The following is a 72,089-nucleotide window of genomic DNA, read 5'->3' as shown; positions in this document are numbered from 1 at the left end:
GATGGATAATAATGATATGCAAATAACATTTGATCTGACAGAGAATAATTTAGAGTTGTTTCATTTGATGACTGCTGGCATGTTTTGCAAAAGGATTTACCACATAACGTTATAGTTTTTTCATAAATCATGTAGTACTTTATTATGGCCACTTTAAGATAATTTGAAAATACTTTTGCTAAATCTGTCAGTTTAATTAAGTTTTGTTTTAACTTAACATGCTTTTAAATATGATATCATTGGTTCTATGTGCAAACGTTTTGAATTGTGATACTGAACAACTTTTATTGTGTGTGTGTACGTAATATACTGTTTTTCACGTATTTCAGGACGAACAGTTTTTGTTGGTAAAAACGGAGAGCGATAAAATGTCAATGTATTATTGCTATTGATTTAGCAAAAAATGTTGTTGGTTATATTTTTGTCTGTTTTTTATATGTTAAGAATAAGAAGTTTTGTTTTCATCATTGACCTGTAAGACATTTGTTTATATCACAATGTTTTTTATGCATTGTTAAATCATACTGGTCATTTGGTTGATAAAATCATATTGAAATAATTATATTAAAGGTTAAATTATGAAGATATATTTCACAAATTATGTGTAGTTGAAGAGCTAGCAAGATGCCAAACATCCTGATGAGATTTATAACCTATAAACACGTTTCCAGTAAAACTGTCTCTGGTTCTCCCTAGAAGGCAAATTCACGCGGAATAAAAGTTAATCATGTTGCATTTTAATTTCATTTTTGATGTATTGCCAATATTGTTCACCTATATATCTATGATACATAATGTAGCGACATTGTCAAGAAGGTCTAATATAACTTGAATAAATGCATGTTTTAGTAACTAAAGGATATAAACAGCTGTTGTTGTTCAAAGTTGTTGTTCCAAAACTCAAGTTAAATTGTATTGGACTAGAAATAATTCATGGAACTGAAATATTATAGTGTTGTATTTTGCAACCTTATTTTATCAAATCAATTGAATTCATTCTTAATTAAAACAAATATATATACTGGTTCTTGTTTTCATCATGCAAAATGAATATAGTAATATTTCAAATACGTTTGTGTTTTCTCAAACTCACCTGTACTATACCATAGTCGTTAAATAGTCAAGTGTCACGTATCCTATAAGCATATTTTTCGGTATAGTTTTTTAACTCCGTTAAAGCAAATGTTTTCTAGTATATAATAAATCGTCTGTGATAACGAAATATTGTTTCAGTTATAACCTGCAGTGTACAAAATATTAATATGAAGTTAGCCGGCAAAGTTGTCCTAAATCAAAGTCATGTTCATTTTGGAATTTTTTAATAAATTATCAGGTCTGTTATGATCTTGACGTTGCAGTATACGCGACATTTTAAAGGTTTTTTTGAGAATGTGTTCGTCGCCGATTAAAGGCATATCTTTGTTATAGAAATATTTTTATAGCCATTATTCTTTTTCTCTATAGTTATACTTGTTTCCATGAATATGACCGAGCAACATACATTGATATAATATTATACTATGAACATGTTATATACATAAACAAAAATAAACTAGAAAAAACAATTACAGTTGTATTCCCGCTCGCTCTATCACATCACCTTTTTAAGGTTTTTTTAATGTTATGTATCCAAGAAAATGATCTTAATCAAATGTTTATTTTTGTTATGATAGAATTGAATCCCTGGACAAAGTTTTGCAACATCAAGAAAATATAGCTCAAACTGCAACAAGTTTCTTTTTGAGGGGTTATCAAATGTAGATTTTTTTGACAAGATGTTATTCCATTTGGTCATTCATTTAAATATGGCACCTGTCATTTGTTGTTACGTTATTGTTTTGTCCTTTGATAAAAAATAAACATTAGCGTGTCCTGTGTTAGAAATCCTGGGCTTAGTCTATGTGATTAGATGCAAAATATGAATACAATCATGATATGTGTCACAGAATATAACACGTTATTTCCCTTTGTCAAATTTTGGATTTATTTCTTTTTAATATTTCATACTACAATTAAAGTTAACACGTATTAAATATAACAAGCACACACAACATTATTATTATATATAAAAATTATCCTACAGACATACATATGGTAGAAAAACAGGAAACATTAAATACATGCTCCTTCAATTTGGTTTTCAAAAAACGTATTGATCTATTGTGACTCGTTATGTATCATTTAAAGCAACGCTTTTATTGATATCAACATACATTGAATGATATTGTTAAAACTTCAGTTAAAGCATTATATAAGTACTTTACGTACATTTGAATACTTTTTAACATAAGTGCGTTACGTACTTTGGCGTCCAATCCTAAAGTACGTTGGGTAGTTACGTATTTGAGGTCAAAGTTTGACCCCGAAGTGCGTTTAACAGGTGCATATTTTAACATAGGACAAACGACCATAAAAATCAAATTGATAAATCATTAAGATTTCAAAACGGCAGCATTTTGTACGAGATGGCTATCAAAAATATATTTACTGAAAGAAATGATCATGGAATTGTTTTACAATCTTTTGTTTATAATACTGTATATGACTTGCGGCATTGAATACGTTTAATAAGAGATGTAATGTAGTCATGTAGTCTCACTATTTAGGAATATCGAAAATTGTAAATTAGGCTCAAAATTAAGTAACTGATTCAGCTCTAAAGCAACTTTACTATAAAATGTTACGTCTAACTAGATTATTTCAACAAAAAATGAAATGTTTGAAAATAAGAGTCAATGAGATGATATTTACTGAATTTCATTACATGCCCATTATATTTATAATGTGTTTCAATATGGCACAAACATTTATTAAGCAAATGGCTGACAGAACATAATGGTTTTCGTAACATCTGTTGTTGTTTTTTTTTCCATAATTTTAATACATACACAATTACAGTGCTACTAGTTTGTTTAACAGTCATAATTTTTAGATATTTAAATTGGTTCATAAATCATTTACCAATTAAGCATCATGTTTTGTTTATTACTACTACATCAGAATTTAAATGGGAATTATATAGATTATACAGTGATATATCTGAGTATCAACCGTCATCTTTAAATATTTCAAGGTTGCAGATTGTAATAAGACAAAATTTAGTTGACATCTTCTGGAACTCAGATAGTGTTGATATTAAACATATAATCACACTTATCTCGTGTTTAACCTCAAAGTGCGTTTGACCCCAAAATACGATGTGAAATTTATTCGGGTCCAACCCAAAAGTACGTTGAATCCGAAACACGTGTATATATGAATTGTCACAGCAAAACTTAAGTCATCATAACTAGTTCTTTCATCAGAAATGCTAATGAGACTGTTTAAATAGTAGATGGAGGGTTATTCGATTTATTTCTTAAAAAGGAATGTGACAAAAGTAAACCATTCATATGCATGTAAGATCATTTATTTTTGGTTATTTTTTAGGTTAAATTTCGTAAACAATCAAGTTTAAATTTGTGATTAAATTATACATACAATACTGATGATAACTTTTGTAAAATTATTTTCATCAGGCTAAAAACGGATTAAAATCAGAACAGCTCCTTCTATTTTTAAAATCATGTAGCAAGTTTTTTTTAACATAATAATTATATGAGAAATCTTAGTAGTCATTTCCAAATGCATTTTTTATTCTTACCAATCTACCAGACATGTAACACCATTTTAATTATAAGGCAGCTTAAGTTAAAGGTTATAAATTCTTCAGGTAAGTAAAACAAAAAAAAATTTATATATAATTGTAAATATGTACTTTTCTTTATTTTTCATATGATATTTCCATCTATCATGTCCTGCTATTGAGAGTTTATGTTTAAACTAGAAATGTGTCATCATGCCACGGATGCCCCCGCATGCAGCCAAAATTTCAGATGGTGCATTAATTATTTTTTTCATTTTAAGTTCAACGCCCTTAAAACTTTTCAATGTTAACACAATCCATTTTCATACAATGTTCAAGGCACTGAAATTATTCAGTCTTAACCTTTTAAAAATAGCATATTGCATATTTGTAGCCAAAATAATGGCTAAAAGTATGAGTGCTGAAACTGAAAGTTCAAATTTTTTCCAACATTCAGGAAAGATAAGTTTGTCTAAAAGCATTGAACCACAACCAAATTCAAACTTAAACTGCTTATTCCTAAGATGTATCTATATTATTTTCAAAGTGAAAGGGACATAACATTGCCAAAAAATCATCAAACCATGACCAAGTTCCAACTTGACCTGTTCATTCCTTTGACACATCCATATGTCAAATTTAAGTTGAATATGTAACACTGTTGGGTAGATAATGAACAGAAACTGTAAATTTCATATTATTTTCAAAGTGAAAGGGGCATTACTCTGCCAAACATCATTGAACCATGACCAAATTCGAACTTGGCCTTGGCATTCCAAAAACACATCCATATGTCAAATTTGAGTTGAATGTGTTGTACCATTGGGGAGATAATAAACGGAAACTGAAAATTTCATATTACTTTCAAAGTGAAAGGGGCATAACTCTGCCAAAAATCATCAAACCATGACCAAATTCGAACTTGACCTGTATTTTCTCATGACATATCCATTTGTCAAGTTTTAGTTGAATGTGTAGTACCGTTGGGGAGATAATGAACGGAAACTGAAATTTCATATTATTTTCAAAGTAAAAGGGGCATAACGCTGCCAAAAAGCATCGAACCATGACCAAATTCGAACTTGACCTGTATTTTCTCATGACATATCCATATGTCAAATTTGAGTTGAATGTGTGCAACCGTTCTTAAGATAATGAACGTGAACGGAAACTGATGATGACAGAATGACAGAATGACGGAAGGACGAATGGATGGAAGGACGGAAGGACGAAAGGACGGAATGACGGAACAGGGTAACACTATATGCCCCGGCCATTACATGGCGGGGGCATAATAAAACTCTAACTTACCCATTCTTCGCGTGCCTTCCTCTGAAATACAAACAATATCAGAATCATACACTATTACTTAACAAACCCAGATTCATATTACTATAAAATGGCTTTCAATATACGTTTAAAATTTGATTCATGATTTATAATTAGCTCAAACTATCTAGAAAAAGTGCTAAAGCAGAGCGGCCAGGGGTGTGAACAATGTTAACATAACGTTTTCTAAAATATTTAAAGATTACTCGCCCATTTGGAATATTGGGAAAAAAGTATTGGCTGGTTGATATTTCTAGGATGATAGATCGAAAACACACCATGTGACGTCACATTAGGCTATATAGTAAAACTTTTACATGAGGTGTAAAAAACAATATTTTCATTATACTTCAATTAAACAGGCCAAGTCACGTAAGCTATGATAAATCAGATTGGAACAGTGTCACAAATCAGCATTGGCTGACTTTCTAATAAATCCGCGTACATGACTTTGCATGTTCTCTAGCAAGCAGATAAGTCTAACATTACAAACAGGGCATAACTAAATATTTTTCAACAATTCTTAAAGTGCATTTATCGTTACAAATAAACTTTTAGATCTTTGACGCCTATTTAAATAGGATCACATTGTTTGCAACAAATTGGTGACATTGTTGATATTACTACATTGAAAATATGATGTCGAAGATTTAAATGAAGATAGCTATGTTTTGTTGACTTCGCGTGTTCTCAATCAAGCAGACAATAAAGACATGAATAAATATTTATCACGGAATTCTTATATAAAGTTATTGCTTCGAAAACATTATTTTAATCGTTGGCATCTTACTTAATTCAGACAAACATACACATTAGTGATTAAACGATTACATTACATATAAGATTTAGACATATACATTGCAACAATAATACTAATGATACAACATTACAAAACTAGATAACTTTTGATCTGTCAGATTATAATTTAGTGTTGTTCTATTTTATGACTGCTAGCAAGTTTTGCATAAGGAATTACCAAATATGGTAACGTTACAATTCATTTATAAACCCCGTATTACATAATTTTGACCACTTTGAGATCGTCCGAAATCAGAATGTTCAATAATATGTGTGTATTGTGATACTGACACAGTTTTTATTGTATTTATACATGAACTATCATGTTTTTCATCTATGTCTGGAAAAAACAGTTTTTGCTGGTATATATAACTTTCAAACGCGAAGAGAGATAAAACATTAACATGCGAAAAATGTGTTTTTGTGTTTATATTTTGTCTTTTTTAACGTTGAGAAGTTTTGTTATGTCGTTATTTTAACTTGGCATTGTTATCCTCTTTTATTTGATTGGATTTCTGTGGTCATAAATATTCCTGTTTTCGTCGATGACCAGTTTAACATTTGTTTATATCACAATGCTTATTTTGATGCATTGTTAAATCATACTGGTCATTTGTTTGATAAAATTTTATTAAATTTATCACATTGAAGGTTTAAATTATGATAATACTTTGTGTGTTTTAAATGCTAGCATGAGGCGAAATATCCTGATGAGATTTATCACCTGACAAATTGGAACATGTGTCCAATGGTAACTGTATCTGGTTTTCCCTACTAGGCAAATTAACGCTGGTTTAAATTTAACCCTGTTGCATTTTAATTTATTTTTGATATATTGCAAGATTTGTTTGACGTGTATCATTCATAATGTTGCGACACTGTCATAAAGGTCTGGTATAACTTGAATAAATACATGTTTTGGCAACTATAGAGTATAGAGAGCTGTTATTGCTAATTGTATTTGTTAATAATAATATTAGATTATAGATAATCATGGAACTGAAAGATAAGATGATAATTATGATGTTGTATTTTGTAAAATAATCTTATCAGACCTTGTTTTATCAAATTAATTGTATCAATACCTAATTATACCTTTTTGCATACTGGTTCTTGTTTTCATTATGCAAAATGGATATAGTAATATTAAAATACGTTTGTATTTTCGCAAACAAATCTGTATCATACCATGGTCGTTAAATAGTCAAAAGTCACGTATCCTATAAGCATATATTTGAGTATCTTATAAATTATCTACGAATATAAATATTTACATGAGCAATGTTACATCTTCCAAATATTAATACATTATTAGTAGGTTGTTGTTTTGTAAAACGTCTTTAAATTTAAATGATATTAATTTCTTTTTATTCACAAAATAAGTGAAATCAAATGTAGATAGTATTTATAGATATGTTTATGTAACAGGGAATGTATGTAATCAGGAATTTCACGTAATCCCTATACAAGTCAGGGAATTCGTGTTATCCCTGGTGATTTTAGGGTATACGTGAAATCCCTGATTTCACTAGGGATTACATGAATCCCTTAAACATTATTACATTTTTACACATTCAATTCCCTGACTTGATTGCTGATACAGATCATGTTGATTAGCAATGAAATTCACGCATTCTAGTAAACGACTCAAACTTATTTACTACAAAAGTTTAATGCAAATGGCATCTTTAATAACAACATATGACTTGTATTTAAAACGTTGTATACTTGTCTGTACTACATTATGTAAATTTATTTTAAATATTTGGTAAAAAGTCCACTTACTTTATAAAGCACATCATTTACAAAAGTGCAAAGTAAACAACCCTGACAAACCAACATCAAGTGTTTTAACAATCTCCCAAAACAAACAAATAGGACTATACCGATGCTTTGGAAACCCAAGCTTATATATTATAATTGCATTCACATAACAAAAATATCAATGCATAAACATTTAACTTGTAATACCTTACAGCACAATGAATCATATTTTACATTAGTATCATAGTTGGGGACATTTCTGTTGAAAATGTGCCAGAGGTTAAACCGTATACATGTATATACATGCACATTGCGTAAACTGGAGTGCAGGTATTAGTTACCCTCACTCTAGAGCATGCACAATGATTGGCTCACTTTTGCTGGAGACGGCAGAGAAAGGGAAAGCAATAGAAATACAGTAAAACATCGGTTAGTCGACGTTGAAAGGGACTTGCGTAAACACTTCGACACATCGGGACTTCGACTCATGAATCGCTCAAAATTCCATGACAAAATTTCGACCTGTGACTAGTCTATAACGAAACCTATTTCTAGTTTTTTCCATCATTAATCTGATATTAACATTTTACAATGATAAATATAGCATTTTAAATAACGTTTTTCACGGCTAATTTTTTGGACTACCCATAGAGTTACAAAAGGCGTAACAATACGAAAGGGCGAAAACTTAACCAACTTATAGTATATATTTCGCGTGTTATTCTCACGCGACACTGGGTCAAGGATGTAATCAAATGAAAGAAGTTCTTACTGTTTACTTTCAAATACCACTACGGCAATTTAAATAGTAACGATTAAAGCATTTTATCACACATTTTATCGCAAACAAAGGCTGTTTGAACAAACGGCTGTGTAATTAACACCTGTCGCACAAGTTGATTGGAAATCGTCTTCGCAGCCAGATAAGGTGTGAAAAATGTCTCGAGATCGACGGTGTCAAATAAATCGACCTACTTCGACTTATTTGTGGTAAATTGCACTTGATTTACTTAACACGGACCACGAAAAAACTTCGACACATCGAAAAATTCGACACACAAAATCTCGACTCATAAAAAGGTTTTTATAAAGAATATATAGGGGGAAAAGTCGGGACTTTCATTTTTCTTCGACACATCGAGAAAATCGACTAATCGAAGTTCGACTCATAGAAGTTCTACTGTATCGTATTCAGGGAATGTGTTTTTATGTTTGGCTATGATACAAAAGAGAAATAACACCAAAACACTCGGCAATCTGATTAATACTATGCCCCCCTCGTACAAATCAGATAGACTCGTGTTCTATGCTCTTTCTATCACTTAAAACATAATAATTTTGTGTGTCATATTGTGACAACAGGAAATGTGTTTTTACGTTTGACTATGATACAAAAGAGAATGAACACCAAAACACTCGGCAATCTGATTAATACTCGAGGGCTATGCCCCCTCGTACAAATCAGATAGCCTCGTGTTTCGATGCTCTTTCTATTACTTACAACATAATAATTTTGTGGTCAGGGAATATGTGTAAAAAATTGGAAACAAATCAGGGAATATGTGAAATCCCTAAAACAGTTCAGGGTATAACGAAGCATTTATTGCATATCTGACACAAACATGTTTGTATATATATTTTCTGTTTTTACTATCGAAAATGTCCTAGATTCTATATTTGCTTAATTCATTTTGTAAGAAAACACTGTTTGCAAAGTCCGCTTTTTCATTATTTGATGGCGAAACCAGATATAGATCTTGACAGTCAGTTAAAAATATTTAACAATAATATATTTAAGTAACGTGAAAATAACATCGGGAATCTATTGACAAAAGTCTTCATTCGCAGTCATAAAACCTATTTATAATATAAGTTTATAATTTTACAAAACAACAAATCATTTAAAAATATCTTCTCGAGTTACTTAAAATTGTTTCATATTAACGACATTGGTTTGAGTTTACGGCGCACGTCAAATAATTTGCATTTTGTTCGCTCATTCTCAACAAAACACAGCATTTGATGTTCCACTGGGTAGCTCCTATACGAAGGTTTTTCTTGGCTGCGACTTTGTCTAATAGGGACTCTCTCAGTTTTACATCTTTATGTTATTTTTCTTTTACAAGTACCATCAATGTCCTAAAATGTAACATACGTTACTGTCGCCACCTAGAATTTTCAACTTTGAAATTGTGTTTCAGAAATATAAGTTCCAGAATAAACATGTGCAATTAGTCATTGCTGCGTGTATATGCACTTGGATTATTGGTAAAAGTTATATTTGACTGTTAAAATCTAAATGATATAATGGATGATCAAATGTCGCCAAATGCATATAAAAAAATAGTGACAATCCTAAAACAATTAGAAGTGAAACGGAAATTACATAATTGAATCGATGCATGCTTAATAATACAGCATAAATATAATTATAAGTAAAAATAAGCTTACAACCTCTCAAATATCATTCTATTTTCAAAAAAAATCATTTTTTTATTCAAATCTTTTCAAAAGCATTTTAAAAAGAAACATACGTTACAATTGTTTAAGAGCTTATCCATTCAAAGAAGACTCCATACAAGAAAGAAAATTAACATGTGTGTAACTCTGATATATTTACCATACATTATGGCGGGTTATGTGCTCTTGTGTCATTTTTTAACCCACTTTCAATGTAAAAATGAAACTTACGTTACAGAAACATACGTTACCAACTTTTTAAAGTAATTTTTCAAAAGGGAAGTTTAGGTCAGAAAGCACGTATAACAGCAACATTACTTTCTATTTGACATTAATAAGCAAATTTAGTTAACTTTGGTCGAGTTTTAACTTGTTTAAGTAACCACAGTGAAACAAACGTTTTCTCAAACATACTTTATATTGTTTACACATGCACATATAAAAACATAAAATCGCATTTTTATGACCAAAAAATGATGTACATTTGATTCCTAAGTAAAAAGTCAATTTTACATGTAAGTTTCAATTCCGTGATAAAGTTCATAAATAAGCCAGTGTGAAACATACGTTACTCCAACTTACAATTCAACATTTTTTGAAAATTAATGATAAAGTTGGGATTAGCTTGCCTGTTAGTAACGGATACCTTGTATTAGATGTAAGAAGATACAAAAATGTTTTTGCAAAGGAAAGATATGTTGATGTACCAGCAGAAATGTTAAAGATATATAACAAGATATTGAAGTTCTCAGCAACAACTATTTCGTTTCTGCAAAGATATTACTGGCCGTATTTCATTCTATATATAATAATGTTAAAAAACATCCATAAATATAAATCATGTTACAAAAAATAAAATTAATTTCTTAACCTTTTCTTGTTTTTGAATAAAATGAAACATACGTGACATGCCATATGGGGATAAATATAGAACTGCTTAGCAATAAATTTTCTAAATATGAAGAAAGTGGAAAGTTGAGTGTATTAAAAAAAATGCTAAATACAACATTTGTGTGTGCATTCGACCGCTCATATATTATATATGATTTATATCCTTTGAACGAAGACATAAAATAATCATTTCCCAAATTGACTCTTTTTGCTTTCTACGAATATTTAACTTTGAAGAAATAAACTGAAAATTAGCAAGATTCCCAACTTCCTTGAATTTTCCTGGGTTAGAACGTACCTCTGGATATAGAATTTACAGATTTTGATATATTTTGCAGACATTTGTTAATTATATGCAGCTAATATGTTACATTATTAGATCTGAAATCTGTCATTACCGAAATAAATGCCATCCTGTTATATTATAGTTTCTTGTTGAAAATATTTCTGGCAAACCTTGCAAAATACCCTTATCTTTTACTTCAGCAATATTCAGTACTATTATTTTTTGCAAAACGAATATATATGCTATATAAAAGAAGCTCAGTCTTTAACGAATTGTTATTACACATATAACTTACAATCATAATCAGTTTAAAAACGCCCAATGAAATACATTTTTGCTAAAACTGAATTAATGCAATCGTATATTTGTTTTTTCGGTCTACACAGGCATTAATGTAGTGTTTACTTTAATGTTTTTACATTAATCTAATTTAGGTTGACTTTACTCGATATTTTTGATTATAAGCAGTTCTTCAATAATTGCATTTGGTGTAGACATAATTTATTTTAGTTCGATTGTGAAGGAAGCTATAACTTTATAGACACAATTTCAAATCCACTGCAGGAGCCAACCAGTACTGAGCAATGAATGTAAAGTTTCTTGCCAAAGAAACAACGACTTGCCCCTGACAGGTTTGAACCCATTCGGCTAGGTATCATTAGATTACTAGGCCGACGCGTTAATCACTCGGACATGCCGCCATGCATTTGAAATTGTCAAGGTTTGGCAAACGTAAGGCTTTCATTTTTGTCTGACTAATCCTGCACAAGATTGATTAAAATGATATTCATAAAATTAAATTTCAGCCAAAATAAAGGATCATGATTAAATATATTGTTTCTTACAAGTAACCTCAAAATCTTCTTTTTTCTTATCAATTTAATTCAGTCATATTTTGGAAGGGGTTGTTATCAGCTGTATCTCTTTATACTGTTTAAAAAGAAACTCGGCCGCGGAAAAATTGCTTTGTCTTGTCTGGCATAATTATTTTGCGTTTTCCTATTCATGAATTGCGAACAGTTATGCAAATCTTTCAGTAAGGTTGGTCCAACAAACTGAACTTGATGTATAGTTATACTTTATGTATGTCCGATATCATCAATTTTTCTACGACAAATTTTACAACCCTAAACAAAATGTTCCCAACAATCTAGCTTTAAATGTTGACATATGTTGACTTCATAAGTTTCTGAATCATCACACTAGTCAATAAATCTTTGACAACAAGAATTTGTAACAGAGTTACCAACGTCCCCCGCCTCAGAGAAGTTTTATATAAATCATAAAATTAAATTGTGCTCTTTCAAAAGATTGAGGTATGGATCTCAAGACTTCAGTCAAAAATAATGATGAATGCTAGATCTGCAAATGCAACAATAAATGTATTTAAGAAATAACATGAAACATGGAATTTATAACGTTAAGCTTTGACCTCTAAGTGTGACATTAACCTTGGAGGTAAGGGTGCAGGTGTTGTGAATGACATATCGTTTACTAGTGTAACTAAATGTGCAAAGTTTTTTTCAAAATCCCAAATATGAAGAAGTTATAGACTAGACACAAAATATACCCTATAACAGACTATGTTAATCTCTGACCTGTAAGTGTGACCTTGGAAGTAGTGACCCATGTTTTGCACCTGACATATCATCTTATTATGGTTACAATTTGTGCAAAGAATTGCAAAATCCCTTGAACTATAAAGAAGTTATAGATCGGACACAAAATATACCCTATAACAGACTATTTAAATCTTGGACCTCTAAGTGTGACTTTGACCTTGGAGCTAGGAACACAGGTGTAACGCACTACATATCGTCTTATCATTGTGACTATTTGTGCCAAGTAATTTCAAAATTTCTTGATCTATGAAGAAGTTATGGACGGGACCCAACACATACCATATAACAGGCTATGTTAATTTTTTACCTCCAAGTGTGACCATGACCTTGGTGGTAGGTGACCGGTTGTTGCGCATTACACATTTTATAATTATTGTGCAAAATTGTGGCAAGTATTTACAAAATTCATTTGACCTCTTAGTGTGAAATTGACCTTGAAGGTATGAAAGCAGACGTTATACTTGACATATCGCCTTATTATTAAGACTATTTGTGCTTAGTTATTTCGAAATCTCTTGAATTATTAAGAAGTTCTAGATCGGACATCAAATATACCCTATAACAGACTATGTTAATTTTTTACCTCTAAGTGTGACCTTGACCTTGAAGGTAGGGATGCAGGTGCTCGCATGACACATTGTCTTTATATAGTGACTATATGTGCCAAGTATTTTCCAAATCCTTTGATCTATGAACAAGTTGTGGAACGGAAACAAAATTTACCATATAACAGGCTATGTTAATTTTTGACCTCCAAGTGTGACCTTGACCTTGGAGGTAGGTGACCGGTTATTGCGCATTAAACAAAGTGTCATTATTGTGAACAATTGTTGCAAGTATTTACAAAATCCCTTCGAAGATAAGAAAGATATGGACCGAACACGGCATTTACCCTCAAATAGACAATGTTGACCTTTGATGAGCAATCAGACCTTGACTCTGGTTTTTTGTTATTGTGCATGACACATCATCTTATTATAACAAACATTTGTGCCAAGTTATTTCAAATAACTTCGATAAATGACAATGTTATGGACCGGACACGAAAGTGTGACGGACGGACGGAAGTTCTAACGCGACGGTTATAATGTGGATACTCTGTTGTCCTCTCTATTGTTTTATTTAGCCACACATAGACATATAAAAGCATAACAGAATGAATGACATCAAAGAGAAAGAACAGTTACCTATTTTCCCTCTAGCCACATTATTACTGTCCCATTAGAGCGGTCGGACGGACAGACGGACGGAGCCTATTTCTATATCCCCCTTTTTTCTTCGAATAGGCGGCCCCCCCGGGGGACAATAAATTTTATGAGACATTTTTCATGGATGCAGTAATCTCAATGTCCATCTTTTATATTTTTGATAAAACGTAATGATTTACTTTTGAACGTGATAAATAATTGTAATTGACGTATCAATAATTTGGTTTGACAATAATCAGAATCAATTCCACAATTGAATCCATAAGAAAACCTTAACGATGCCACCACGTACAAAACAAACGAAGTTTCTGATAATTTTCTTCGTACTCAACGTTTCGTCGAGACAAGATCGGCAACGTAGTCTAGTTATTTTGGACAAAATTTATAACTCAAAAGGGAGGTTTTAAAAGCAGTGAAACAAATTGTGCAATGAAGCATGGTTAAAAAGATCTTAAATTATCCCAGAAACTTATCTTTACAGAAGTTAAAAATCGCAGAAACTTAAGAACTGGAACTGCTTCACATTGATTAAAATAAGACGTTTATACCATTTCAGAACCATTTCAGAATGAGCCTCGATATCATTTACTTATTTTAGAATGTCCTTTAAGATTCCTAGAAATATGTTTGTAATTTCAAAACGACCAATAAAATTTATACTTCTTTTCAGTTATTTCCTATAAATTGTACAGGAAGTGAAATTAATTTTAGACTGTCTTAGACCGAGACAAATTTTTACAGTCGATTTACATTTATCATTTCAAGCAAATGTGTACGAGTAAGTTCTAACCTTGTGAAGGATCAATTCCATATGTTCATAAAACAAGTTTGTTTTACTTCCTGGCTTTAAAAAATTGTAATATGGCTGCCTTTTATAATATCTATAATATCTATAAATGTTGATTCCCTTTAAATTATATATTATATTTTACAATATTCTTTTATAAATGTTATGATTCATTAAACTAGGGGCAAACATTTTAAATAAGTTTTGACTTTCTAAATGCTTAACTTATTATTGATTTTCGCCAAATATTTCCTGAAAGTCGTGATATTTCTCCCCGCAGTTCATACAGCACTAAACTTTGGTTAACTAATGCGCTATTCTATAATGATAAACAGTACATGATTTTGTTGTTCTACAGTAAATAGAAGAAACTCTTCTTTAACAATAAAGCCACAAATAAATATTAATCAGCGAATTCTAAAATATATAATCAAAAATCTCAGATATTGCTTCATCTAAATTATTTGAATCATGTTCGTCTTGTTGGATAAGGAACAATTCCATTTATAGTATGAATTAAAACAAATTCAGAAGAAAGAGCTTTATAATGGTTTTAATTTTAAAAAATCCATTGAGACCAAGCTGATGTAAACAAATTCATTCAGCGCACATGAGACATGTAACCTATTAATAAAACATATCATTTTCTAGATAGATGTATTGGTTGTTTATTTTGTAATCATCAATATAGTCAGATCAAGAAATTATCAATAAAAAGCAATTTAGACATAATACATTATATTTACTTAAAGAATCTTTTTAAAAATCTTTTCGCATGACTCTTCAAAATTTATAGAGCATTATGTTACCTAGATTTGTTTTTTTTAAAATGCATTATTCCACATAGTGCTGTTAAACATATACATATACATAGTTCTGGATTTTAAATTTTAAAATCAATACTGATACATTTAGAGTTTGTAACTCTCCGTAAGCACTCGAAATAAAGACAGGCGTCTGCTAAAATCAGTTTAATGGCACCACTTGTTCAATATTGTATACAAATCATTTCGTAAACATTTGTTCAGCTTTGTTAAAAAGGTAAGCGTTTCCTTTCATATATTTGGTGAGTCTACATTATTACGTTTTTATTTCAATGATAATTTATTATGTTTTATATCAATCTTGACTCTCTTACTTTATCATCTTGACATGATACAAATACAGTAGGGTGAACGTTTCAGTTTACACGCAAAACGCACGCTCTGGAAAAAACGCACGCACGTTACACGCTATACGAACGAACGTTATACGCACCCTAAACGAAACGAAATACGCAGACGCACGCAAAACGATATACGATAAACGAAATACGCTAAACGATATACGCACGCTAAAACGCACGCAAAATGAAAACGTTTCTAAACCTTTATTAAAATATCGTAATCATATATTAAGTTTTTAACAACTTTAGCTACATGTAGATCGTTAAGCGATTAATTTTGATTAAATAATAGCTAGAAATGTATTTTAAACGAGTTTATGTTCGAGCTGAAATGCACTCAACCTAGCACAAAAATTATTTTTTGTCACAGCCTCAACAAATTATTTTCAAAACATATAAGCTACCATGTGCAAATATCGAAAGTTAAATAATTAAACGGGTACGTTCCTCTTTATGCGCAATCGGATAAAGAACTATCCCTTGACTATCCCTTGCATTCACTACGTAACCTCTACGTAATAGTCCACAATATGGCCGACACGGAAAAATACATTGCAAATTATCTTAAATATACAGTTCTAACAATTGAATTCAGATGGATTTATGAGGCAAATCTATATATTAAGTGAGGCTGCATCATAAACAATCGAACTTTAAAATCTTGAGTGTAAAATAAAGGATTTAACTATTTTGACAGAAGTCACAAAACAGATTAAAAACACAGGATTCTACCACGGATAACATTAGGGAAACGGATAACATTAAGGGAAAAGCTTCCAGAATCAGGAAGGATTAAATTGCTGGCACAATACGTAGATTTAAGTTGATGTCCTGTATGTTTCATTAGGACACCGCATGATTTACTGTGTTGTCGCCAGTAAAAGCTTCTCAAAACGAAAGTGAAAGTAGAAATAAACAATACTGAAATCCAGTGAAATCACAAAAAAGGTAAACTTTCTAGGGCATTACAATCTATGAGTATATATAAATAATATGAAATAAGGCAAAGCCTATGAACGGGGAAGTCGTTAAAAATTCCTTTAATTCTTTCCGTTTTTAATTAAAGGTGTCATTCGGTATTATATGCACCGCTTCCGTTTTCACTCGGAACTCTCGACCATTATCATTTATCCGAAAAGTTGAGATTTGTTCCGTTATCGGAATATCCCGCCTATTATCATTGCATTACATTGTTAATGGCGGCGCCCGACTAGAACTGAAAATTTCATTGATAGATATAGAATTCTATATATTTTTTAATTGTTTTTTATTTCATTTTCTTTTAAATTTACACGTGTAGTCTATAGCCAGGCAAGTTAAAGCCCGGACCCGCTTCGCGGGCCCGGTCTTTGACTTCCCCGTATTAAGAATGCACTTTTATTTTGGGTCTGAAACTGTAATGGAGAGGAAAAAATAGGAAAATAAGGAAACCGGTCAACCTCATGCACCTGACCATTAGTGCAAGATGGGGAGGAGTCAAGTGTGGGAATTTGTGAATCATGTGTAAAATGTAAAGTTATTGCATTTACAAAGACAGCACAACAGAAATTATTTTTCATGTCATGTAAAATTGAAATTTATTGACATGCGCTAAATATGTATTATCACACACCCGTGCCGATTTTGCGACTCCGTAAATATGGTATTGCACGGCCGTGCATATATTTTGATGTGACGTCATTAGCATTATACAAACAAAGTGTACAGACGCTCTAAATGTTAGCGTTATACTATCGGCGCGTCAATTAAAAATGACTCTTATTTCACTTTAAACATTCTTTATTTTTGGTATGTGATAAAAAGAATAATAAATTATTGCTGGGTCACACAAGTCTATGCAAATCCCCCCCTATTTTAAAGCTGTCAAATTAAGTACTGCTACAATGTCTTATGAAATATAAAATCACATAACTAGACAATAATCAAATATTTCACAATATTGACGTAAGACATAATCATTAATAAATGCAAACAAGCAAATAATTAGCTGGAAATATTTATTAATCACAGAGTAAGAAAAATATGCAGCCTGACTGAGACTCAAAACAAGACCCTCAGAATATCATGCCTCACCAGCACTACCATATGAACCCAGAACCCTTTGAGTACCATACTGCAGCTCTACCGCATAAACATTTTTCTCTTAACATGCGATCCGCGCTATACATGAGCATAGTCCCCCATTGAAATATCTCCTTAAATAATTGATGAACTGACATAGTGAGATGTCTGTTTATACAGTCTTGGCCCTATGCTGATTCCCGAAAGTAACTGTGCAGCCTGACTGGGGCTCAAACCTGGGAGGCTTGCATGGACACTTTGAATACCATTCCGAAGCTCTACCAACTGAGCTATAAGGTTTCTTCAATATCCCCTTCTCTAATCATTGAACAGTTAATACTGTGACATCCCTGCCATATTAAACTCCACAATGTTTTCACGAGTATACAGAATACGTCTCAGCTATATACCATCACGGCTCTACATTTTGCCCCGATATCAAACCCCGGACAATCAGAATACCATATGGGGACTGTACTGACTAAGCTATCTCAGGCCATCTCACATTCCTACCCCCTCCACAATTAGAACAAAAAGAATTAGTAGCTCAAATATATACCTTTAAAACCCAAAATGGTTAGTGCAGAACTCCTGGATTAAAGATGAGAGTGCATCATAATTTTGTTAACCTATCTAGCTCCAGTGAAACAAGGGCACTCCCAAAAAAAACAAAATATCCTTAGAAAAATGTCAATCTCCCTATATTAAGATATTCAAATTAATACAGTAAATACTAGACAGCTCATTGCGCTCAAGCATGTTACATGCATGTATTTAACAATTAATTCCATTTTGTCTCTAGTTTAAGGGGAATCAACTCATGTTTACCAAATTGTTTGTCCTTATCTGTCTATCTCAGACAGACTATTCTAGCTGTTTATAAACAATTTGGTTATTGGCAGTGTGCTTATCAGGCTATACAGAAACTTTCTTATTGTATCATAGTTTGGAGACCTTTCTGTTGAAAATGTGTCAGGGTTAAATCGTATACATATACATGCACAGTGCGTTAACTGGAGTGCGGGTATTAGTTACCCGCACTCCAGAGCATGCCCATTGATTGGCTCATTTTTGCTGGGGTTTACATATTGTGACGGCAGAGAAAGGGAAAGCGTCAGAAATATCATATTCAGATGTTCGGTCATTGGTTCATTTTTGCTGGGGTTTCATATTGTGACAACAGGGAACGTGTTTTTATGTTTGACTATGATACAAAAAAGAAAGAACACCAAAACACTCGGTAATCTGATTAATACTCGGGGGCTACGCCCCCTCGTACAAATCAAATAACCTCGTGTTTCGGTGCTCTTTCTATTACTTATTTTTTATTTATAAATAGAATGGAATAATGGATATTTTGTGTGACTGGCTATGTAATATACTTTAGAGTTGATTTCAATTAGTCCATACCTAATGGTATCCTGCAACAGGATTTATCCAATATTTTTTTTTTTTTTTTTGATATTCAGATTGTTTTTCCAACTTTCTTCCCCTTTCCTTTCTATTGCAGCCCTCTGTCTTTTTACCAAATGGCTGATGTAAATGTTGTCAAGCAGTTTTATTGTGTCGCCATGAAAAAGGCGACATATAGGGGTTAATTTTGTCGGCGTCCGTGTCAGTGTCGGCTCTTAAGCTTGTCCGGAGCACAAGTCAGTCATTATAAGTTGGATTGACTTCAAACTTGGTATGCATGCTTCTTAAAATGACTCGAAGTGCAGTGCACAAGAACCGGTACTCTGCACTTCTTAATTTCTGAGTTTTTGCCCTTTGTTAGATTTCATACTTTATTTTTGTCCGGGCCAGATAATTCTCCTAAAGTATAAAAGCTTTGGACTTGAAACTTCATAGGATGATATATCTCATTAAGAAGAAGTGCAATGCACAAGAACCAGTACTGAATAACTCTGCATTTCTTATTTTTTAGTTACTGCCCTTTGTTAATTTTCATACTTTATTTTTGTCCACGCCGTTTCTCCTAAAATATAAAAAACTATGGACCTGAAAGTTTATAGGATGATAGATCTCATTAAAGAAAGTGCAGTGTACAAGCAACTGTACTCTGCACTTCTTTCTTTTGAGTTATTACCGTTTATTAATTTTCATACTTGATTTTTTTCCAGGCCATTCCTTGTAAATTATAAAAGCTATGGACTTAAACTTCATAGTATGATAGATCTTATTGATCACAGGTGCAGTGCACAGAAACTGCTGTTCTGCACTCCTTTTTTTGAGTTATTGCCCTTTGTTAATTTTCATATTTCATTTTTGTCCTAGCCATTTCTCCTAAACTATATTGTTCACAAGGCGACACATCCGACGCGCAGAGTTCTAGTTTTAATAAACAGGGAGGTTTAGGCGCATGACCTGGGCATCCCGGGACAATCCCGGCATCACCCGTAGCTCAACCCTGGTGAAATCAGTGATGGTTGGGATGGATGGTGATGAAACCGTGTATAGGCGGTCTCCAAGGGATCAACCAGGATTACACCGGGTTAGCATCGGCACTGACCCGTATATAGCCGGTGTTATATTGGGTACTAAAAAACAGGAATGCACCTGGCCTGGGCTTTGTCGGAGATGTGTAAACGCAATTTGATTTTTCAGAAAAACACCACGGAACACTCTGGTTCAATGGTTTAAGACACCGTAGCAATACAGTGGCCATTACCGGGACAGTGTTAATGGAACTTGGCTTAATTGGACAGCCCAATTATAAGTTTAAACCAAGTCTGAGCTGGCTTATATCTTTTTTCTATTATAGAGTAATGGGAATAATTGTTAACGTTAGCTAAACCTGTTATTTTGTGATTACATGTCTAACTTTGGGACAGATTTACTTAATGAATTTATTTATGTCTTATTTATATTATGGAGGGACACTGGTTTCAATATTCAGTTCTAGAACAGAATCATCCCACTACAGACTTTTAATAGAGTAGGTGTTTTCTTGCACTCTTGAATAAGACTAAATTTTACTGTGGCTGAGTTGGTAATGGGACATTTCAGACAATATATCTATAGACATTTCTTACCAGACACATCAAACAAGATTTTGGGACACTTCAGGACAGTTTTTGGGACATTTCGAACCGGACACTTGGCCCATACATTGGATATATTGGACCAATCATATTGACACTTTAAACCTTTCTATGGGATGTATTGGACCAGTTTAAAATATCAATTTTTGTTATATTCATGTATATCATTATTTTTTACGAAGACATGGAAAAACAACAAAGTGCCATGGGCGCCGGGCAAAAATACAACCAAACTACTTAGTCGTATTTTTGAGTTTTCGTCGGGTGCCTTCCAAAGCAACATGGCACAAATCAGCCACCGTAGATTTTTTTATGCCCTACTTTATTTGTACAAAAATATAGAAATGGTACAATGTATTAGTTAAGTTTTAACTATACATGTGTAAATAATGGAACTATCAATAAACGTCTAATCCCATTTCAGTAAAAAATATAAATTATAATACTCCTAAAATAATTGTAAATGTAAATTTTGTCAAAAGAATGTGTGTATATTGGGTTTTTTTCAATGCTGTTAATTGAGAACTATCTGGCCTGTTTTTTTAAGCTATATAACTGTATCTGTCTTAGGTAAGAGGTGTTCACTTTTAAGCACATAAAAGGTGTAAGCGGCCGGACAGCTCAGTCGGTAGAGAGGCGGTACGGTAATCTGAGGGTCACGAGTTCGGGTCTCTTTGACTGCCATATGGCCCAGAGTTTAATTCACATTGCTCTGTAACCCTGGGAAATTCGAGAAAATATTTGCATATATAGCAGGGAAGTATTTTACGGTTAAGAACTGTTCAGTACGTATTTAGGGGAATAAAGTGTAAGCGACCGAACACCTCGATCAGCGGGAAGAGCCGCGGAAGGGTAAATGTACATGTTTTCCGAGTGTCAGGGCTTCGAGTCCCTGCCAGGCTGTTACATAGCAATAAAAATCTGTTCATAACAAAAAGAAATATGAAAAATGGTAAATTTAATATCGCCCTAAATAGGATTCGGACAGTCTGTGTAAAAATGTCAGAAGATGAACTGGTAAAGGGGAAGGGAGCGGACTAGTCTGATTACCATCATATAATGTCTGATGAACCTGATATCGGATATATTGGTACGCATATAGACACATGCTTGCTGAATTGCATATCAAACATGTTGCAATTAAATAGTGATTAAATCCGAAGCGTGTTTAAGAAAAGGATTTAAACTAAACTTCGGCGTAAAGCACGTCGAAATCCGGAATTAACCATGAGGTCACAAACTTTTAAAAATGAAAATATCACAATTAATAATATTTCTCTATATAATATTTTTATTCTTCGGAAGAGACACTGAACATCTTAAAGAAACCCGAAATTTACAAATCAGATCTGTTTAAGATATTTTTTTAAGTTCTCAAAAGTAACAGACACAATACACGGTACTTAAACGTTTAGACGAACGCAGACGCACGCTAAACGTTTCTGGGGATATCAAACGCACGCTTTCAAACGCACGATAAACGAAAAACGATACACGAAAAACGATAAACGTTAAACGCTTGTAAACGATGCACGCTTCAGAAAGCGTTTCAACAAAAGTACGTTGCACGATATACGCACGCACGTTACACTAAAAACGGACGCACGAAAAACGCTATTTTTGACAACCGAAACGTTCACCCTACTGTAAGTAACATGGCAAAGTCACATAGCCAGGTTTTCAATCATCATCATTGTAGAAAATTCCAGTCGGAATACAAGTGCAATCAACGTACAATTAACAATGTCAATGATAAAAAATGATGAAACAAACTAAATAAACAAGCTTTTTCAATAGCAGCATATTCAACAAGAGCTGTCACAGGAGTCAGTGAAGCTCGACTAATAAAATACTGGATGCAGTAAGGAAGACAAAACTTTGAAAGAAAAATCAATTATGCATAATTATGTTTTAAGCTATAGTAAAAATAACATTGTTAACATACATTCCAAGATCAAGGAGAATAATTCTAGAAATAGTAACGCTAGAGTTATGAACCTTGTCACACAACATGTGTGTAATGATAAGACATATATATTTGAAGTTTGAAGTAGATACCTTAAACAGTAAAGAAGTTATAATATCCTAAGTTTACAGAGAGATAAATCTGTAAATACTGATTCAAGAGTTATGAACATTGTCACATAAAATGTAATTTATGATAAGGAAAAAGTATTTGAAGTTTGAGGTAGATACCTTTAAAACTAAAAAGGTTTTAGTAAAAAATAACATTTTTCATGTAAAAAAATCTATGTTTATGGGGAGATAATTCTTGCAATATTGGTGCTAGAGTTACAAACCTTGTCACATTTGATTTGGATGATGATAAGGTACATAAATTTCAAGTATGAAATTGATCCCTAAAGAAATAAAGAAATAACAGTAAATAAATAAAAAATAAAGAAAATTCTAACTTCAAGGGAAGATAATTCTGACAATATTAGTGCTAGAGTTATGAACCCTATCACATAAGATGTGGATGATGATAAGATACATATATTTGAAGTATGAAGTTGATCCCTTAAGAAATAAAAAAAAGAAATAGTAAAAAAAATATTTTTTTTTCAGGAAAATTCTAATTTCAAGGGGAAATAAACCTGAAAATATTGGTGCAAGAGTTATGAACCTTGTCACATAAGATGTGGATGATGATAAGGTACATATATATAAAGTATGAAGTTGACCCCTGAAGAAAAAAAGAAGTAACTGTAAAACATAGTATTTTTAAGGAAAATTCTAAGTTCAAGGGGGGATAAATCTGAAAATAATGGTGCTAGAGTTATAGATATTGTCACATAAGATGTGGTTTATAGTAAGAAATATATATTTGAAGTTTGAAGTTGATACCTTAAGATAAGAAAGTAAGATGAAATGTATCTTTACCATAAAGTTTATCAAATATATAAAATTAAGGAGAAGAATTTCTTAAGACAAGTTGTCTTACATTCTAATCCTGTTTTTTAAGAATATTTGAATTGCTCTGTGTGTGTTATAAATTGTAACATGTATATATATATATTCTGAGAAATAAAATATCTTTAAACTAAATAACTAAAATGACAGGCGTATTACTATGCTCACAACTTCGTAGACCTTTTATTATTAACAAATCATGAAAAAAACATATAAAACATACCACAGTGTTCTTCTAATTTTGTAATAAATTATATGGTTTTCGATTTCTATGAAAGTTATTCTTTATCCACTTACAACATTTAAAATTAAAACAGACACATTTTCTATTAAACGCCTTTTTAATTATGTCATCAATATATCGTTCTTTTACTATGCTTTAAACAACTAATATTTTTATAAATTTTAATTAATGTTTTTTTTTTTTCAATGCTTAATTTGTGTTTGATCTCTTATTGTTATTATTTTCTGTCTGCTGTTATAGGTTTTTCGCACGTTGTTCTCCTAACGAAAATCGGAATTCCTCAATAAACAAATTTGCCAGACACGGTTAGGTTGAAAAGTTTGCAAACTCGGTTGAATTGAGGCTTTTTTATATGTCTCTCATAGAACAGCTATTAAAGTAGGCTAATTTATTTAAACAACTTGTAAGCATTATTTGTTTATAATTAATATACTATTACACATTAATACATTTATTATTAAAATGTGCTTTAAGACATATGATGATATAGATTTTCAGTATGTTATAAATTGAATAACAAAATCAACACAATGACACAAATCATTTCTTTGCAGTCGTTCAGTTATTCATTCATTACGAATTACCATTTAAGCAAAATATCAAGATAGATAAGAATATAAATAAAGTCAGGGCAAGTTTTCTGGTTTAAGAATACACAATATTGATTAAGTTTCAGTTTATTGAATGAAGTTTGTGTTATAAACTTTCAAAGTAAAACAATTCAAGAATCGTATGGGTTTTTTTTTTATTTTTTTATTTTTTTTTTCTCCAGCATTCAAATTGATTTTTTATATTATGTAATCTAAAAGGCATAAATCAGATTTTAAAAATGACAGAAATAGAAGGACAAAACAGAAAATTAGTTTTGCTATATTTGATTGAACCTGTACGTGAATGGTACTGGAGATTGCAAGCTACAATCCAACCCTCTAACTAGTACCGATCTACGCGAAATTCATTATTCAACATAAAATGGTAATACATTTAATTTGGAAGCATCCGCAGATGCATTTCTACGGCGGTTATTATGAAAACTTCATTGTGACACTTAAGCACCATTCCATCAAAAGCAACGAATGCTCCTCAAGTGAACATATTTTAGTGTTCTAAACGAAAACTACGGGCAAAACTAAATAAAATGGAATTTTCAGAAGGGAACAGATATTATGAAGCCTGCATATTCGCAGACAAACTATCAACAATTTGAAGTGTCTAATTTGAAAAGGCCTTTTATAAAAATAAGTATTGTTTGAACAGTGCGACTTTTTAAGCCTCAGACAACAATGATGTGGCGATGATATAGAGACGAATAAAATCCCTTCACATTCAGAACGGCAAAACTGCAAAATTTTGCAATCTCAGTTTACATTAGTCTGTTCATGGACTGTACCTGAACGTGTAAGATACCGTCAATTATCGATAGCACTGGCTCAAGCAGAATTCCCTATTTAACATGAAATGGTAAAATTATAAATTTGGAAATCCACAGATGTGTTCAGTGAACCTTTAATGTGACACGTTAGTGTCATACTATGAAAAGTGCCTTATGAACACAGTATGTGGCTGTGCAATAAATAAATTTGCGTGCCAAAATCGAGAATACTTTTGGAAAACTTTGATGAAATGAAATTTTGAAAGGGAATCTGGTGTAATGCAGCCTGCATATCACGATCACAGTTAAGATGTCAAAAGACACATTTTTAAAACAGGTAATAGCCTTACTTATAATATGTGAATTTTTAAAAGTTAAAATTCATCATTGACTTATAACTGACAGTACTTAATCCGAGAAAACACATTTTATTCATATCTTGGAATTCAGTTTGTTTCATTTCACTTACTCTCAATACTGCAGTACCTGCAAATCTACCGGTTGCTATAAACAGTATATGTTCGTTTTAGGTATGATAAAAAGAACACAAGTATGTTATATTCCTATAATTTCAATATTAAATTTTGTGAATCTATTTCAAAACTTGAACATGTTGTTCATACCATTCACTGCATTAGTCAGAGTTAGTGAATACCATTTTTCGTATGTCAAAATAGAAAACAAGTAAAATAGTAGCCGTTCGACCGCCTTATGATATATATCACTTGTTTAAAGTTTTTTCTTTTAAAATTCTGGAAACAAAGTGATCCCTCGGAAGCAAAGTAACGTATTATAAATGGATATGACTATGTTAGCCTAAGTTAGTATGATAAAACGATACCTAAAAACGAGCATCATCTTGGAAAAAAAGGTTGGTTTGTAATATACATTATAAATGTTGTTTACAACGCCATTTCTTTAAAATTTTGCTTAAGTATGTCATTCAATTTATGCAAAGAAGCTTTAATAAATTCTAATTTACAGTTTTCATTTCCTTATAACTCTATATAATTATACAAGCATATACCATAGAATATTTACGGGGATCTCTTTAAATTATTAAATATAATTTATAAAAGTAAATGAATACTTTTGATATGAAGGTTATAAGTCTGATACGTTTTGTCTATTTTTGGAATGTCATATTATTATAACAATATTTCAAAACCTTTTTTAACTTCCAAAACTTTTAAATTTCCTGACATTTCTTATCTTATTACGTTACTTTTTCCTCAGTATGATGATGACAAAAATTAAGAAAATAATGTGATTCTTTAATTAGAAGCTTCCATATTGTTTGCATGAATATATCTATATGCACTATTATAAAAGTAGATTTTCAAATTCTATTATTTATATTATACAAAAGAAACACAAAATTATGGTAGAATAAACTTGTCCGGAAACATTAAATTAATATGCTCCTTTGATTTGATCTTTCATTTTGGACCTTTTGTGACGTTAGAAGTAATTCGTTTTATATTAAATCATATTAAAGCAACGCATATTTAAATCCACATATCTAGATTAATTATCTTGACATTTTAGTAAATCTATTACATTACTTGACTTGTAGACTTTATTTACTGTTTAATACTATTTAAGTTTAAAGCACATGTATGAAAATAACATGAATAAGCGTTTTCTTATTTACGCTGCTTGTCTCATACTCCATGATTGAAAATTGTAGACATAATATAATAATAACGACCAAACATGCTGTTTTATCAATATTAAAGTGACATTATGCTCATTTTGTATTGTCAAGTTAAGTTGAATTATATATTTCAAAAGAGTCACTGTTATAATTGTAATTGGCCAACAGTTGATACCGGAGAGAGAATGCTTTGGGTAAATTATAAATGTGCGTATAATGTTAAGACTGTTAATAAATGGAGCGTCAAAGGTAAATTATGATAGATATTTATGGAATATTTTTTGGGTCACATGAGTTATTTATCGTTCATACATGTTTATTTTAACACAAAATGGAATTATGTCAAAATGAAAACAACTGTTGACTGTCACCTATTCACACAATATATACCCTTACTTTAAATAGTTAAGATTTAGCATATGCATAGAAACGCGTTCTCTTATTTTTGCTATCGTGTCATAACCTTAGTATTAGTATGTTAGACTATAGAATATAGAAAGAATAGAATAGTCTCTGGGGGCTATCTACCCAGCCTAACAAAGTATTTTACAACTGCACGTTATTCTTTGTCTTTTAGGAAGTCAAGAACGGGAAAAATGCTTAGCACCGGCGAAACTAAAACAACACTATTTACGCTACGAATAATGTTATAACAACGACTTTTCAAGGAAACTACTTCATGTAGTTACTTAAACGTCTGCTTAACTCCAGCCAATTGTGTGAGTTTATGAATAAAATAATGTGTTTGCATTAATAATTGAAGAATATAAGAGGTAAAAAATGGAACCTAGTAACTAGCAAGTCATAGGTTACTGTTGTTACGATTATTCTGGGCATTTGTTAACCGTTCTTTGATCTTCACACATTTTATAGGTGTTACATTAAAACATAATAACTGTAAAGATAAAGAGAAAATATCAGGAAATGGAAGAGATACAAAATTCCTCAAATATATCAAACATCCCTCATATTTCTTGTAGTGGTCTAAAGTAAATATAAATATTTTTTTAAACAAGATGATTAAGTTTTGTTATCCAGCCAAAGGCGCTCTAAAATCAGTTTGCCTTTCTGCAAACTTTATAAGAAAGAATTGAATATAAGAATAGTTTTCATTGGTCATAATGAGCATGTGTTGACCGTTTTTTATCTTCACACAATGTATACGTATTACCTTAAAACATAATAACTGTAATGAAAAAGAGAACATTTTAGACAATGGAATAATGACAAAATTCCTCGAATATATCGATCAGCCATCATATGTGTTCTAGTTGTCTATAAACTGATGTAAGTATTGTTTTCAAACAAGATAATTAAGTTTTTTATCCGGCCAAAGACTCTCAGAAGTCAGTTTGCCTTTCAGGAAATAATATAAATCAAGCAGAATTTTCATTGGTCGTTTAAAGATTATAAACAAAAATCTGGAAATCTATTTGGCTATGGAATTTATGCCATTTTTTAAATATAAGTGACTTGTATTTAAGATAATTTTATACAAGCAATGCTGATTGAAAATTGTATTTATGCTAGCATAATATCTGGTTTAGCCTGGGATTGGTTTTCAGCAGCAGACCGCCGACTATATTTGACATTGTCAAAGTGTAGCAAACGTTATGTTTGAGTAGTCTGAGTTGTCACATCATAATGTGAATAATTCTCTTCTGACTTATCCTGAACAAGATCGATACGAAGTATATTCATAAAAATATTAGTCAGCATATATAAAAATTAATAAATGTTTATTTAAATGTCCCTGCAAAAATCCCCGAAAAGAACCAATACATTGTAATATTTTGTTTAATGAAATCAAGTATTATTCACATTAAAATAAAATTCAAACTTACCACTAGATCTCTTTCCTCTTTTTTTAACTGAAATAACGAAAAACAAAGTTAACACATAAATTGACTAATGGTAAACATATGAGATTAAGACTACTCTTAAAAAGCAATAACATGTTGTTGCCATGCAATTTAAACTACATTTGGAGAGATATATAACGAAGAAGAAGAGTTTCGATTACAAAGGTTGTACAAATATATATCTATGCATACAAGTAAGATATTTAGACGATGTTGCAAAAAAATAGTATCTAGAAAAGGCAATGATAGTACATGTAACTGGTTGCTTTAGAAAATCACTGGTTGCGATGGAAATTACTTGTTGCTATGGAGAATCAATGGTTGCTATGGACGTCATTGGTTTTTAGAAAAAGTCAGTGTTTGTTATGGAAGTCAATGGTTGTATGGAAGGTCAATGGTTGCTATAAAAAGCCGCTTAATGCTTTGGACGTCATTAATTGCTGTAGAGAGATACTGGTTATCTTGGAAGCCAGAGGTAGCTATGACACGGGTTGCTATGTTAATCAACTGTCGCTATGGAAAGTAAATTATTGCTATGGAAGTCAATTGTTGCTATGGCTTGTTAATGATATCTTTGGAAGTCACTTGTTGATATATTTATTCATTCTTTGGTGGTAGTAGCCTTACGAAATAATAAACGTGTTTGCCGTAATATATTTATAATAAGGAAAAAACAGTGACTGAGTCGGCCAATTCAATTCCGGTACAAAAAAGCTATAAATAGCTCTCTCTCTCTATATATAACATGTACTGGATATTAGAAAGGAAGGACTTTTGTAGATTGACCTCGACGATTATAACTATTATAATTACTATAACATAATTACTCATTATTCACATTATTTTATACAGTCATGGAATTCTGATTGAAAATGGTAAATATCTAGTTTAGAACTGATTATTCAGCATTACAGCGCCGACAATATTTAATATAGCTATCAAAGTTAGGCAAACGTTATGCGTCAGTAATCTAAGAAGTCACATCACAATGTGACAAACGCTGAAAACGACCGATACAAATGATATTAATAAAACTATTAGTTTCCTACCAGATACTGCACTTCTACTCAATGAGATATATCTACCTACAAAGTGTATTGGTAAAATCACTTATCGTTTTAGAGGTATGATTCTCACAATGTTCAAACTGTAAAAATAAACTAATTGCAATAACTCAAAGTATTAACAAGTTAAAGTAAAAGTGTTTTTTTTTTGTACTGCACTTTTTACGCAATGAGATCTATCTACCTATAAAGTTTTTTGTAAATACCCCTTGTCGTTTTACAGTTATGTCATGGACAATGTTCAAGTTAACAACACATAAGGCAATTACTCCAAAATAAGGCAAGGCAGTGTTATGGTTCTTTCGAACTGCACTTCTGCTCAATGAAATATGTCCATCTACAAAGTTTCTTGTTAATACCCCATGTCGTTAAAAAGTTATCTTCCGAACAAAGTTTAAAGTGCCAAAAATAAACAAAGGGCAATAACTAAAAAACCAAGGCAAGGTTATGGTTCTTTTGCATTGCACGTTTACTCAATGAGATCTATCTACCTTCAAAGTTTATTGTTAATACCCCGTGTCGTTTATTTGTTATGCCCCGGACAATGTTCAAAGTTTTAAAAAACAAAGGACAATAATTCCATAATAAGGCAATGAAGAGCTATTGTTCTCTTGCACTGCACTTCCATTCAATGTGATCAATCTACCTATAAAATGAGAAGTTGATATCTAAGTTGTACATTCCGAGTTATTTCCCGGACAAGAAATCTTCAACAGATCGTCCAACCGACAAACAGACCGACCGACCAACAGGTGACTCCAGTATACCCCCCGAAAACTTTGGTTTTCGAGGTATATAATTAAATAAAGGTGAAAACTATAATATTAAGGTTGAATGTCATATTATCTTTTCAATAACGACAATAAGTAAGAAAACGTTTATCTTATATGTTTGTCTAATTAAACTATAGTCATACTTGCAATGAGGTACCCTTATGTTCCATTTTATTGTCCTGCATTGTATTTTGGACTAGAGGATATTAGAGTAACAAAGCTCAATATATCCATATGATTATCAATGGCTCAAAGTGTTGGCTATCAGTTATTCGACATTGTTAAAATATACGTACATGTCAAAATGTTTACGTGGAATTTTACTGTGAAAATACTTTATAGTTTACAGACTATTCTATCTTCTATCTATCTATTATTTCATGGGAAATGTTAATACTGTGTCGTTTATATATTTATCACATATATTAAATAAGAACAGTAAACTGTTAAAATGAGTAATTTTTCAATGACATGACTTTAGTGTAACGCTAACATTAGCGCGCTTTAACACTATGTTTCTTTACAGCACAAATGACGTCACGTCAAAGTGTTATTACACAAGTGTAATATCGTTTTTATTAAACGGCTTTATTACACTCATGTAACTTATGTGATAAACCGTTTTATTAACGGTCATTTTCATGTCAAGCAAACCGACAGAAAAAGCAGTCAAAATACACTAAAAGCCCTCAATTATGACAACCATCGGGACTGAACAGAAGTGGTCTTAAGGTATGAGCCCCCTAATGGGCACTATAAGGAACTATAAAATTGACAACATAAGTCAGTTATATACCTTAACAGACACAAGAATGCAAAATTTAAACAAAGTTTACCGTATGGTTTACGAGTTTTGGAGATTTTTTTAAGTAAAACTTGACTATTAGAAGGGCTCTTTTTCAGAAATGAGAAACTCTAAATATTCTTTTATATAATCATTATGAAAACATATTTTCCTATAGAACATTTTTAAAAAACAAAAAATAGCATTCAGCTAACAAATGACCCAGCAAAATTATTGTTTCTACGATCATTTTTCTACTTGGAGGGCCTTATTCAAGATATCCCTAAAATTTACTCAAATCAGGGGCTGTTTTCGAAGTTTGCATAAATTTTTTTAAAAGTATATTGGTTGCGCTTGTCAAATATAAAATACTGTTACCGTCTACTTTTTATTTTATTAGACTTTGAAAATATCAGGTACTATGTTTGATAATAAATTTGGCACAATTTAGCAAATAAATACCAATAATACTTTTATAATTAAAATAAAACACCTTTTTTTCTTATCAAGAGTGATCTGAAAGACACAAATAATGTTCAAAGGAAAAAAGGAAAGAAAAAAAGTTGCCTCTTCTGGGGTTTGAACCCGCGTCCCTCAGTTTCAATGCAGTTGACAGTAGTTCTAGCCTATTTGAGTACTCTTCAAAGTGGAGGTAATGCATTAGGTGGGTTACCTTAATTGCAGAGTTGTCTTAACTGTGAGTATTCTTATTGCTTACACACCAGGGTCTATTTTAGACATTTTGTATGAACAAACATTATATATCTTAACCTTCATATACAATATTAAAGTATGTTATAATGTCATATCTGATGGGAAGAAAATATATTTCTAAAGAAATTTCATGTCAAATTCTATTTTATCTGATTTCAATATCAATTATTATATGACGAACATAATACACCCATCAAAAAAGAAATATCAATGTGCTTAAAGGAACATTAAGCCACTCTAAAATTTACTTTCCCACCTTATTTTATACAATATCCCAATAAAATAAGGTGTTTTTACACCTTGTGAAATAAAGGGTCATGTCTTAGAGCATTTAAGCAGACAATAACAACATAACAATAAATTAAAGATCTAGGTAGGTGTTGACTTTAAATCAGTGGTCTCAATAGTGGGGTCAAACAAAGAACAAAATAAAGAATTTGGACTGAATCTGGTGGTCTTAAAATGGATAAGCGAGGTGGCCTTAATTCTGGAGCATGCAACCATTGAAAGAACATAACATTCCGTTCTTATAAAAATGATTTTAATAGCGGGATGGTCTTAATTCCGGGGTAGTCTAAAGTAGGGATTCTACTGTTTTATAAACTTATTGTAAAATTCAAGTGTTGAATGTGTAATATTTCCTTTAAACAGTTGAACAGTCATTTTATAACTTGAGCGAATGTTTTATCAGAACCAATGCACGAAATATTTGATCATTTTAAATGAAGAATTTTGAAAAACTAAAACTTTTCTTATTAACGTCGCCATATGTTTTCTTTTTATAGTTATATTTGGTAGGTAAACATGTAAAGCAAAACAAGGCAGAGCATTTTGAAATCATCGTAATTGTTTTAAAAATTTCCATGTATTTAGTAACAGTACCTTTTAGATATGTTTTAGATTCAGATGAGAACAAAAACTGTTATTAAACTGAAAAGAATGTTCAAACCTTTTATAATTCTTAAACTGTAACAATATGATTATAACTTCTTTTCTGATATCTAAATTTGACTGAATTGAGTAATGAATGGAAAGGAATTTTAGTAGAAATGTGACCTGATAGGCTTGTGCGTATAAGATATACTATGGCAACAATTTCGTAGAAAATTTGTTCATAACCAGTCATTGCTAATAATAAAGGTTCTAGATCTAAAGTAGATGAATTCATATAGTATGCAACTGTTATAACTTTTAGCTATTCGTATACAATAATACAGAAATTTATGAAATATCGAACAGTTAGGGTACTTGGTATTTCATTAATTCCTTTTGCAATAAAGCACATTTCTAATTTTAAGAACTGTTTTGTTCAGTCTGTACTTCAGGATAAATAATAGTTCAATAGGACTGGTTTTGACATGATTTAAAGTTGTTCTTATTGTCAAAGTAAACATGCGCATTGATTATCACAATTGTTAAGACTCATTATGCCAGATAACAATGCATAACCTAATTATGGACGGGGCAAGATATTTTAATTGCTGACCTTAAACAATTTAATTAAAACTTAACCTTGACCTGGATTGTATTGGTCTGTTTCCTACGCATGACATACTGTCTCAGCAAACTGCACATTTGAGCAAAATTTGTGCAGCAACAAAAAAGACCACGAATTTTTTTGGCATAATAGTCAAATCGACACAATGTCTTTGTGTGTCGTTTTTTTTTGTTTTTGCTTTTTTTTGTCAAGTGCCCCTTCATGCATTATTGAGGGCTTAAGTGGACACTTGAGTACAAGGAGCGACGTTCCGTAAATTCTATGATAGCTTCTGCACATGAAAGATTCCAATTTCATGCGGATTTTCAACCTTCGGCGTGTTTCGAAGTTAAAGAGGGTTATAAGTATTTTTTATCCTTATATCGTTCCCCTCCTTCTAAAACGCTATGAAATTTACTTGTTGATGAGAAAAGTAAAACAAAATCCTTCAAAAATGCTTTTATTATCGCTGGCTGTTTTTGAAAGTCAGTGGTTGCTATGGAAACAACTGGTTAAAATGGAAAATCAACGGTTGCCATGAAAATGTCTTCTTGACCAAGAAAGTTTATGGTTATTATGAACGTTACTAATAAATACTGAGAGTAAATGAGTGTTATTTAAGATAACTGTTGCTAAGTAAAAATCAGGTGTTGCAATGGTTGTCACTGGCTGTTTTGGAAATGAAAGTCGATGGTTGTCATGGAAAGTTAATGCTTTCTATAGAAGTCACTGAACCTTTGTGAATGAGGGGTCGCCTTTAATGTTTAAGACATAAGAAATGCAGCCACAGTTTGGGTTGCATGATCGCAAGAGGAGACTAAACGGGTCTGATTAAATGGTGACTATTCATGACTTAGTTCCAGCAGGCGAGGTTGTCTTGATCTTTGGTCTGGCTTTGAAGTTTTAACAATTCATCTTTCCTGTGTCAGCGCCATATTGACATTCACTGTGTTGGTGTGTCGTAAAATTGAACTGTGGGCTATATTTAAATGATACTCATGAAGTCACTTGATGTGATACAAAGTTGACATTTGCTATGGAAGTCACTTGTTACTTTGTAAATACATTGGGTGACTGGAATGTCACTTGTTGCTATGTTGCTAGTCAATGGGTGCTTTGGAATTCATAGGTTGCTATAGAAGTCAACGGTTGCAAAATAAAAGGTCAATAGCTATTGAAGTCACTGATTGCCTAGGAAATGTGCTACGTTGTTATAAAATCGATTGATTGGATGCTATGAAAATGAATGGATAATATGATAGTGAAACATTGCTATAGAAGTCATATATTTTGAACTTCAATTGTTGCTATGAAAATTAATTTATCTTAACTATTTTAAAAATACACGAGATATTAGAATAGATGATTAATATATAATATGGTCTGAACTTTTGAGCAGACATAATTTTAAAAAATCAGTTTGACTGTACCCTTTGATCTTTAATATCGGTGCCTCCAAATAAAAACAAAAACAACTATCTATAAACGTTAGGTTGGTGATAATCATGATGTATCAAGTCTATGGGGCAAATGGTTTCCATGCGGTTTCCATCTGCTTTAACATAAATGGTTTATACATTCAAGGGCACCGTGACCTTAACATTTACGCATCCATCTATGAAATAAAAATTTATTCCATCAGTGATAATACTATGGATCTTCAAAACTGTTTATCAAATGTTTCTCATGTTCTTTAGCTGAAACAATCTTTGTTTGCAAGGTTACTGTGGCATTTACTTCAGAAAACTGCACCCCCAAAACAATAGGTATTTTCTTCTTAGTAAGGTAATAGTCTTAGTTAGATTGAAAGCGACGAGACTCTTATTTATACGGTTGTTTAGTATAAGTAGTTTTGAAATTCAATGTCAGTGTGACCTTGACTTTCACATATAAGCCCCTCGAACTTAAAACGGAGGGAGGTATTAATCGAATGAGAGTAATTTTATATTTTGCTGTTTAAAAGTATTTATCATGAATTAATAAGAAATACATTCTTAGTGGAATTAAATATTATTGCACACGCTATACAAACAACAAAAAGAGATATAAGTTCCCAAGATTTCCATAAAAGTTAAAGATTTTTTCAACATAAATATTGTGACGTAATTGTTTGATTACCGAATTCATAAAATATAGCACATGACGTCTCCCGACGATAATCTGTAAAAATTACTAAATATCCACTTGCTAGCATGCAAGAAGTGTAACATTTATTTGTTTTGCATGTAAAAATAGATTGAATTAATGCATTACACTCATGACCATCAGCTGTTAAATTTCCACCGATTGCTGTGCTACATGTATATATAAATACTGAATGTGGTGTAAATTCTTTGGGTTATAACCTATCGTTTTATTCATGCAAAAATAGCAAAAGAAGCTAGACTAATATATTGTTATACTTTAATCGATCGCTATGCCATATGTATAGAGGCTATTCGTTGCCAAAAATCCAGCCTTTAAAACTTGACAATGCATACTTCGGTTCAACTAAACAGATTATCAAAAATGTAATTGTCGATCCGATAGTTACATACTGCACTGGTATTAAGCGTTTTGATTATCTCGATTTGATAAAATGGAAGCATGCAACTTAGATAAATTGCAAACTGAATTTAGAAATGTATAACTTCAATTTTGCGACATGTAGAAATGTAAACGATAGAATGTACAATACACGTTTAATGCCATGCATCATGACGATGAGAGTGTAACTGCATCAATAAACACTCCCAGGTTGACAACACCACACTTTCCTTTTACATTCTAACGCGATTAACATTTGTAAACGACTTTGCAACTTCCATACATGGCATTATCACAGAAATAGACGAAAATAATTAGGTGGAGGCAATTTTCACGACAACAGAATATAAAGACAGGTAACTCTTGCTGGTACAAACATATTTCAAAATATATAAAACTGTTAAAAAATGCACATACATCAACTGCATTACAGTTGACATTGAATATCCTCAGATTTTGTTAAAACATATTCTAGCACAGGATGTACAAGTAATGCAAAATTGATTAAGATATAATGTTACAATGTAACAACGTTTATACTGATAATGAGCAAAATAATATGCAAAAACATAAGTCGGTGAATTAACATACATGACAAAAGGGAATGTTTTTCATATATAAGGACACAAACCACTTATTTCGCTGAGCTAGCATTTCATCGACAGGGTTTGTGTGCCTTCAAACGTTACAGCGTTTAAAATTGTTGAAGTATTCGTAAGCATGTCTTTTACATTCAGCAAACAGTAAACAGAATAAATACACTGAAATTTGTTAAAATGTGCAAAATAATATGCATCAAAGTCCATTTAACTTGTGTTTTTTTCTTCTGAAAACACGTTTTCATGTCCTTTTCACAAATATAACTTTTCTGTTTTAAACTATGTAAAATAGTTTTATGCACAATAAATGTATGCTATTTTTTTGGTATGATTTGTCATATTAAAATGTAAGTTTGTTTGGTATAACGGTGCATTCACATACTTTAGGTCATTTTAACAGAAACAGATATAATGTTTCTACCCATTATGTTGTAAATTATTCTTTTGTGTCTAATCCTGCACAAGACTGATAAAAGTGATAATCATAGAAAACACTAAAATACCATTAATTAATATATATCCATTTAAGTTAACTTGCAATTTGCATACATATTGTAATTGTATAATACATTTTTATTATTTTTTATTTCATTAAAATGAATGTAAACATGCAAAATCAAATTTTCTCTATCCCCTTTTTTATTGATTTACATAAGGATACAAATATAGAAACAGATGAGACAAATCCCACAAATATTATCAATGTCAAGCAATATATCTATTATAAGAAGGAAATCATTTTAAAATAATAGCTCTTTGTTATTTTGGATTGTTGTTTGGCTACTTATTTAAACTCTTACTCACCTGTTCCTTAAATTTCTTTATCTGAAATAAAAAAGTGAATTATATACTACTAATAAACGAATCCAGAATCATATAAACATACAATGGCTTTATGTTCACGTTTTAATTCTGATTAATGATTTAACATTTAATTTAGTAAAAACTAGAAAAAAGTGTTTATCAAGCGAATAAAAACGATTTATTTTGATATTCTATTCTCATACAACGTCATATACAACTAATTCTACATATCAAATGAAAAAAAAAACTCATTGAGTGCATGCGCTTATAATTGTTTTTAAATGAAAGGTGTTCCAATACAATTTGCGTGCATCACAGTCTCTCTTTCGAAGTGATTTAAGATCGATAATAACACTTTAGATTATGAAGTATCATAGTGTGTTAAAATAGGACAGAGTATTTTAAGAAATAAGCTTTGATCGAAACGAAAATATATGAAACATATTTTGTAAAAAATATCAGTATATTACAAACATGAATTATCTGCATTCCATCATGAAGTGTTTATTAGTGAGTCACTTGTTTGACACAAACGAATAGCAGAAACATAGAGGTAGACAGTTGTGCTCTTAGAACTAATTCTCTAAAGTTAAATAATGTATCCTTGGAAGGATAAAATGTATCTAGCCCACAAAATTGTTTACGTAATTTGTAATAATATGTGTGAAAAGTTGATTTCCGTATCGACTGTAAAACTCTGATTTAAAGACAAATCATGAAGATATGGAAGAGACATGTTTGTTTCATAATAGATCGTCACACTTTTAATGTGAATCACATGAAGCTCATTCCTTGTTATTTTTCAGTACATTTAAACATAGGAGTATTATTTTGACAACTACCTCAATCAAAAACTCGATTGGATTCATTAATGTAGAATCCCATTACCATGCAGTCTCAATAAAGTACAGTTTGGTTCAAAATCATAAACATGTATCCCTGGTATCTTTAAAACAAATTAAAAGATTTGAAATGCTATATATACAACTTTGATAGGAGAACTCATGACAGCAATAGGATAGTTGGCAAAGCTCTAAGTATTTTTGTTACATTGCTGAGGAATTTTAAATGTGAATGGTCCACCATCTTGTCTAAACTGTAAGCAAGAAGTGTGATACCGTTACACAATCCCTATGGTGAATTTATAAAAAAAAACAGACATATTATTTTACATTACATGTGACGTGATTTAAAAATAAGACTCATAGCCCAAACATTAAATTGGCTGGATTATAGAACTGATAATCCTTAAACTATAAAATATTATATGGTAAATTTCACTAAGTAAATGTAGTACATAGACACCGTACTGTAGCTTTTTACTTATTGGTGTCAGTAATTTCCGTTCTCTCTGGGTTTTTTTTACAATTTTCTCGGAGAAATTTCGCCTCGCCCGATGATCGAAACAGCAACCCTGGATTACTGATCCGATGCGCTTTATCTTGAGCTAAAAGGGTGGCTGTTACTTTTAACGATTGGTATTGTTACAAATAAATGACACTTTTTTAACATTTTATTTAAGAAGCATGTGCTTACCGAGATATATAGTTAAGTATATAGTTACATAAATATTCTTATCTTTTATTTTAAACCCACATTTCGTCTTCAATAACATATAAAGTCAATTCAATTGATACGTATCTATATTTTTCAATGACTATTAGAAAGGAAGAGCTTAATGTTTTATTATTATTAACTTCATTATTTCATATATTTGAAACTAGAGTCTGAACTTGCAATTCGTGAAACTATTGTCTGACTGTATTGTTTTACTTTGTAGTTTGGTCCGGAGGCTTTTCACTATAAACAGACTATTGTCGTAATGCAGTGTTAGTGTTAAAACTTTATAAATAAGAATTAAGTTAATACGTTTATCCATGCGAACATCATCTAACATGATTTTGAGACTCGGTCGTTAAAATATTAGGTAGAGAGTAATTCTTTTCAAATCTTTAGCAAAACTATTACAACAATTTTACATTAGTATAAATATGAGATCATTTAGATTTTCTGTTTCGTGTATCCTTTTTTTCCAAATGATATCAAATTTGGAGGTCTCAGATTATTTCCGACATGCAATGAAAACTATGTTAATAATAACAGTGTTGTATCCGGCGTCGCGTAATTATCACACGCATGGTAATGTTACGGCGCATGGATTATTACGAGACGGCACAATAACAACACAGTTGGGAGTAGTGTCGTGTAGTTTACGGGTTTATTTACATACCAAATAAGTTGACATTTAAACTTGGCATGGTGATTGGTCATGACCAGAAGATGACCCTTTTGAGCTTGGGGTCAAGGGGTCATAGCTCGTGGTCACATTGACCTTGTAGGTAAAAACGGTTTCCGATCAATAACTAAAAAACACTTAGGCCTTGGAATATCAAACATGGCATGGTGATTGGTCATGACCAGCAGATGACCCATATTGATTTTTGGGTCAACGGGTCAAAGGTCAAGGTCACATTGACCTTGTAGGTAAAAACGGTTTCCGATCAATAACTTGGCATGGTGATTGGTAATGACTAGTAAATGACCCCTTTTAAGTTTGGGGTCAAGGGGTCAAAGCTCGTGGTCACATTGATCTTGTAGGTAAAAATGGTTACCGATCAGTAACTTAAGAACGCGTAGGCCTAGGAACTTCAAATTTGGCATGGTGATTGGTCAAAGACAAGGTCGCATTGACCTTGTAGGTAAAAACGGTTTCCGATCAATAACTAAAAAACACTAAGGCCTTGGAATATCAAACATGGCATGGTGATTGGTCATGACCAGTAGATGGCCCGTATTGATTTTAGGGTCAAGGGGTCAAAGGTCAAGGTCAAATTGACCTTGAAGGTAAAAACGGTTTCCGATCAATAACTTAAGAACGCTTAGGCCTAGGAACTTCAAACTTGGCATGGTGATTGGTCATAACCAGAAGATGTCCCCTATTGAATTTGGCGTCAAGGGGTAAAAGATCAAGGTCACATTGACCTTATAGGTAAAAACGAATTCCGATCAATAAATAAAGAACCATTAGGTCTAGGAACGTCAAACTTGGCATGGTGATTGGCCATGACCACTGGTTGACCCCTATTGATTATAGGGTCAAGGGGTCAAAGGTCAAGTCACATTGACCTTGTAGATTAAAACGGTTTCCGATCAATAACTAAAGAACGCTTAGGCTTAGGAACTGCAAACTTGGCATGGTGATTGGTCATGACCAGTAGATGACCTCAAATGATTTTGAGGTCAACGGGTCAAAGGTGAAGGTCAAATTTACCTTGTAGGTAAAAACTGTTTCCGATCAATAACTAAAGAACGCTTAGGCCTTGGAATATCAAACTTTGCATGGTGATTGGTCATGACGAGTAGATGACCCCTATTGATTTTGGGGTCAAGGCATGAAAGGTCAAGGTCACATTGTCCTTGTAGGTAAAAACGGTAAAAACAAGGTCAATTTGACATTGACATTTGACGCCTTGACCCTATAATCAATAAGGGTCATGTACTGGTCATGATGGCAAGGTGATTGGTCATAACCAGTAGATGACCCCTTTTGATTTTGGGGTCAAGGGATGAAAGGTCAAGGTCACATTGACCTTGTAGGTAAAAACGATTTCCGATCAATAACAAAAGAACCCTTAGGCCTAGGAACTTCAAACTTGGCACATTTACCTACAAGGTCAATGTGACCACGAGCTATGACCCCTTGACCCCAAACTCAAAAGGGGTCATTTACTGGTCATGACCAATCACAATGCCATCATGACCAGTACATGACCCTTATTGATTATAGGGTCAAGGCGTCAAATGTCAATGTCACATTGACCTTGTAGGTAAAAACGGTTTACGAACAATAACTAAAGAACAATTACACCTTGGAACTTCAAACTCGGCATGGTGATTTGTCAAAAGTCAAGGTCACATTGACCTTGTAGGTAAAAACGGTTTCCGATCAATTACTTAAGAGAACCTTTAGGCCTAGGAACTTCAAATTTGGCATAGTGATTGGTCAAAAGTCAAGGTCACATTGACCTTGTAGGTAAAAACGGTTTCCAATCAATTACTAAAGAGAAACCTTAGGCCTAGGAACTTCAAATTTGGCATGGTGATTGCTTATGACCAGTAGATAACCCCTATTGATTTTGGGGTCAATGGGTCAAAGCTCGAGGTTACATTGATCTTGTAGGTAAAAATGGTTACCGATATATAACTAAAGAACGCTTAGGTCTAAGAAACTTCAAATTTGGCATGGTGATTGGTCAAAGATCAAGGTCGCATTGACCTTATAGGTAAAAACGGTTTCCGATCAATAATTTTAAGCTTGGCGTGGTGATTGGTCATGACCAGTAGATAACCCCTATTGATTGTGGGGTCAAGGCGTCAAAGGTCAAGGTAACATTGACCTTGTAGGTAAAAACGGTTTTCCGATCAATAACTTAAGAACGCTTAGGCCTATGAATTTTAAGCTTAGCATGGTGATTGGTCATGACAAGTAGATGACCCATATTGATTTTTGGGTCAACGGGTTAAAGGTCAAAGTCACATTGACCTTGTAGGTAAAAAGGTTTCCGATCAATAACTAAAGACCGCTTGGGCCTTGGAATATCAAACTTGGCATGGTGATTGGTCATGACCAGTAGATGACCCTTATTGATTTTGGAATCAAGGGATTAAAGGTCAAGGTCACATTGACCTTGTAGGTAAAAACGATTTCCGATCAATGACTTAAGAGCCTTGAAGACTAGGGAATTCAAACTTGGCATGGTGATTAGTAGAAACCCCTATTGATTTTGCGGTGAAGGTGCCTAAGGTCAAGGTCACATTGACCTTGTAGGTAAAAACGGTTTCCGATCAATAACTAAAGAACGCTTAGGCCTAGGAACTTCAATCTTGGTAAGGGGATTGGCCATTACCAGTACATAACCCCTATTGATTTTGGGTCAAGGGGTCAAAGGTCAAGGTCACATTGACCTTGTAGGTAAAAACGGTCTCCGATCAATAGCTAAAGAACACTTCGGCCTAGGAACTTTAAACTTGGCATGGTGATTGGATATAACCAATAGATGACCCCCTATTGATTTTGGGGTCAAATGGTGAAAGGTCAAGGTCACATTAGCATAGTAACTTTAAACTTGGTATGGTGATTTGGTCATGACCAGTATATGACCCATATTTATTTTTGGGTCAAGGGGTCAAAGGTCAAGGTTAAATTGACATTGTAGGTAAAAACGGTTTCCGAACAATACTAGTAACTAAAGAACGCTTATGCCTTGGAATATCAAACTTGGCATGGTGATTGGTCATGACCAGTAGATGACCCCTATTGATTTTGGGGTCAAGTGGTGAAAGGTCAAGGTCATATTAGCATAGTAACTTCATGACCAGTAGATGACCCATATTGATTTTTGGGTCAAGGGGTCAAAGGTCCAGGTTAAGTAAAAACGGTTTCCGATCAATAACTTAAGAACGCTTATGCCTTGGAATATCAAACTTGGCATGGTGATTGGTCATGACCAGTAAATGAACTCTATTGATTTTGGAGTCAATGGATGAAAGTTCAAGGTTAAGAGGTCAAAAGTCAAGGTCACATTGACCTTGTAGGTAAGAACGGTTTCTGATCAATAACTAAAGAACCCGTAGGCCTAGTCACTTCAAACTTGGCATGGTGAATGGCCATGACCAGTTAATGACCCCTTTTGAGTTTGGGATCAAGGGGTCAAAGCTCGAGGTCACATTGATCTTGTAGGTAAAAATGGTTACCGATCATAAACTAAAGAACGCTTAGGTCTAAGAACTTTGCAAATTTTCCATGATGATTGGTCAAGGACAAGGTCGCATTAACCTTGTAGGTAAAAACGGTTACCGATCAATAACTAAAAAACACTTAGGCTTTGGAATTTCAAGCTTGGCATGGTGATTGGTCATTACCAGTAATTGACCCATATTGATTTTTGGGTCAAGGGGTCAAAGGTCAAGATCAAATTGACTTTGTAGGTAAAAACGGTTTCCGATCAATAACTAAAGAACGCTTACGCCTTGGAATATCAAACTTGGCATGGTGATTGGTCATGACCAGTAGATGACCACTATTGATTTTGGAGTCAATGAATGAAAGGTCAATGTCAAGGGGTCAAAAGTCAATAACTTAAAAATCAATAACTAATGAACGCTTAGGTCTAGGAACTTCAAATTTTTGCATGGTGATTGGTCGAAGGTCAAGGTCGAATTGACCTTGTAGGGAAAAACAGTTTCCGATCAATAACTAAAGAACACTTAGGCCTTGGAATATCAAACTGGACATGGTGATTGGTCATAACCAGAAGATGTCCCATATTGATTTTGGCGTCAAGTGGTAAAAGATCAAGGTCACATTGACCTTGTAGGTAAAAATGAATTCCGATCAATAACTAAAGAACCATTAAGTCTAGAAACGTCAAACTTGGCATGGTGATTGGTCATGACCACTGGTTGACCCCTATTGATTATAGGGTCAAGGGGTCAAAGGTCAAGTCACATTGACCTTGTAGATTAAAACGGTTTCCCATCAATAACTAAAAAACGCTTAGGCTTAGGAACTGCAAACTTGGCATGGTGATTGGTCATGACGAGTAGATGACCTCTAATGATTTTGAGGTCAACAGGTCAAAGGTGAAGGTCAAATTTACCTTGTAGGTAAAAACGGTTTCCGATCAATAACTAAAAAACGCAAAGGCCTTGGAAAATCAAACTTGGCATGGTGATTGGGCATGCCAGTAGATGACCCCTATTGATTTTGGTGTCAAGGCATGAAAGGTCAAGGTCACATTGTCCTTGTAGGTAAAAACTGTTTCTGATCAATAACTAAAGAACGCTTAGGCCTAGGAACTTTAAATTGGCATGGTGATTGGTCATAATCAGTAGATGACCCCTGTTGATTTTTGGGTCGAGGGATGAAAGGTCAAGGTCACATTGACCTTGTAGGTAAAAACGATTTCCGATCAATAACAAAAGAACCTTTAGGCCTAGGAACTTCAAACTTGGCATGGTGATTGGTCATGACGAGTTCATGACCCTTATCGATAAGAGGGTCAAGGGGTCAAAGGTCAAGGTCACATTGACCTTGTAGGTAAAAACGGTTTACGAACAATAACTAAAGAAACCTTAGACCTTGGAACTTCAAACTCGGCATGGTGATTGGTAAAAAGTCAAGGTCACATTGACCTTGTAGGTAAAAACGGTTTCCGATCAATTACTAAAGAGAACCCGTAGGCCTAGGAACTTCAAATTTGGCATAGTGATTGGTCAAAAGTCAAGGTCACATTGACCTTGTAGGTAAAAACGGTTTCCGATCAGTTACTAAAGAGAACCCTTAGGCCTAGGAACTTCAAATTTGGCATGGTGATTGCTTATGACCAGTAGATAACCCCTATTGATTTTGGGGTCAAGGGGTCAAAGCTCGAGGTCACATTGATCTTGTAGGTAAAAATGGTTACCGATATATAACTAAAGAACGCTTAGGTCTAGGAACTTCAAATTTGGCATGGTGATTGGTCAAAGATCAAGGTCGCATTGACCTTAAAGGTAAAAACGGTTTCCGATCAATAACTAAAAAACACTTAGGCCTAGTAATTTTAAGCTTAGCATGGTGATTGGTCATGACAAGTACATGACCCCTATTGATTGTGGGGTCAAGGCGTCAAAGGTCAAGGTCACATTGACCTTGTAGGTAAACACGGTTTTCCGATCAATAACTTAAGAACCACCAGGCCTAGGAACTTCAAATTTGGCATGGTGATTGGTCATGACCAGTGGATGACCCTATTTATTTTGGGGTCAAGGGGTTAAAGGTCAAGGTCACATTGACCTTATAGGTAAAAACGGTTTCCTATCAATAACTAAAGAACCCTTAGGACTAGGAACCTCAAACTTGGCATTGTGATTGGTCATGACCAGTAGATGACCCCTATTGATTGTGGGGTCAAGGGGTCAAAGGTCAAGTCATATTGACCTTGTAGGTAAAAACGGTTTCAGATCAATCGCTAAAGAACGCTTAGGCCTAGGAACTGCAAACTTGGCATGGTGATTGGTCATGACCAGTAGATGACCCCTATTGATTTTTGAGTCAAGGGGTGAAAGTTCGAGGTCACATTGATATTGTAGGTAAATATGGTTTCCGATCAATAACTTAAGAACGCTTAGGCCTAGGAACTTCAAATTTTGCATGGTGATTGGTCAAAGATCAAGGTCACATTGACCTTGTAGGTAAAAACGGTTTCCGATCAATAATTTAAGAACCTTTAGGACAAGGAACTGTAAACTTGGCATTGTGATTGGTCATGACCAGTACATTACCCCTATTGATCATGGGGTCAAGGGGTCAAGGTCACATTGACCTTGAAGGTAAAAACGGTTTCCGATCAATAACTTAAGAACCCTTAGGCGTTAGAACTTCAAACATGGCATGGTGATTGGTCATGACCAGAATATGACCCCTTTGGATTTTGTGGTCAAGGTGTGAAAGGTCAAGGTCACATTGACCTTGTAGGTAAAAACGGTTTTAGATCAATAACTAAAGAACCTTAAGGCCTTGGAACTTTAAACATGGCATGGTGATTTGTCATGACCAGTAGATGACCTCTATTGATTATAGGGTCAAGTCACATTGACATTGTAGGTAAAAACGGTTCCTGATAAATAACTTAAGAACGCTTAGGCCTAGGAACTGCAACTTGGCATGGTGATTGGTCATGACCAGTAGATGACACCTATTGATTTTGGGGTCAAGGGGTCAAAGCTCGAGGTCACATTGATACTGTAGGTAAAAATGGTTTTCCATCAATAACTGAAGAACGCTTCGGCCTAAGAACTTCAAATTTGGCATGGTGATTGGGCAATGGTCAAGGTCACATTGACCTCGTAAGTAAAAACGGTTTCCGATCAATAACTTAAGAACCTTTAAGCCTAGGATTTTTTAACTTGGCATGGTGATTGGTCATGACCAGTAGGTTACCCCTTTTGATTTTGGGGTCAAGGCGTCGAAGGTCAAGGTCACAGTGACCTTTTAGGTAAAAACGGTTTCCGATCAATAACTAAAGAACGCTTAGGCCTAGGAACTTCAAACTTGGTATGGTGATTGGTCATGACCAGTAGATGACCCTATTGATTTTGGGGTCAAAGGTCAAGTCACATTGACCTTGTTGGAAAAAACAGTTTCCGATCAATAACGTAAGTGCTTTTCACATCAAAATGAAATTCATACTTACAAATAGTTCCTGATGCGCTTCTGTCATCTGAAATAAAGAGACAAAAACACATAAATATACTAAGTCTTATAGTTAACATAATGAGATAAAGACAAGGTAAGATAAGATTGTAGCCTTATGAAATAATAAACGTGTTTGCCATAATTTATTCATTATAAAGAAAAAAAAGTGACTGAGTCGGCCATCTAGCTATCTTTCCATAAACCATGAACTGGATATTAGAAAGGAAGGACTTTGTAGATGGACCTCGACGATTAGTCACAATTACACTTTATTCACATTAATTTATACAGTCGTAGAATTCTGATTGAAAATGGGAAATATCTAGTTTAGAACTGATAATGCAGCATTACAGCGCCAACAATATTTGATATTGTTATCAAAGTTAAGCAAACGTTATGTGTAAGTAATCCAAGAAGTCACATCGCAATGTAACTAACCCTGATAACGACAGATACAAATGATATTAATAAAACTATTAGTTTCCTACCAGATACTGCACTTCTACTCAATGAGATCTATCTACCTACAAAGTTTATTGGTAAAATCCCTTTTCGTTTTAATGGTATGTTCCTTACAATGTTCAAAATGTAGAAATAAAAAGTGCAATTACTCAAAATATTTACAAGTTAAAGTAACAGTTTGTTTTGTACTGCATATTTTACGCAATGAGATCTATCTACCTATAAAGTATTTTTGTTAATACCCCTTGTCGTTTTACAGTTATGTCATGGACAATGTTCGAAGTTAAAAACACAAAGGGCACTAACTCAAAAATAAGGCAAGGCAGAGTTATGGTTCTTTCGAACTGCACTTCTACTCAATGAAATATGTCCACCTACAAAGTTACTTGTTAATATCACATGTCGTTAAAGAGTTCTATTGCATTGCACTTCTATTTAATGTGATCAATCTACCTATAAAATGCGAAGTTGATATCTCTTGTACATTCTGAATTATTTCCCGGACAAGAAATCTGCAACAGATCGTCCAACCGATAAACAGACCGAACAACCGACCAACAGGTGACACCAGTATACCCCCGAAAACTTTGTTTTTCGGGGTTTTATAATTAAACAAAGATAAAAACTATAATATTAATGTTGAATGTCATGTAATCTTTGAATTCCACTGTTCAGCAAACTTTTAATACTGTTGTTTATAAAAATATTATCATTATTAATTTTTGTAATCATGTAATGTAAATAACACTTAAAACTATACCAGTTGGTAAAAGTCATATTATATAACGACAATAAGTAAGAAATATGTTAGTTTGTATTTTGTATATATTTAAATCATTACAAATATTCATCTTATATGTTTATCTACTAAATATAGTCATACTTGCAATGAGTCGTTTATATATCAGGTGAAAGGTATTCTTAATTACGAAATTATGTTGTTTTTTTTTTCTTTTCCCTTTATTTTATTGTTATAATAAGAGCAGTAGTAAACATTAAAATGCTTGCGTAAAGATGTCATGTTAAATGAAATAAACAGAATATAAGCATACCTATTTCATATATTTGAAACATTCGTCTATAACAAATCATAAAAATGTATCAACATACCATAATTCAAGTTTTTAAAAAATGTTGAAAAAAGACATTTTCCTCTAACCAAAAGGATTGATTGATATTAGTTGTTATTTGTTGCACATTTACAGAATTTGACAACATAATTTTCTGACAAAATTTTTTCTTTAACTAAAGATTAATTAGTGTCTCATTCATTCCTATTATCATTTAAGCTTATATGTCATCACAATTAAATTTAGTTTTAATATTGCATTATCAGTAGCGTCTTATCTAAATAGAACAAGAGCTAGTCTTTATCATATCTGCCATATGTTGTCCTGCAAAAATTAACTTACGTTTATTTAATAATCAATTTCATAACTATCATTTATATAAGTACTCCTAAAATCAGGCATAATTTAAAGTACTGCAAAAGTATGAACGTTTATTTTCTAAGACCTTGAATCAGTTTTCAGATATGATAAAAATTGATTTTGACTGTGTTAAAAATCAGCATATAAGTATAAAAAGACTAATATCTGTACCATTCAAATACAAAATAATTTAAAACGAATAGTATGATAATTTGTTAAACTTTGAGTTTAATTTGGAAATACATATTACGTAAACTTATGATGATCACGAATGTATCTTATCTTAAAAGATTTAAGCCTAATTATGGACTGTCCTTGAAAGAATTAAATGTATCTAGCCCACAACATTGTGTACGTAATTTGTAATAATATGTGTGAAAAGTTGATTTCCGTATCGACTGTAAAACTCTGATTTAAAGACAAATCATGAAGATATGTAAGAGACATGTTTGTTTCATAATAGATCGTCACACTTTTAATGTGAATCACATGAAGCTCATCCCTTGTTACTTTGCAGTACATTTTAACATTTGAGTACTATTTTGGCTACAACTTCAATCAAAAACTCGGTTGCATTCATTAATGTAGAATCCCATTTACCATGCAGTCTCAATAAAGTACAGTTTGGTTCAAAAACATAAACATGTATCCCTTGTATCTTTAAAACAAATTAAAAGATATGAAATGCTATATCTACAACTTTGATAGGAGACCTCATGACAGCAATAGGATAACTAGCAAAGCTCTTAGTATTTTTGTTACATTGTTGAGGAATTTTAAAGGTGAATGGACCACCATCTTGTCTAAACTGTTAGCAAGAAGTGTGATACCGTTTCACGTTCCCTACGGTGAATTTATCAAAAAACAGTCAAACATATAATTTTCCATTATATGTGACTTGCTTTAAAAATAAGAGTCATAGCCCAAACATTAAACTGGCTGGATTATAGAACTGATAATCCTAAAACTATAAAATATTATATGTTAAATCTCACTGAGTAAATGTAGTACACAGACACTGTAGTGTAGCTTTTTAATTATTGGTGTCAGTTATTTCCCCTGGCTCTGTTTTTTTTTTTTTACATTTTTTTCGGAGAAATTTTGCCTCGCCCGAGGATCGAAACAGCAACCCTGGATTACTAATCCAATGCGCTTCATCTTTAGCTAAAAGGGTGGCTATTACTTTTAACTATTGGTATTGTTACAAATAAATGACACTTTTTTAACATTTTATTTTAGAAGCATGTGTTTACCATAAATATATAGTTAAGTTACATAAATATTCTTATCTTTTATTTCAAACCCACATGTCGTCTTCAATAACACATGAAGTCAATTCAATTGATACTAATCTATATTTTACAATGACTATTAGAAATGAAGAGCGTAATGTTTCATAATTATGAAATTCATTTTGTTTTATATTCGAAACTAAAGTCTGAACTTGCAATTCGAGAATCTATTGTCTGATGGTATTGTTTTACTTTGTACTTTGGTCCGGAGGCTTATCACTTTTATCAGACTATCGTCGTAATTCAGTGTTAGTGTTAAAACTTTATAAATAAGAACTAAGTTACTTCGTTTATCCATGCTAATATCATCTCTTGAGACTTGGTCGTTGATATATTAGATAGAGAATAATTCTTTTCACATCTTAAGTTTACATTAATATAATTATGAGATCATTTAAACTTTCTGTTTCGTGTATCCTTTTTGCAAAATGACATCAATGTTAGAGATCTCAGACTATTTTATACATGCACTACTAGTCTTCTTGAAAACTATATCAATTATCAATAACAACAGTGTTGTATCCGGTGTCGCGTAATTATCACACGCGTGGTAATGTTACAACGCATGGATTTTTAAGAGACGGCACAATAACAACACGGTTGAGATGAGTGTCGTGCTAATCACACGCACGGGTTTATTTACACACCAAATAAATTGACATTAATATCCTTTTTTAATAAATTCTGAATCTGATGGTATCTTTTATGCGGATTTCTTTTTTCAAAAATTATATGGGAATGTCTTGAACAAATATTTTACAGGAGCGTTAAAATATTACAACAGGCGTCCGATCCTTATAAAAACATATGATTCTGTTTTTATATTTCCAATAAATATTTATTTAATAAATCTAGAAGTTGAAAATATTTGATTCATTGAATTTAAGATAGTTATAAATCTAAAGGTGATAGAGATTATGCGTATTTTTATAATTGTGTTTTATCAGGGATAAAAATCGATGATAATTCTAATTCTGACTATGGTGAATTTTGCCCACAACTCGAGTATTCAATTGAGTTTAACAATAATAATTATTAAGTTATTTATAATTAAAAATGACAGGTTCGATACATGAGTAAAGTGAGATATTATTTCAGTTGGTCTAGTTGGTATACGCTGTGTTGCATGGATGTGTCACTTTCATTATTATAAGCATACATTCAAAAGAGCTTAAAAATAAGGTTAGAACATCACCGATGGTTACCAATATATAAACTATGATGTAATCAAATACATGTAGATCTTTTTCATTTAACGAAATGTATAATAAGTATTAAATGTTATACGCCCTGTAACAAAAATACTGGAACTAAATATCAGGTTTTTTCTTAATTAATTCTGTGTCTAACGGTACAATTTTCTGGGAATACCATTATTTTCCAACAAACGGGGTCATCTTGAAAAGATCATATAATATTATATCATTGTTAAAACATGTTTAAACAGTTTTAAATTTAAATTTAAAGTGACAAATTCGATGCATGAAAGTGATAGTCATGCAAATTTGGACCTATATGCCTATATGCTGTGGTGCATGAAGGTGTCACTTTGATGAACAGACGAACATACATTTACCAGCGCTTGAAGGTAAGGATAAGAACATCACTAATGGTAAACAAAATATAAACTATGATAGTAGCATTTACATGTAAATGAGATACATGGGACGCTTTGCTTGGGTAAGGCTTTGTTTCTTATATTTTGTTTTGTAAAGAAGACCTTCAAAAATTATACGAAAAGAATTCGCAACGAACTAAAAAAATGGTATTTTAACGGTTGGCTAGAGAAAGTGGATTTTTTTACTAGAATTCATACACATTAATTGTATATATAGATTGAATAAATCGCCGGTCCTAAAACGAACTCGTGACGCGGAGTTCTCCCGGAAGTTTAGTTTTGGCTGGGCTTTGTGTCTTATATTTCTTAAATAGAAAAAAGAAGACACTCGAAATTGATACAAAAATAAGATATAAGAATAGAATAACAGAATAAGCAACAGAATCAGACAAATGGTGTTTCAACGGTTAGATGGAGTATATGGTGTTTGTTACGAAAATTCATAGAAAAACAAATCGCTGGTCAAAAAGCTGAACATTCCACGCGGAAATCTCGCTGAACATTTGCTTGGTTAAAGGCTTAGAACTTTGAACCGTTGTGTAAAAGAACCTTGTATGTAATACAGTTTCGTAAATCATAACTTCAACATTTTTTCCGTTTCTTTTATACGAAACGTTCATTTATCATTTTTACACAGCTAAATGTGCATGACGTTAAATATTTTAATATATAATCTAATAATTTTTTGATAAAAAATCAGGAAAAGTATCGTACATTTGTTGTACATGGGATACTTGTAAATTGGTTTGAAAGTGATGACATTTCCTTTCCCGGGCTTGGCATTTCTCGTCAATATATTGTCCAAGAAGAATCAGGCAAAGGAGAGGGTTGAAATGGTTGTCTAAAGGGAGTTTTTCTTTCAGGAAAAAGACTTTCATAGGGTGATAAAAATGATAATATATATGATGATAATGAGAAATATGTTAAAAATGGTAAGTTGCGAAAATAATATGATGCTACTGCTGCTGCTAATGATTATGAGGATGATGAGGATGATGATGAGGATGATGATGAGGATGATGATAATATTAATGATGGCGATGGTGATCAGCGGTATTTTTTTGTTAAGACAATGATTATGTTAATTATGGCAATTATATGCAGAAGTATATTATAGTATAGAAGTTTATTGTGATGATTATGCTGATGAGGGTGATGATAAACAGAAGTATGTTGATTGTGATGATGGTGATGATGATGATGATGATTGTGTTGATGTTGGGAAGGTGAGTAGAATTGTGTTATTATGATGATGATGATTAAATTTATTATCGTAATGATGATAAGTTGGAATACGTTGATTGTGATGATGATTGTATTGATGATGGTGATGATGAGCAGAAGTATGTTGATTGCAAAGATGGTGATTATGTTGATGATGAGAAGACGAATTTTTATTGTAATGATGATGATGATGATGATGATGAGAAGACGATTTTTTATTGTGATGATGATGATGATGATGATGCTGATTAAGGTGTTTGTAGACATGCTGCTGCTCGCTGCAATGATGGTAGTTATCTTAATTCTAGAAAAAAAAATTATTGTTGATGATGATGAGTAAAAAGTATGATAAAAATGTCACACTATAGAACCTTTATTAAATGTACCTTTGATTATTAGCTACAATGCTTTATCAGTTGAATGGTATTCCAAGGGTCCTTGGTTCAAGTGCACATCAAGCAGCCACATTTTTTTTCACACTGAGACATTGTGATTGTATCATTTATCTGCCACAAAGTGTTTATTATATGGGCCCATAGGAAAGGACAAAATGAGAAGCTGCATATTAAGTGAATTGTGTTGCAGAACGTTATTTCAAGGGTCCCTGGCGTATTACTATGCTCACAACTTTGTAGAACTTTTATTATTAACAAATCATGAAAAACATATAAAACATACCACAGTGTTCTTCTAATTTTCTAATAAATTATATGGCTTTCGATTTCTATGAAAGTTATTCTTTATCCACTTACAACATTTAAAATTAAAACAGACAAAAGAATTTTTTTCTATTAAACGCCTTTTTAATAATGTCATCTATTAACCGTTCTTTTACTATGCTTTAAATAACTAATATTTTTTAAAATTTTAATTAATGTTGTTTTTTTTTCAATGCTTAATTTGTGTTTGATCTCTTATTGTATTTTTTCATAATTATTTTCTGTCTGCTGTTATATGTTTTTCGCACGTTTTTCTTCTAAAGAAAATCGGAATTCCTAAATAAACAAATTTGCCCGACACGGTTAGGTTGAAAAGTTTGCACACTCGGTTGCATTTAGGCTGTTTTATAAGTCTCTCATAGAACAGCTATTAAAGTAGGCTAATTTATTTAAACAACTTGTAAGCATTATTCGTTTATAATTAATATATTATTACACATTAATACATTAAATTATTAAAATGTGCTTTAAAACATATGATGATATAGATTTTCAGTATGTTATAAATGGAATAACAGAATCAACATAATGACACAAATCATTTCTTTGCAGTCGTTCAGTTATTTAATCATTACGAATTACCATTTAAGCAAAATATCAAGATAGATAAGAATATAAATAAAATAAGGTCAAGTTTTCTGGTTTAAGAATACACAGTATTGATTAAGTTTCAGTTTATTGAATGAAGTTTGTGTTATAAACTTTCAAAGTAAAACAATTCAAGAATCGTATGGGTTTTTTTTATTTTTTTTTCTGTTTTATTTTCTCCAGCATTCAAATTGATTATTTATATTATGTACTCTAAAAAGCATAAATCACATTTAAAAAATGACAGAAATAAAAGGGCAAAACAGAAAATTAGTTTTGCTATATTTGATTGAACCTGTACGTGAATGGTACTGGAGATTGCAAGCTACAATCCAACCCTCTAACTAGTACCGATCTACGCGAAATTCATTATTCAACATAAAATGGTAATACATTTAATTTGGAAGCATCCGCAGATGCATTTCTACGGCGGTTGAAAACTTCATTGTGACACTTAAGCACCATTCCATCAAAAGCAACGAATGTGGCAATGATATGGAGAAGAATAAAATCCGTAAAGAACATTCAGAACGGCATAACTGCAAATTTTGCAATCTCTGTTTACATTAGTCTGTTCATTGACTGTACCTGAATATGTAAGCTACCGTGGATTTCCGATAACACTGACTCAAGCAGAATTCACTATTTAACATATTAAAATGGTAAAAATATGAATTTGGAAATCCACAGATGTGTTCAGTGAACCTTTAATGTGTCACGTTAGTACCATACTATGAAAAGTGCCTTAAGAACACAGTATGTGGCTGCGCAGTAAATAAATTTGCGTGCCAAAAACGAGAATACTTTTGGAAAACTTTGATGAAATAAAATTTGAAAGGGAATCTTGTGTTACGAGGCCTGCATATCACGATCACAGTTAAGATGTCAAAAGACACATTTTAAAAACAGGTAAAACCCTTTCGTATAATATGTGAATTTTTAAAATTGAAATACATCATTGACTTATAACTGACAGTAATTAATCCGATACAAAACAATTTGTTCATAGCTTGGAATTCAGTTTGTTACATTTCACTTATCTATCATTTATTTCAAAACTTGAACATGTTATTCATACCATTCACTTCATTAGTCAGCGTTAGTGAATACCATTTTTCGTATGTCAAAATAGAAAACAAGCCGAAGTATAATAGTGGCCATTTAACCGCCTTATGATATACACCACTTGAATGTTTAAAGTATTTTAGAGTAACGTATTATAAATGGAAATGACTATGTTATCCTAAATTAGTATGATAAAACGATATCTAAAAACGAGCATCATCTTGGAAAAAAGGTTGGTTTGTAAAATACATTATCAATGTTGTTTACAACGCCATTTTTTTTAATCAACTCTATATAATTATACAAGCATATACCATAGAAGATTTGGTGAGATCTCTTTAAATTATTAAATATTTAGTAAATGAATACTTTCGGTATGAAGGTTATAAGTCTGATACGTTTTGTCTATTTTTGGAATGTCATATCATTATAACAATATTTCAAATCCTTTTTTAACTTCCGAAACTCTTAAATTTCCTGACATTTCTTATCTTATTACGTTACTTTTTTCTCAATGTATGATGGTGACAGAAATTAAGAAAATAATGTGATTCTTTATTTAGAAGCTTCCATATTGTTTGCATGAATATATCTATATGCACTATTATAAAAGTAGATTTTCAAATTCTATTATTTATATTATACAAAAGAAACACAAAATTATGGTAGAATAAACTTGTCCGGAAACATTAAATTAATATGCTCCTTTGATTTGATCTTTAAATTTGGATCTCTTGTGACGTTAGAAATAATTCGTTTTATATTAAATCATATTACAGCAACGCATATTTAAATCCACATATCTAGATTAATTATCTTGACATTTTAGTAAAACCATTACATTACTTGACTTGTAGACTTTACTTACTGTTTAATACTATTTAAGTTTAAATATATAGATGAGAGCATATGTATGAAAATAACATGAATAAACGTTTTCTTATTTACGCTGCTTGTGTTATACTCTATGATTGAAAATTGTAGACATAATATAATAATAATGCTGTTTTATCAATATTAAAGTGACATTTTGCTCAGTTTTTTCATTGTCAAATTAAGTTGAATTGACTATATATTTCAAAGGAGTCACTGTTATAATTGTAATTGGCCAACAGTTGATGCCGGAGAGAGAATGCTTAGGATAAATTATAAATGTGCGTATAATGTAAAGACTGTTTTATAAATTGAACGTCAAAGGTAAATTATGATAGATATTTATGGAATATGTTTTGGGTCACACGAGTTATATATAGTTCATACAATGTTTATTATAAAACAAAATGGAATTATGTCGAAATGTAAACAAATTTTGACTGTCACCTATTCACACAATATATATCCCTAAATGGGCATAAGGTTACTTTAAATAATTAAGATTTAGCATATGCATAGAAACGCGCTCTCTTATTCTTGCTATCGTGTCGTAACCTTAGTATTAGTATGTTAGACAATAGAATATAGAGATAATAGAATAGTCGCTGGGGGCTATCTGTCCAGCCTAACAAAATATTTTACAACTGCACGTAATTCTTTGACTTTTAAGGACGTCAAGAAACGGGAAAAAATGCTTAGCACCGGCGAAACTAAAACAACACAATTTACGCTACGAATGATCTTATAATAACGACTTTTCAAGGAAACTACTTCATGAAGCTACTTAAACGTCTGCTGAGCTCCAGCCATTTTGTGAATTTATGAATAAAATAATGTTTTTGCCTCAGTAATTGAAGACTATAAGAGGAAGCCTGGTAACAAGCAAGTCATAGGTTACTATTGTTACGAGTATTCTGGGCTTTTGTTAACCGTTCTTTGATCTTCACACATTTTATACGTGTTACATAAAAACATAATAACTGTAAAGATAAAGAGAAAATATCAGGAAATGGAATAGATACAAAATTCCTCTAATATATCGAACAGCCCTCATATTTGTTGTAGTTGTCTAAAGAAGTAATATATATATTTTTTTAACAAGATGATAACGTTTTGTTATCCAGCCAAATGCGCTCTAAAGTCAGTTTGCCTTTCGGCAAAAGTTACAAGAAAGAATTGAATATAAGAAGAGTTTTCATTGGATATGTGTTGACCATTATTTTATCTTCACACTATGTATTAAGTATTACCTAAAAACATAAAAACTGTCATGAAAAGAGAAAATATATGAACATTAAATAATAACAAAATTCCTCGAATATATCGAACAGCCTTCATATTTGTTGTTATTGTCTATAAAACTGATTTCTTTTTTCAAACAAAATGATAAAGTTTTTTATCCGGCTTAAGGCTCTCAGAAGTCAGTTTACCTTTCTGTAACAGCTACAGGAAATAATTGAATATAAGCATAATTTTCATTGGTCGTTTTTTAATCATAAACAAAAATCTGGAAATCTATTTGGCCATTGGATAAGTGAAAATATTTTTTCAATATTTAATATAAGTTAGTATTTAAGATAATTTTGTACAAGCAATGCTCCTTGAAATTGTATTTATACTAGCATTATATCTAGTTTAGCCTGGGATTGGTTTTTAAGAGTGGACCGCCGACTATAGTTGACATTGTTCAAAATGTGTGGAAAAACGTTATGCATGAATAATCTGAGTTGTCAGATCAAAATGTGAATTATTTCTTCGGACTAATCCCGAACAAGATCGATACAAAGTATATTCATAAAAATATTAGTCAGCATATATTAACAATAATAATTGTTTAAATTTTCCAACTGCAATTAAATTCAAAAGGTACTGATACATTGTGAATGTTTTCAATTCTTATTATTTCAATGAAATCAAGTGCTATTCACGTTAGAATAAAATTAAAACTTACGATTCTTTCCATTTCCTCTTCTGGCATCTGAAATATAGAAACACAAAGTTGTATCATAAATTGACTAATGGTTAACATATGAGATTATGACTTCTCTTAAAAACCAATAACATGTTGTTGCCGTGCAATTAAAACGTAATTTGGAGAGAGAGATATATTACGAAGAAGATTTTCGATTACAAATGTTGTATAAATATATATCAAAGTATTGCCTAAAAGTAAGAGATATAGACGGTGTTGCAAAAAAAAAAATATCTAGAAAAAGGCAATGATATAACTGGTTGCTATAGAAAATCACTGGTTGCGATGGAAATTACTTGTTACTATGGAAAATCAATGGTTGCTTAGGACGTTATTGGTTTTTAGAGAAAGTCAGTGTTTTTTATGGAAGCTAAAAGTATTATGGAAGGTCAGTGGTTGCTATAAAAAGCCGCCTAATGCTTTGGAAGTCACTGATTGCTGTAGAGAGATACTGGTTATCTTGGAAGCCAGACGTAACTATGACACGGGTTGCTATGTTAATCAACTGTCGCTATGGAAAGTAATTGTTGCTATGGAAGTCAATTATTGCTATGGATTGTTAATGGTATCTTTGGAAGTCACTTGTATATATATATATATTCATTCTTGGGTGGTAGTAGCCTTATGAAATGATAAACGTGTTTGCCATAATATATTTATAATAAGGAAAAAACAGTGACTGAGTCGGCCAATTCAATACTGGTAAAAAATAGCTATAAATAGCTCTCTCTCTCTCTCTCTCTATGTATATATAACATGTACTGGATATTAGAAATGAAGGACTTTTGTAGATTGACCTCGACGATTATTCATAATTACTCATTATTCACATTATTTTATACAGTCATAGAATTCTGATTGAAAATGGTAAATATCTAGTTTAGAACTGATTATTCAGCATTACAGCGCCGACAATATCAAAGTTAGGCAAACGTTATGTGTAAGTAATCCAAGAAGTCACATCGCAATGTAACTAACCCTGATAACGACCGATACAAATGATATTAATAAAACTATTAGTTTCCTACCAGATACTGCACTTCTACTCAATGAGATCTATCTACCTACAAAGTTTATTGGTAAAATCCCTTTACGTTTAAATGGTATGTTCCTTACAATGTTCAAAGTGTAGAAATAAACTAAGTGCAATTACTCAAAATATTGACAAGTTAAAGTAACAGTTTGTTTTGTACTGAACTTTTTACGCAATGAGATCTATCTACCTATAACGTTTTTTTGTTAATACCTCTTGTCGTTTTACAGTTATGTCATAGACAATGTTCAAAGTTAAAATCGCAAAGGGCAATAACTCAAAAATAAGGCAAGGCAGAGTTATGGTTCTTTCGAACTGCACTTCTGCTCAATGAAATATGTCCACCTACACTTGTTAATACATCATGTCGTTAAAAAGTTCTCTTGCATTGCACTTCTATTCAATGTGATCAATCTACCTATAAAATGAAAAGTTGATATGTACATTTTGAGTTATTTCCCGGAAAAGAAATCTGCATCAGATCGTCCAACCGACAAACAGACCGGTCGACCGACCAACAGGTGACTCCATCATACCCCTCGAAAACTTTGTTTTTCGGGGTATATAATTGAACAAAGATGAAAACTATAATATTAAGGTTGTATGTCATATTATCTGTTCAATAACGACAATAAGTTAGAAAACGTTTTGTACATATTTAAATCATTATAAATTCATCTTATATGTTTATCTTATAAAACTATAGTCATACTTGCAAGTGTTACTCTTATGTTTCATTTTATTGCCCTACATTGTATTTTGGACTAGAGGATATTACTTTAAATAACCCATTGTTAACTAAATTGTTAGAGTAACAAAGCTCAATATCCATATGATTATCAAAGGCTCAAAGTGTGGATATCAGTTACTCGACATTGTTAAAATATACGGACATGTCAAAATGTTTACGTGGAATTTTACTGTGAAAATACTTTATAGTTTACAGACTATTCAATCCTAATTCTTTCATCGAAAATGGTATTACTGTGTCGTTTATATATTAATCACATATATAAAATAAGAACAGTAAACTGTTAAAATAAGTATTTTTTCAATGACGCGACTATAGTGTAACGCTAACATTAGTGGGCTATGTTTCTTTGCAGCGCAAATGGAGTCACGTCAAAGTGTTATTACACAAGTGTAATATCGTTTTTATTAGACGACTTTATTACACTCATGTAATATAACGGTTTATCACATAAATTTATGTGATAAACCGTTATATTAACGGTCATTTTCATGTCAAGCAGACCGACAGAAAAATCAGTCAATATACAGTAACAACCCTCAATTATGACAACCATCGGGACTGGACAAAAGTGGTCTTAATTGCGGAGTATTCATAATTGTGAGTATTCTTATTGCTTACACACTTTATGACAAGGGTCTATTTTAGACATTTTGTATGAACAAACATTATATATCTTAACCTGCAAATACAATATTAAAGTAAGTTATTAAGTCATATCTAATGGGAAGAAAGATATTTCTGAAGATATTTAATGTCAAATTCTATTTTATCTGATTTCAATGTCATTTATTATTAATATAATGTACATACTACACCCATCTAGAAAGATATCAATGCTTAAAGCAACATTAAACTCTAGTTATATTTGGTAGGTAAATATATAAAGAAAAACAAAGCAGAACATTTTAAAATCATCGTAATTCTTTAAAAGAAATTGCATGTGTTTTGTAACAGTACCTTTTAGAGATGTTCAGATTCAGATGAGAACAAACCCTGTTATTAAATTCTGGAAACAAAGTGATCCCTCGGAAGCATTAATCACAACAAAATAACAAAATAATTGCAGACTCGGTTTGATTGAGTCTGTACATGAGGGATAATAAATAAGTGCAACATCCCTCACGCTCCCTAGCACCGGCTTGAGCGGTACTCAATTCTCAACACTTTATAGTGTTGGCATCAATGATCCCAAAGGACCAGAAAATATAACAACACTGAAGTAAAGTAAGGGGCAACTCTTTACGGCCGCCACACGGCACTTGACACCTGCTGTTGTGAAGTACAAAATTCTGGAAACAAAGTGATCCCTCGGAAGCATTAATCACAACAAAATAACATAAGAATTGCAGACTCGGTTTGATTGAGTATGTACATGAGGGATAATGAATAAGTGCAACATCCCTCTTTATAAACTGAAAAGAATGTTCAAACCTTAAATAATTCTTTAACTTTAAAAATATGATTATTACTGTTTTTTCTGATATCTAAATTTGACTGAAATGAGTAATGAATGGAAATGAATTTTAGTAGAAATGTGACCTGATAGACTTGTGCATATTAGATATACTATGGCAACAATTTCGTTGAAAGTTTGTTCATAACCAGTCATTACTAGTAATAAAGGTTCTAAATCTAAAGTAGATTAATTCATATAGTATGCAGCTGTTTTAACTTTTAGCTATTCGTATACAATAATACAGATAATATTTTTTTTGTTTTATTTAATCTGTTTGTTTTTGACAATTCATTCTTTTGAATGATCCGTTTGGCCATTTGAACCTTGGATTTAGATCAAGCTTGGTCTTTAATGAAACATAGTTTATTATTTACACAACTAATTATTAGCTTTATCGTCAGTAAGCTATTTATTTATGTACAGAGATTTATAAGATATCGAAAATTTAGGATAGTTGGTATGTCATTAATTCCCATTTGCAATAAAGAACATTTCAAGACAGACGGTTGATGATAACATTGTTTTAATATTCACAAGGTCTAATTTTAAGAAATGTTTTGTTAAGTCTGTACTTCAGGAATAATAATAGTTCAATGTTTTGACATGATTAAAAGTAATTTCTATTGTCAACGTAAACATGCGCATTCATTATCACAATTGTTAAGACTCATTATGCCAGCTAACAATGCATAACCTAATTATGGACTGGGCAAGATATTTTAATTTCTGACCTAATACCTTTAAATTTGACCTTGACCTGGAGTTTATGGGCCTGTTTCCTACGCATGACACACTGTCTCATCAAACTGCACATTTGAGACAAATGTGTTCGGGTATGTGTATGCAGCAACAAAAAATTCCACGAATAAGTAAAATCGACACAATGTCTTTGTGCGTCGTTTGGTTTTTTATAAGGTGCACCTTTATGCATTATTGAGGGCTTAAGCGGACACTTTAGTAGAAGGACCGACGTTCCCTAAGTTCTTTTATAGCTTCTTCACATTAAAGATTCCAATGCGGGATTTCAACCTTCGGCGTGGCGAAAAAAGTGTTTCGAATTTAAAGAGTGTTATGCCGGTAAAACATTCATGTTACTATTTGAATATGAGTCCTTGGTGAATACACATGATACACGTTATCTGTACTCAAATAATGTCAAAATTTGAATGGTTTTACTTTTTACTTTTCGTCAAAAAAATGAAGAAGCCAATCATTATCGTTAACTTAATTCCGAAAATTTTCAAGAAATATTTGTTTTCATATTTCACCAGATTTCTTTTATTATTGAAAATAACTACTCTTTCTACTGATCGACAGGACAACAGAAATAAAGTACTTTTTATGTTTGCTATCGTTCCCCTCCTTCTTAAACGAAAGTCATCAATTGCTATGAAATTTACTTTTTGATGAGAACAGTAAAACAAAATCCTTCAACAATGCTCTTATTGTCGCTGGCTGTTTTTGAAAGTCATTGGTTGCTATGGAAACAACTGGTTACAATTGAAAATCAACGGTTGCCATGGAAATCCCTTCTTGACCAAGACAGTTTATGGTTATTTGAACGTTAATACTGAAAGTTAATGAGTGATATTTAAGTTAATTGTTGCTTAGAAAAATCAGGTATTGAAATGGAAGTCACTGGTTGCTTCGGAAAGGGAACAATTGCTATGACAGTCGATGGTTGTCATGGAAAGTAAATGCTTTCTATAAAAGTCACTGACCCTTTGTGAATGGAGGGTTACCTTTAATGTTTGAGACATCAGAAATGCAGCCACAGTTTGGGTTGCATGATCGTAAGAGGAGACTAAATGGGTCCGAATAAAGGGAGACTATTCATGACTTAGCTCCAGCAGGCGAGGTTGTCTTGACCCTTGGTCTGGCTTTGAAGTTTTTATCAATTCAACTTTCCTGTTTCAGCACCATATTGACATTCACTGTGTTGGTGTGTCGTAACATTGAACTGTTTGCTATGAAGTCCTTTGATGTGAAACAAAGGTGATATTTGCTATGGAAGTCTGTTGTTACTTTTTACAATGGGTGACTGGAAAGTCACTTGTTGCTATGTTGCTACTCAATGGGTGCTTTGGAATTCGTGGGTTTCTATAGAAGTCAAAAGTTGCAAAATAAAAGGTCAATAGTTGCTATTGAAGTCACTGATTGCCTAGGAAATGTGCTACGTTGTTACAAAATCGATTGCTTGGATGCTATAATAGTGAATGGGTGATATGATAGTGAAACATTGCTTTAGAAGTCATTGGATATTATATATAATATGGTCTCAACTTTTTAGCAGATATGATTTTAAAAATTCCGTTTGACTGTACCCTTTGATTTTTCAAAATCGCTGCCTCCAAATAGAAACAAAAAAAACTCTTAACATTAAGCCGGTGATCATCATGATGTATCAAGGCTATAGGGCAAATGGTTTCAATACGGTTTCCATCTGCTTTTACATAAATGGTTTATTTCAAGGGCACCGTGACCTTGACATTTACACATCCATCGATGCAATAAAAAATTAATTCCATAAGTGATAATACTATGGATCTTTAAAACTGTTGATCAAATGTTTCTCAAGTTCTTTGGCTGAAACAATCTTTGTTTGCAAGGTTACTGTGGCATTTACTTCGGGAAACTGCACCCCAAAAACAATAGGTATGTTCTTCATAGTAAGGATATAGTCTTAGTAAGATTGAAGGCGACGAGACTAATATTTATAAGGTTATTAAGAATAAGTAGTTTTGAAATTCAATGTCAGTGTGACCTTGACTTTCACATATAAGTCCCCCGAAACTAAAACGGAGAGAGGTATTAATAGAATGAGAGTGATTTTATATTTTGCAGTTTAAAAGTATTTATGATGAATTAATAAGAACAACATTCTTAGTGGAATTAAATATTATTGCACACACTAATCAAACAAAAAAGAGAAATATGTTCCCAAAATTTCCATAAAAATTGAAGATTTTTTTAACATAAATATTGTGACGTAATGGTTTAATTACCGAATTCATAAAATATGGCGCATGACGTCTCCTGACGATAATCTGTAAAAATTACTAAATATCCACTTGCTAGCATGCAATTTGTGTAACATTTATTTGTTTTGCATGTAAGAATAGCTTGAATTTATGCATTTCACTCATAAACATTAGCTGTTATATTTCCCCCGATTGCTGTGTCACTTTTGAGTATCACCTATCGTTTATCATGGAAAAATAGCAAAAGAATCTAGACTTATATATTGTTATACTTTAATCGATCGCTTTGCCATAGATATAGAGGCTATTCGTTGCCAAAAACCCAGCCTTTGAAACTTGACAATGCATACTTCGGTTCTAATAAACAGATTAGCAAAATGTAATTGTTTATCCAAGAGTTACATACTGCACTGGTATTAAGCGTTTTTATTATCTCGATTTGATAAAATGGAAGATGTTAACATGAAACTTAGATAAATTGCAAACTGTATTTAGAAATGTATAACTTCAATTTTGCGACATGTACAAAGTAAATGATATAACGTACAATACACGTTTAATGTTATGCATCATGACGTTGAGAGTGTAACTGCATCAGTAAACCAGGTTGACAACACCACACTTTCCTTGCACATTCTAACGCGATTAACATTTGTAAACGATTTTGCAACTTCCATATTTGGCATTATCACGGAAATGGACGAAAATAATTAGGCGGAGCCAATTTTCACGAAAACAGAATATAAAGAGAGGTAACTCTTGCTAATACAAAAATATTTCAAAATATAAAAAACTGTTATAAATTTAACATACATCAACTGCATAACAGTTGGCATTGAATATCCTCTGATTTTGTTAAAACATATTCTAGCACAGGATATACAAGTAATGCAAAATTGGTTAAGATATAATGTTACAATGTAACAACGTTTATACTGATAATGAGAAGAATAATATGCAAAAACATAAGTCAGTGACATGACACATTATATTTACTTAAAGAATCTGTTTAGAAATGTTTTCGCATGACTCTTCAAAATTTAAAGTGTTTATGTTACCTAGATTTGTTTTCTAAAAATGCATTATTCCAAATAGTACTGTTATATAACATATACATAGCTCTGGATTTAGATTTTAAAATCAATACTGATACATTTAGAGTGTGTAACTCTCGGTAAGCACTCGAAATAAAGACAGGCGTCTCCTAAAATCAGTTTAGTGGCACCACTTGGTCAATATTGTATACAAATCATTTCGTTTCTTAAACATTTGTTATTTTTTGTTAAAAATGTAAGCGTTTCCTTTCATATATTTGGTGATTCTACATTATTGCGTTTTTATTTCAATGATAATTTATTATGTTTTATATCAATCTTGTCTCTCTTATTTAATCATCTTGACGTTCATACAAATAAGTTACATGACAAAGCCACGTAACCAGGTTTCCAATCATCATCATTGTAAAAAATTCAAGTTGGAAAACAAGTACAAGCAACGTACAATTAACAATGTCAATGATAAAAAATGATGAAACAAAATAAATAAACAAGCTTTTAAAAAGCAGCATATTAAAAATTGTGATAAATTATTTTGGGCCCGGAGGGGAAACAGGCTTAACAATCTATAAAATCTTCACAAATTTGTACATATCTCCAAATCCCTTAACCCTTTTAAAACCTAAAATCAATTTAAAAATTTTGGAAATATGACCATGATATTGATCCTATGGGGCTCAGGAGCACTCGTAAGTGACAATTTCAATTGTGATGCCAAACAACAAGTTTAATCAAAGCACAGAAGGCGCTGAATTTGTTTGGGTCCCAGAATGTAAGAAAGGTGCAGGTTGTGAGATTATATGTATAGTACCACCAATGCTTTCCAGCGTTTTAATGTAGTAAATTGGCTATAAGACTTATTGCAACACTGATATGCAATCCAATGTTTATTTGACTTAAACAATTTGGAAAAAAATGAGTTGCCTTTACTGGGATTTGAACTCCAGACCTCTCGCTTCACGAGCGAGCGCGAAAACCCTTTAGCCACGGTGAATTTATATGTGAACGGCCTGAAGAAAACCATATTACAAATGTATTCTAAATTAGGGCTTGAAACGACTTTAACTGTTGTTTAACACAGATGTAAATAATCCTGGAGCTTACTATAAGCATGTATATTTATAAAGAATCAAAGGGATGCAAGTTCTGTGGTATTTTCTGATCTTTGCAATCTTAATCGTACTGTATATCTTTATGCATTTTCCTGTATAAGTTTATTTTTATGTATTATAATTCATTTTGCAAGGCACCAGAGTTTGATACATACGGAATACTGCATAACTAGAGATGCATCAAAAAATCATTTATGTTCATTTTTTTACGACAGTCACACTTTATCCTTGCATATCATGACTACTTCCTTAACAAAGACACTTAAAAAAGAATTAAAAAAAAGATTCCCTCGACTTGGATTTGAACTCCAGACCCCTCACTCCTGAAGCGAGCGCGTTACCCTGCACCACGGAGAAGTTATACAAATAATATCTGAATAACATCAAGTCATTCTATATTTTAGAACTTCCATTGCATTTCGGGTTTGTAATCCTTATTAATTTCGAGGTATTTTGTTCAGGATAAGCCTGTTGTTTAAAATTGAAGTAAATAATTTAGCGAAAATCTTCTCGCCCAAACAGTCCGACATGTAGAATCTATATATTCACTACTCGTTTGTGTAGTATTCGGTAATCGATAACGCTAAAATAGTATTTCATTGATAAAATCATATTCATCCGCGTAATTTGTGGTTGTGTATTTATTGACAATTCTATTAGCCAACGCTATTTTAAACTTTGAATGCGTTGTTTTTGTTGGATACTTGTAACAAATATAAAAATATTTCTTTATTTTAAATCGCTAGTTTTTAAGCTGTTTTGAGAACTACTTGTTGTTAGGTTTGTTGTGAACTTCTGTGTCAGAGATTGAATGTCCGCTTTTTATTTACTTAATTTCGATCAGAAAATACAATAAAACAATATTAAAAATCTTCGACCATTCGGGAATTATTTTGCTTGAAAATTAATTCGCCCTGTCTTCTATGACCATCTTTACGCAGTGATCTCCCCTGAATTTTTCGGCGTTAGTGTACATATAAAGGGAAGTAACCGCTTCAAAAAAGTGGACTACTTTCGGCGTTTGCAATTAACAACATTAGACTCTGAAATTTTGCTACCATTATTTGTTTGGTCTGACGACCGAAACAAATAAAAACTATTTCTCATTCCGAAATCTTATTATGACCCACTTCAAAGACGACGGGGTATATTGCTTTGCATTTTTCGGTCCGTCGGTCCGTAGACCAAATGGTTTCCGAGTGATAACTACTTAGTATGGTCATTGGTCATGACAAGTAGATAACCCCTATTGATTTTAGGGTCAAGGAGTCAAAGGTCAAGGTCACATTGACCTTGTAGGTAAAAACGGTTTCCGATCAATAACTAAAGAACCCTTAGGCCTTGGAACTTCAAACTTGGCATGGTAACTGTTAATACCAGTAAATTAAACCCCTATAGAACATTGGGTCGAGGGTCAAAGGTCAAGGTCACATTGACGATGAAGAGAAAAAAAACTGTTTCCGAACAATAACTTAAGAACCCTTAGGCCTAAGAAATTAAAACTTGGCATGATGATTGGGCATGACCAGTAGATGACCCCTATTTTGGGGTCAAGGGGTCAAAGGTCAAGGTCACATTGACCTTGTAGTTAAAAACAGTTTCCGATCAATAACTAAAGAACACTTAGGCCTAGGAACTTCAAATTTGGCATGGTCATTGGTCATGACCATTAGATGAATCCTTTTGATTTTGTGGTCAAGGGGTCAAAGGTCAAGATCACATTTACTTGAAGTTAAAAACGGTTTCCGATCAATAACTAAAGAACGCTTAGGCCTTGGAACTTCAAAATTGGCATGGTGATTGGTCATGACCAGAAGATGACCTCTTTTGATTTTGGGGTCAAGGGGTCAAAAGTCAAGGTCACATTGACCTTGTAGGTAAAAACGGTTTCCGATCAATAAGTAAAGAACCCTGAGCCTAGAAACTTCAAACTTGGCATGGTGATTGGTCATGACCAGTAGATGACCCCTATTGATTTTGGGGTCAAGGGGTCAAAGCTCGAGGGCACATTGATCTTGTAGGTAAAAATGGTTTCCGATCAATAAGTAAAGAACGCTCAGGTCTACGAACTTCAAATTTGGCATGGTGATTGGTCAAAGGTCAAGGTTGCATTGACCTTGTAGGTAAAAACGGTTTCCGATCAATAACTAAAGAACGCTTAGGTCCTGGAATATCAAACTTGGCATGGTGATTGGTCATGACCAGTAGATGACCCTATTGATTTTAGGGTCAAGGGATGAAAGATCAAGGACACATTGATCTTGTAGTTAAAACGGTTTCCGATCAATTGCTAAAGAACCCTTAGGCCTAGGAACTTCAAACTTGGCATGGTGATTAATCGTAACCAGTAGATGACCCCTATTGATTTTGGGATCGAAGGGTCAAAGGTCAAGGTCACATTGATCTTGTAGGTAAAAATGGTTTCCGATCAATAACTTAAGAACCTCTTGGACTAGGAACTTTAAACTTGGCATGGTGATTGATTACAACAAGTAGATGACCCCTATTGATTTTTGGGTCATGGAGTGAAAAGTTAAGGTCACATTGACCTAGAAGGTAAAAACGGTTTCCGATCAATAACTAAAGAGACCTTACACCTATGAACTTCAAATTTTGCATGGTGATTGGACATGACCAGTAGATGACCCCTTTTGATTTTGGGGTCAAGGGATGAAATGTCAAGGTCACACTGACCTTGCAGGTAAAAACGGTTTCCGATCAATAACTAAAGAACGTTTACGACTAGGAACTTTAAACTTGGCATGGTGATTGGTCATGACCAGAAGATGACCCCTATTGATTTTGGGATCAAGGGGTCAAAGGTCAAGGTCACATTTATCATATAGGTAAAAACGGTTTCCGATCAATTACTAAAAAACGCTTAGGCCTAGGAACTTCAAATTTGGCATGGTCATTTGGACATGACCAGTAAATGACCCCTATTGATTTTAGGGTCAAAGGGTCAAACGTCAAGGTCACATTTACTTGAAGTTAAAAACGGTTTCCGATCAATAACTTAAGAACGCTTAGGTCTTGAAAATTCAAACTTGGCATGGTGATTGGTCATGACAAGTAGATGACCCCTATTGATTTTGGGGTCAATGGGTAAACAGTCAAGGTCACATTGACCTTGTAAGTAAAAACGGTTTCCGATCAATAACTTAAGAACTCTTAGGCCTAGGAACTTCAAACTTGGCATGTTGATTGGGCATGACCAGTAGATGACCCCTATTAATTATAGGGTCAAGGGGTCAAAGGTCAAGTCACATTGACATTGTAGGTAAAAACTGTTTCTGATCAATAACTTAAGAACGCTTAGGCCTAGGGACTGCAAACTTGGCATGGTGATTGGTCATGACCAGTAAAATTTTGGGTCAAGGGGTCAAAGCTTGAGGTCACATTGATCTTGTAGGTAAAAATGGTTTCCGCTCAATAACTAAGGAACGCTTAGGCCTAGGAACTTCAAAATTGGCATGGTGATTGGTCAAAGGTCAAGGTCACATTGACCTTGTAGGTAAAAACGGTTTCCGATCAATAATTTAAGAACCTTTAAGCCTAGGAACTTTAAACTTGGCATGGTAATTGGTCATGACCAGTAGATGACCCCTATAGATTTTGGAGTCAATGCGTCAAAGGTCAAGGTCACATTGACCTTGTAGGTGAAAACAGTTTCCGATCAATAACTAAAGAACCTTTAAGCCTAGGAACTTTAAACTTGGCATGGTGATTGGTCATGACGAGTAGGTGACCCCTATTGATTTTGGGGTCAAGGCGTCAAAGGTCAAGGTCACATTGACCTTGTAAGTAAAAACGGTTTCCGATTAATAACTAAAGAACGCTTAGGCCTAGGAACTTCAAACTTGGTATGGTGATTGGTCATGACCAGTAGATGACCCTATTTATTTTGGGGTCAAGGTCACATTGACCTTGTTGGTAAAAACGGTTTCCGAGCAATAACTAAAGAACGCTTTAGGCTAGAAACTGCAATCTTTGCATGGTGATTGGTCATAGCAAGTAGATGACCCCTATTGTTTTTGAGGTCAAGGGGTCAAAGCTCGAGGTCACATTGATCTTGTAGGTAAAAATGGTTTCCGATCAATAACTAAAGAACGCTTTGGCCTAGGAACTTCAAATTTGGCATGGTGATTGGTCAAAGGTCAAGGTCACATTGACCTTGTAGGTAAAAACTGTTTCTGATCAATAACTTAAGAACCTTTAAGCCTGGTAACATTTTTGTTGGCATGGTGATTGGTCATGACCAGTAGGTGACCCCTATTGATTTTGGGGTCAAGGCGTCAAAGATCAAGGTCACATTGACCTTGTAGGTAAAAACGGTTTCCGATCAATAACTAAAGAAAGCTTTGGCCTAGGAACTTCAAACTTTGTATGGTGATTGGTCATGACCAGTAGATGACTCTATTGATTTTGGGGTCAAAGTGCAAGGTCACATTTACCTTGTTGGTAAAAACGGTTTCCGATCAATAACTTAAGTGCTTTTCACATCAAAATGAAATTCAAACTTACACCTATTTCCTTATCCCCTTTTGTCATCTGAAATATCGAAACAAAAGCACATAAATATACTCATGGTTAACATAATGAAATAAAGACTACTCTTAAAAAAGAAATACATGTTGTTTCCATGCAACTTAAACTTAATTTGGAGAGCTATATTATGAAGAAGAAGATTTTAGATTGCAAATGTTGTACAAATCATTATCAAAGTATTGCATATAAGTAAGAGATATAGACGTTTTTTGAAAAATTTACTAGAAAGGGAATGATGGTGACTGATTGTATGGAAAAACACTGGTTTCATGGGAATATTTTTGCTTTGGAAAAAACAAGGTTGCTATGTTTCTTTTTTTAAAGAAACCAAATGTTTTTTTGAAGGCAAAGGTTGTTATGGGAAATCAATGGTGGCTTTTAAAAAAACCCCTTGTTGCTTGTTAGACGATTCTAAAGGAAAACTGGGTTTTTTGGAACCCCGATTAGCTATGACACTGGTTGCTATGTTAATCAACTGTCGCTATCGAAAGGCAATTTTTGCAATGGAAGTCAATTGTTGCTATGGATTTATCCATATATATATATCCATAGCAACAACTGACTTCCATAGCATATATACATTCATTCTTGGGTGGTTTTAGCCTTATGAAATAATAAACGTGTTTGCCATAATCTATTCATTATAAAGAAAAAAAAGTGACTGAGTCGGCCAATTCAATTCCGGTAAAAAATAGCTATAAAAAGTTCTCTCTCTATATATAACATGTACTGGATATTAGAAAGGAAGGACTTATGTAGATGGACCTCGACGATTATTCATAATTCTCATTATTCACATTATTTTATACAGTCATGGAATTCTGATTGAAAATGGTAAATATC

General features: G+C 32.5%; 1 protein-coding gene across 1 annotated transcript; it reads left to right on the top strand.

Annotated features, from left to right (window-relative positions):
* The first annotated feature begins 20,418 nt into the window (after positions 1-20,418).
* On the top strand, positions 20,419-53,342 carry LOC132719153 (aspartate and glycine-rich protein-like). Its single transcript, XM_060702899.1, has 3 exons — positions 20,419-20,530; positions 52,971-53,092; positions 53,154-53,342. The coding sequence occupies exons 1-3, from the start codon at positions 20,419-20,421 to the stop codon at positions 53,340-53,342; spliced, it is 423 nt and encodes a 140-aa protein (XP_060558882.1).
* The last annotated feature ends 18,747 nt before the right edge of the window (positions 53,343-72,089 follow it).

This window comes from Ruditapes philippinarum, unplaced genomic scaffold, assembly GCF_026571515.1.
Source record: "Ruditapes philippinarum isolate M1 unplaced genomic scaffold, ASM2657151v2 ctg1877_1_1_1_1, whole genome shotgun sequence".
In the NCBI taxonomy this organism is placed as follows: domain Eukaryota; kingdom Metazoa; phylum Mollusca; class Bivalvia; order Venerida; family Veneridae; genus Ruditapes; species Ruditapes philippinarum.
This window is presented reverse-complemented; position numbering and strand designations above follow the sequence as displayed.

Coding starts and splice junctions, on each gene's coding strand:
- LOC132719153 (XM_060702899.1), top strand. CDS start 20,419: ATGGTTGGGATGGATGGTGATGAAACCGTGTATAGGCGGTCTCCAAGG. Junction 20,531..52,970: donor TATAGCCGGTGTTATATTGG/GTACTAAAAAAC, acceptor AATTATATGCAG/AAGTATATTATAGTATAGAA. Junction 53,093..53,153: donor ATTGTGTTGATGTTGGGAAG/GTGAGTAGAATT, acceptor AATGATGATAAG/TTGGAATACGTTGATTGTGA.